Below are 72,089 nucleotides of genomic sequence, written 5' to 3' on the forward strand. Positions count from 1 at the left end.
GGTGTGGGAGGTAAGTTGTTAGAAGTAGTGAAAAGTTTTTGTCCAGGATGTAAGGCATGTGTACGTGTAGGAAGAGAGGAAAGTGATTTGTTCTCAGTGAACGTTGGTTTGCGGCAGAGGTGCGTGATGTCTCCATGGTTGTTTAATTTGTTTATGGATGGGGTTATTAGGGAGGTGAATGCAAGAGTTTTGGAAAGAGGGGCAAGTATTCAGGCTGTTGTGGATGAGAGAGGTTGGGAAGTGAGTCAGTTGTTGTTCGCTGATGATACAACGCTGGTGGCTGATTCGGGTGAGAAACTGCAAAAGTTGGTGACTGAGTTTGGTAAAGTGAGGGAAAGAAGACAGCTGAGAGTAAATGTGAATAAGAGCAAGGTTATTAGGTACAGTAGGGTTGAGGGATAAGTCAATTGGGAGGTAAGTTTGAATGGAGAAAAACTGGAAGAAGTGAAGTGTTTTAGATATCTTGGAGTGGATTTGGCAGCGGATGGAACCTTGGAAGCGGAAGTGAATCACAGGGTGGGGGAGGGGGCGAAAGTTCTGGGAGCGTTGAAAAATGTGTGGAAGTCGAGAACGTTATCTTGGAAAGCAAAAATGGGTATGTTTGAAGGAATAGTGGTTCCAACAATGTTATATGGTTGCGGAGCGTGGACTATAGATAGGGTTGTGCGGAGGAGGGTGGATGTGCTGGAAATGAGATGCTTGAGGACAATATGTGGTGTGAGGTGGTTAGATCGAGTAAGTAATGAAAGGGTAAGAGAGATGTGTGGTAATAAAAAGAGTGTGGTTGGGAGAGCAGAAGAGGGTGTTTAGAAATTGCTTGGTCACATGGAGAGAATGAGTGAGGAAAGATTGACAAAGAAGATATATGTGTCAGAGGTGGAGGGAAGAAGGAGAAGTGGGAGACCAAATTGGAGGTGGAATGATGGAGTAAAAAAGATTTTGAGTGATCGGGGCCTGAACATGCAGGAGGGTGAAAGGTGTGCAAGGAATAGAGTGAATTGGAACGATGTGGTATACTGGGGTCGACGTGCTGTCAATGGATTGAACCAGGGCATGTAAAGCGTCTGAGGTAAACCATGGAAAGTTTTGTGGGGCCTGGATGTGGAAATGGAGCTGTGGTTTCGTTGCATTACACATGGCACCTGGAGACTGAGTGTGAACGCATGTGGCCTTTGTTGTCTCTTCCTAGCGCTACTTCGCGCACATGCGGGGGGAGGGGGTTGTCATTTCATGTGTGGCGGGGTGGCGACGAGAATGAATAAGGGCAGACAGTATGAATTATGGACATGTGTATATATGTATATGTCTGTGTGTGTGTGTATATATATGTATACGTTGAGATGTATAGGTATGTATCTGTGCGTGTGTGGACGTGTATGTATATACATGTGTATGTGGGTGGGTTGGGCCATTCTTCCGTCTGTTTCCTTGCGCTACCTCGCTAACGCGGGAGACAGCGACAAAGTATAATAATAATAATGATAATAATATATATATATATATATATATATATATATATATATATATATATATATATATATATATATATATATATATATATATATAATCATAATGTAAGCCCCTACAGCTTCCGGAATAAGTTTCAAGATGGAGCAAAGTAAGATGGTGGTCTCCTTTGGGACTGACGATGATATGGTCTTGCCAAAGCCAACCTCTTAGCCGCAGTGTTACCCCTTATGAATGGAGTCCCTTAAAACACACACACACACACACATACACACACACACACACACACACACACAACTGAAGAATCTTGAGCCATGTAAATGTCAGACTGAAAGTGATCTGTACAAATACATATGGATTGATAATAAGCGTTAGAGAACTGAAGAATCGCACGAGGGAAAATGCACTTTATGTTCCGTCGAGAAGGGTTTGTGGCAGCATGGAAGTAAAGAGAAGAGAAAGGAGGACTTTCCCGCTTGATAACAGACAAAGGTTAATTCAGTAAATACTGGTAGATGATCCGTTCAGACAGTACATAATGGGGAAGATAAGGGGAGGAAAGCAGTGCATAATGGGGTTGAAATACGGTATAATCCTTCAAAGAATTTTAGCCACAAATAATATACATAATAACGGAGGAACGATAAGGATAGTACGTGAAACAAGCTCTGCCCCGAGATGGGAAAACCCAATTGAAGTAGGATTTCAGTGATAAAGGAACTGACTGTGGGCGATTTTGGATTAACGCGGAGGAAGGAGTCATGTTGATAAAACTACTTGCAGTGTGTACTGTAAATTTCTCCATACCTGCATGTTACTGAGCACACTAAGATCAGAGGGACTGATGCACCATCACAAGATCACATCTTCTCAAAAAGCAGCATGGAAGTTGAGGATATCAAAAACAATGCACCAAATCGAAAAAAAAATCTGAACACTTGGGAAAAGAAGATGTAGAAAGAGAAGAGACCAGACTAGACTCAACGAAAAGATACAGTCGTGGGAACTTATAGCAAGCGACACTAAAAACAAACGAATTTAGAAAAAAAAAAAGAATAAATATCAACTAAAGTTCTATGACATGTTATTATGCCGGCAACCATGCGATGAATATCGAGCGGCCAACTGGTCGGATAAGTGCACATGGGAGCTGAAAGAAGCAAAGCTGCCCCCCTCCCCCCCCCGACTATCTTAGCGAAACAGCCTGTTGCATCTAAATGCTGGTATCTGGCACAACAGGCCACCACGGACGTTTTCCCGCCGCCAGCATTCATATGCAACACGCTATTAAGCCAGGCGATTGGTAGCGGCCAGCAAATTTCTATATAAGGTTGTTTCGCTGCTACATAATTGAACGCAGAGGCCATACTACCATAACGTAAGCTAACCTAACCTAACAGATATATCAAGTCTCCTCAAAATCGTAACTTGATGCCTGTTGTCTGTTAACACCCAGGACACGTCCCAGTGCTTGTTAGCTGATCTAGGGAACCTGAGAGCACAAGGTCAGTGGTGTTCTGGTGCTGGATTTAGGAGGAATCGGTGGAACTGTTCATTACGACACAACAAAGAGGTTCTCTTGGTCAACGGAAGACTCATAGATACCGATATAATTGTCATTATCAGCCTACTGTTGATGATGATATATATATATATATATATATATATATATATATATATATATATATATATATATATATATATATATATATATATATATATATAGATATATATTTGTAAATATACATATATATATATATATATATATATATATATATATATATATATATATATATATATATATATATATATATATATATATATAGGTGAGGATATTCCAAAAAAGGCCCAGTCCTCAGTTCCTAACGCTACCTCGCTAACGCGGGAAATGGTGAATAGTTTAAAAGAAGAAAAGAAAAAAAAAAAAAAAAAAATATATATATATATATATATATATATATATATATATATATATATATATATATAAATATATATATAAATATACATATATGGCAATGGGTAACCTTCTTTCACCTGTACTAAGTAATCTTTATATGAAATTTTTTGAAACAAAGTTACTAAAGGATATTTTACCTTATAATGCAATTTGATTGAGATATGTAGATGATGTTCTTTTTGTTTGGCCAACAAATGAAAATTTACAAATATTTCTCCCCTTACTTAACAATTTAATACCTTCCATCAAATTTACTGTAGAAAATGAAAATAATGGTATGTTACCATTTTTAGATTGCAAGACCCATAGGCAAAGAAACAAGCTTAAGTTTAGCATATACAGAAAACCTACCAATGTATGCTCATATATCCATTATTACTCATCTCAACATTTATCATCATTTCAATCTATGTTCCTTAGGGCATTACGTATTTGCAGTCCAGAGTATATTGATGATGAGTTTGAGAAGATATATTCTATTGGATCTAAGTTAAAGTACCCTAGATCTGTCATTGATAAATCCCTAAAGTTAGCAAAGAAATCATTTTATAGGGTTGAGCCCAAACCTCCCATTGAAACCAAAGAATCTTTTAAGTTCTCCCTTTTGATAATAATTTTACTTCACTTCCCATGTTGCTTAAATCCTTTAATGTAAATGTTGCTTTCAGCAACAATAATACTATGAAGAATATCTTAATCAGGAATTCACCAGAAAATTCTCCTGGGTGCATCTATAAAGTGCCACGTAGAAATTGTGATAGGTTTTTTGTTGGTCAGACTGGTAAGGATCTTTCTGTTAGACTTAAGCAACATAACTATAGTATAAGAACGGGACACGAATAAAATGCCTTGTTTAATCGCGTCAGAAACAATGATCATTGTATTGACTGGAGTAATGCCATCTCAGTTATTAACTCTAACTCTATTACCACGAGAAGTATCATTGAATCTTCTATCATTAAATACACAAAGAATTATAATCTTATTATTAGTGATGGTCTATACAAATTAGATAACTTTATTGTTGATAAAATTTGTAAAATGATAAGTTTATGAACGCTCGTTGTCTGTCTTGGACACTCGCATGTTTACCAAATGGCGTCCTAGCTTCGTCTCTTCGTTGTATATCAACTGACTGTTATATTTCTCTCTCATGTGTGTGTGTGTGTGTGTGTGTGTGTGTGTGTGTGTGTGTGTGTGTGTGTGTGTGTGTGTGTGTCAAATATTTAACATCTTGCATGAAGAAACCGAGTACCTTTTCAAACAGGTTCCACATTATTACAGATACAGCTGAGAAAAGCATTTGATAACGCATCTGATCTTGCAACTGAAAAATACTGCTCTTATATTTACGGTTGCAGAGCAGAACGCGTCTTACGAGCAGACGACGAGAGAGAGAGAGAGAGAGAGAGAGAGAGAGAGAGAGAGAGAGAGAGAGAGAGAGAGAGAGAGAGAGAGAGAGAGAGAGAGAGAGAGAGAGGGGGGGGGGGGGGGGAAGAGAAATGCTTTAAAGTTCTTCCTTTGATGAAATTCTCAAAACAGATTTTTTTTACTTCCCGTTTTCTTTAGAATCACGCCTTATGTATTTCTGTATATCGTAGATATTATGAATATTTTTTTTTTCTTTTGCAACGTCCTGTAACACTGAAGTTATTAATAAGTACGCATCTTTGTATCAAATAACACTAACGTCCTCTCTCTCTCTCTACAGTTGATGTCCCACACGATTATTCAAGAAATGAATACCTGTGCAACATAAACAATTACAGGTTCAGTAATTTGCACGTCAGAACCACCGGTATTTATAGAATAGATTTGAGAACATGCTATATGGCTTAGTTATAGACAGCGACAGTTAGTGCCGTAATCTCGAAGGCTAGACTGATTGTCATACGCCTTAAGGATTAAACAAAATTCTTCAAACATCAGACGGACGCAACACCAACTGGGCGCCTCACCAAACTGCGTAGAACTTCGTCAGGCAGGTTTAAGTCGATTAGCCTATGATGGAGTTAGCCTGTGATATGCCGGGTTGGACTCTCAGGATTTTGTGGTAGGGAGCTGGACGCCTCCTCCCTTACCCCTGCACTTGATCTTTGACCTGTCTCTGCCCTCCTCCTCCTCCTACCACTATCTCACAGGCACGCGACCCTAGGTTAGGTAAGGCCCATCACGTTCACCCTACCTCGGAGATTCATCATACCCATTCTCCGCACCAGATACTTACTCTTATTTTGATACGTAATTTCGCAATTTCGTCCCTCACAAGCCGCCAAAATTCGCACAAGGCTTATAAATGCAGAAACTCTATGCAGTGATACAAATAAAAGTGCATTCGTATATGCGTAAGTCAATCAAAAGTGCAGAGTTATGCAATATTTGAATTATTGGTTCGACCGTAACAAGAGATGATCAAAACACATTCCCATGTTGTCAGTCACACGTGACACCTGACGAATGTCATTTACCTGATACACTTGACACCCGAGACTCCTGTGACAACAGGAGATACAACCGACGCAGTGCATTGTGACAACAGGAGATACAACCGACGCAGTGCACTGTGACAACAGGAGATACAACCAACGCAGTGCACTGTCACAACAGGAGATACAACCGACGCAGTGCATTGTGACAACAGGAGATACAACCGACGCAGTGCACTATGACAACAAGAGATACAACCGACGCAGTGCACTGTGACAACAGGAGATACAACCGACGCAGTGCACTGTGACAACAAGAGATACAACCGACGCAGTGCATTGTGACAACAAGAGATACAACCGACGCAGTGCACTGTGACAACAAGAGATACAACCGACGCAGTGCATTGTGACAACAAGAGATACAACCGACGCAGTGCACTGTGACAACAAGAGATACAACCGACGCAGTGCATTGTGACAACAAGAGATACAACCGACGCAGTGCACTATGACAACAAGAGATACAACCGACGCAGTGCACTGTGACAACAGGAGATACAACCGACGCAGTGCACTATGACAACAAGAGATACAACCGACGCAGTGCACTATGACAAAACACGGTACAACGAGGCGCGTGGCCAGTACAACGTAGAAGTTTTAAAACTGAGCAAGAAACGTGTGGGACTTGATGTCGGATCTCTGTAGCGGTGGGATGAAGTGATGCTTATGAAGACGTGTTGAGTCGGAGACGCTTCATAAGGTTCCCAGACGCCTATCAGTAAGAGAATATCTTACAACCTTCACTCACCTGACTCCGAATACATATGACGAACCTTAAACCAAAAATAGCATGTCAACCCTTGGGTGTGTGTGTGTGTGTGTGTGTGTGTGTGTGTGTTTATCTAACCAAGAGATCTCTGAAATATATATCATCGAATATAACTACTAATTCAGCATTTATCAGTTTCTTTCTGATGTTCTCAACATTTTCAACAATTCTATTATACTGTATGGGTTGACTATAACCAATAAGTTGGCCAAAGTTCATAACAGGGGTATAACCAACTTAAGCAGGAACCAGTGGAAATTAAGAAAGATAACTGACCAATGAGAGATGAACTGTGGCTACTCCCTTGTTTGACCTATGAAAGGTCAGGCAAGGGAGTAGCCGCCTGCGGCATTCATCTTTCATTGGTCAATAATGTTTCCTTTTCATCCTTAACTTTTGTTCATAAACGTGGGGATGTGACATGAGCTACGAAACGTTGTATGACTTTGTACCTCAGAAGAATTACACTGCTGGTTTATGCTTTCGTTTGGTTCTACGATGAGGGTAACAAGAAAATATTTCCCTCTGCTTTGTATCGGCAGAACCAATGGCGTAACGTGACAAACTATCTACCATACACATATAACGCAGGCGCTACACTTTGTGAGCATTGCACACGTGATATGACATATGCGATTCGTAACCCAAGTGACACAGAAAGATTCTACACTCAGTTGGTCACCTGATATTTGTGACCATCTGGTCATCAAAGCATATGTGACAAATCTGATAGATTCGTAACTCATCAGATGTAACACGTGTGATATCTAGCACGTAACATATCTAACTTGAGTGACACATGTGACATAACTCTTGTAATACTACCTTTGTGGGCTAGTTTACGTGTGACACACATGGAATGTCATAAATCAAGCATATTCTAATTGTCTTATGACCCACCTGTCATATACATAGTGATTTACGTAACTCATGCACCCCACAACTCCACCACATATAAAACACCTGAACCATGAAAGACACGGGACTTTTCAACATCACCCAATGCATATAGCACATAACACTCCTAACAATGTAAATAGATCACACATATGGCATGTAACACCTGACATGGACCATCACTAGCCAGTACCTTATACCTAACAGGTATGAACCAACACAGACATCTAACACACCTGACATTGAAGAAACACTGTGCATGACGCAAATGAAGCATACATGTGACACTATACACCTTGCACAATCGCATGTTTACCAAATGGCGTCCTAGCTTCGTCTCTTCGATGTATATCAACTGACTTATATTTCTCTCTTGTGTCTCCCATAATGATGTGATTATTACACGAAAGTGCACTTGGGAACTTATGGTGTTTCATTTTCCCCGTGGAGTCATAGGAATATATATATATATATATATATATATATATATATATATATATATATATATATATATATATATATATATATATATATATATATATATTTTTTTTTTTTTTTTATACTTTGTCGCTGTCTCCCGCGTTTGCGAGGTAGCGCAAGGAAACAGACGAAAGAAATGGCCCAACCCCCCCCCCATACACATGTACATACACACGTCCACACACGGAAATATACATACCTACACAGCTTTCCATGGTTTACCCCGGACGCTTCACATGCCTTGATTCAATCCACTGACAGCACGTCAACCCCTGTATACCACATCGCTCCAATTCACTCTATTCCTTGCCCTCCTTTCACCCTCCTGCATGTTCAGGCCCCGATCACACAAAATCCTTTTCACTCCATCTTTCCACCTCCAATTTGGTCTCCCTCTTCTCCTCGTTCCCTCCACCTCCGACACATATATCCTCTTGGTCAATCTTTCCTCACTCATTCTCTCCATGTGCCCAAACCATTTCAAAACACCCTCTTCTGCTCTCTCAACCACGCTCTTTTTATTTCCACACATCTCTCTTACCCTTACGTTACTTACTCGATCAAACCACCTCACACCACACATTGTCCTCAAACATCTCATTTCCAGCACATCCATCCTCCTGCGCACAACTCTATCCATAGCCCACGCCTCGCAACCATACAACATTGTTGGAACTACTATTCCTTCAAACATACCCATTTTTGCTTTCCGGGATAATGTTCTCGACTTCCACACATTTTTCAAGGCTCCCAAAATTTTTGCCCCCTCCCCCACCCTATGATCCACTTCCGCTTCCATGGTTCCATCCGCTGACAGATCCACTCCCAGATATCTAAAACACTTCACTTCCTCCAGTTTTTCACCATTCAAACTCACCACCCAATTGACTTGACCCTCAACCCTACTGTACCTAATAACTTTGCTCTTATTCACATTTACTCTTAACTTTCTTCTTCCACACACTTTACCAAACTCCGTCACCAGCTTCTGCAGTTTCTCACATGAATCCGCCACCAGCGCTGTATCATCAGCGAACAACAACTGACTCACTTCCCAAGCTCTCTCATCCCCAACAGACTTCATACTTGCCCCTCTTTCCAAGACTCTTGCATTTACCTCCCTAACAACCCCATCCATAAACAAATTAAACAACCATGGAGACATCACACACCCCTGCCGCAAACCTACATTCACTGAGAACCAATCACTTTCCTCTCTTCCTACACGTACACATGCCTTACATCCTCGATAAAAACTTTTCACTGCTTCTAACAACTTGCCTCCCACACCATATATTCTTAACACCTTCCACAGAGCATCTCTATCAACTCTATCATATGCCTTCTCCAGATCCATAAATGCTACATACAAATCCATTTGCTTTTCTAAGTATTTCTCACATACATTCTTCAAAGCAAACACCTGATCCACACATCCTCTACCACTTCTGAAACCACACTGCTCTTCCCCAATCTGATGCTCTGTACATGCCTTCACCCTCTCAATCAATACCCTCCCATATAATTTACCAGGAATACTCAACAAACTTATACCTCTGTAATTTGAGCACTCACTCTTTTCCCCTTTGCCTTTGTACAATGGCACTATGCACGCATTCCGCCAATCCTCAGGCACCTCACCATGAGTCATACATATATGTATGACTATATATACATATATATACATATATATATATATATATATATATATATATATATATATATATATATATATATATATATATATAAATAAATATTCTTTTTTTTCTTTTTCTTTCTCTCTTTTTTCCATGCTATTCGCTATTTTCCGCGTTAGCGAGGTAGCGTTAAGAACAGAGGACTGAGCCTTTGAGGGAATATCCTTATTTGGACCCATTCTCTGTTCCTTCTTTTGGAAAATTAAAAACGAGAGGGGAGGATTTCCAGCCCCCGCTCCCTTACCTTTTAGTCGCCTTCTACGACACGCAGGGAGTACGTGGGAAGTATTCTTTCTCCCTATATATATATATATATATATATATATATATATATATATATATATATATATATATATATATATCCCGCACTACAAAGACAAAAACCATTCGACATTTTTGCCTCATTAGAGGTACATTACTAGCGCAGTACACCTGTCATAATGCATACTTTTGAAAGTTTTAGGAGAAATATGAAAATTGTGATAATGATATCAAATATATCAGAGAGAGAGAGAGAGAGAGAGAGAGAGAGAGAGAGAGAGAGAGAGAGAGAGAGAGAGAGAGAGAGAGCAAAAAGAAAGGTCATTAACTTATTCTAATGATTTATTTGTTCGTGTTTCAAGTATGCTGTTTCAATTACGAAAATTCAGAGCCTGGCCCTCCACAAGCAATACTGAGGACCCTGTTGCCTCTCCAAAACAAAAACAAAGAAAAAAAATCTCGGCTGTAGGATAGGACGACGAAATCAAAGACTCGTGAATATCTGACACAGGCAAGAGACCATCGAGTCAATCCATTTTGCATAGATAGTGTTGAATTGTAGATAAACCCGCGCCCGTATTGCGTTCTCTATATTTGATTGACTCAATAGGGAGAGAGTCTCTCTCTCTCTTGCTCTCTCTCTCTCTCTCTCTCTCTCTCTCTCTCTCTCTCTCTCTCTCTCTCTCTCTCTCTCTCTCTCTCTCTCTCTCAACTTCTCCACCCACCCGGGAGCTGGCCTTGGAACATGATACACTCAGGAACATCAGTCTCTCAGGAGGGCATAAGTTTTTGATGAACCATGTACTGAAAAAATGTGAGCTGGTTGAGTTCTAGCAAGAACACCTGCTACAGGTGAACACAAACACACACACACACACACACACACACACACACACACACACACACACACACACACACACACACACACACCTGTGGTTAACTGTGCGTGTGTAGGCAGCTTCATATAAAATTGTACACATATGCTTTTCATTGTGTGTGCTTGTGTGTGTGTGTGTGTGTGTGTGTGTGTGTGTGTGTGTGTGTGTGTGTGTGTGTGTGTGTGCGTTTGTGTGCGTGTGTGATTATGATTTGTGTGTTAGGGAGAGACTTTTACAATTGTGTTGTACCGTCTTTTAACGATATATATATGTCCCATATTACTCCAATATATGTAAGCACGCACACATACACACATACACACATACACACACACACACACACACAGACTAGCTTATGCCAGGTACCCATTTCATCGACTAACCCTTAAGGAAGAATGAACAGCTGAGTGGACTGTGGACCAGCTGTCGCCACCAGGATTCGAATCTGTGCGGGTTTAATACCAGGCGGTGTCCGTGCATACGTGATGGTCAGTAACGCTAACCGCAACACCACTGCGGTCAGCATGTCTGTGTTTGTGTGTTCTTATGTATGTGAGCATTTGTACCTGTATGAGAGAGAGAGAGAGAGAGAGAGAGAGAGAGAGAGAGAGAGAGAGAGAGAGAGAGAGAGAGAGAGAGAGAGAGAGAGAGAGAGAGAGAGAGAGAGAGAGAGGATCTTGCGCCACCATCGATCCTCGGCTCTCCTCTCCTCCACCACACCGGGATCTTCGTATCTAAAATTAAATGATTTTTAAAATTCATGACTTCATTTCCTGCTGGTGTTGGCTTTAGCACATGGTGCGTTTGTCTCAAGGTGTTACCTCGACGTTCCCTGGACCGTGGATGGACATATTTGTTTCTCTCGTCAACGGGTGAGTGAGCTAGAGGGTCGGTAGGTAGAAGTATGGCGACATGCATCATGTGAGGGAACAGGAATGAATGAAACACAAGATGAAACGAGCTAAAGACCTGAGGGAAATAAATTGAGGAAGAAGAGAGTTGAAAACGAAGAAGAAGAAGAAGAAGAAGAAAAAGAAGAAGAAGAAAAGGAGGAGAAGAGCAAGAAGAAGAGGAAGAAGAAGAAGAAGAAGAAGAAGAAGAAGAAGAAGAAGAAGAAGAAGAAGAAGAAGAGAAGAAGAGAAGAAGAAGAAGAAGAAGAAGAAGAGAAGGAGAAGAAGAGAAGGAGAAGGGCAGGGAGAAGATGATGAAGAAGAAGAAGAAGAAGAAGAAGAAGAAGAACAAAAAGAAGAAGAGAAGGAGGAGAAGAGCAGGGAGAAGAAGAAGAAGAAAAGGAGGAGAAGAGCAGGGAGAAGAAGAAGAAGAAGAAGAAGAAGAAGAAGAAGAAGAAGAAAGAGGATTACTGAGATAATATGAGAAAATTTCGTGAGTGGAGGGGATGAAGTGGAACTATAATATCTTGGATGGATGTTGTTGTTTGACGAACACAGGGGAGGAATGACTCCCGGTTGACAGCAAGGTGATTTGTGCATCTAGAGAGATGGCGGCTAAAGTCAGCGATGGAAGCAAAGAGACGGGAGTTAAGTCTCCTCAAAGTCGCTCTCACTCCCAAGGAATCCATCATTTTCCTGCAACTGGAGGCAGCGCAGTCTTACAACTGTAAGAGCTCCTGAAAAGAGCTCCGGGGATAATTGTAGATAAAGAGATAAACAAATTTCATGTATGGCGGGGTGGCGACGAGATTGGATGAAGGCAGCAAGCATGAATATATACATGTGCATCTGTACATATGTATATGTCTATGCATGTATATGTATATATACGGTGAAATGTATAGGTATGTATATGCACTTGTTTGGGCGTTTATGTATATACGTGTGAATGTGGTTAGGTTGGGCCATTTTTTCGTCTGTTTCCTTGCGCTACCTCGCTAACGCGGGGAACAGCGACTAGGTATAATAAATATGAGTAATTATATATATATATATATATATATATATATATATATATATATATATATATATATATATATATATATATATATATATATATATATATATATATATATATATATATATGCTTGTGTGAGGAAGTACCAGGAGAGACTGAGTACAGAATGGAAAAAGGTGAGAACAAAGGAGGTAAGGGGAGTGGGGGAGGAATGGGATGTATTTAGGGAAGCAGTGATGGCTTGCGCAAAAGATGCTTGTGGCATGAGAAGCGTGGGAGGTGGGTTGATTAGAAAGGGTAGTGAGTGGTGGGATGAAGAAGTAAGATTATTAGTAAAACAGAAGAGAGAGGCATTTGGACGATTTTTGCAGGGAAAAAATGCAAATAAGTGGGAGATGTATAAAAGAAAGAGGTAGGAGGTCAAGAGAAAGGTGCAAGAGGTGAAAAAAAGGGCAAATGAGAGTTGGGGTGAGAGAGTATCATTAAATTTTAGGGAGAATAAAAAAATGTTCTGGAAGGAGGTAAATAAAGTGCGTAAGACAAGGGAGCAAATGAGAACTTCAGTGAAGGGGGCTAATGGGAGGTGATAACAAGTAGTGGTGATGTGAGAAGGAGATAGAGTGAGTATCTTGAGGGTTTGTTGAATGTGTTTGATGATAGAGTGGCAGATATAGGGTGTTTTGGTCGAGGTGGTGTGCAAAGTGAGAGGGTTAGGGAAAATGATTTGGTAAACAGAGAAGAGGTAGTAAGAGCTTTGCAGAAGATGAAAGCTGGCAAGGCAGCAGGTTTGGATGGTATTGCAGTGGAATTTATTAAAAAAGGGGGTGACTGTATTGTTGACTGGTTGGTAAGGTTATTTAATGTGTGTATGATTCATGGTGAGGTGCCTGAGGATTGGCGGAATGCGTGCATAGTGCCATTGTATAAAGGCAAAGGGGATAAGAGTGAGTGCTCAATTTACAGAGGTATAAGTTTGTTGAGTATTCCTGGTAAATTATATGGGAGGGTATTGATTGAGAGGTTGAAGGCATGTACAGAGCATCAGATTGGGGAAGAGCAGTGTGGTTTCAGAAGTGGTAGAGGATGTGTGGATCAGGTGTTCGCTTTGAAGAATGTATGTGAGAAATACTTAGAAAAGCAAATGGATTTATATGTAGCATTTAAGGATCTAGAAAAGGCATATGACAGAGTTGATAGAGATGCTCGGTGGAAGGTACTAAGAATATATGGTGTGGGAGGCAAGTTGTTAGAAGCAGTGAAAAGTTTTTATCGAGGATGTAAGGCATGTGTACGTGTAGGAAGAGAAGAAAGTGATTGATTCTCAGTGAATGTATTTTTGCGGCAGGGGTGTGTGATGTCTCCATGGCTGTTTAATTTGTTTATGGATGGGGTTGTTAGGGAGGTAATTGCAAGAGTTTTGGAAAGAGGGGCAAGTATGCAGTCTGTTGTGGATGAGAGAGCTTGGGAAGTGAATCAGTTGTTGTTCGCTGATGATACAGCGCTGGGGGCTGATTCTTGTGAAAAACTGCAGAAGCTGGTGATTGAGTTTGGTAAAGTGAGTGAAAGAAGAAAGTTAAGAGTAAATGTGAATAAGAGCAAGGTTATCAGGTACAGTAGGGTTGAGAGTCAAGTCAATTGGGAGGTAAGTTTGAATGGAGAAAAACTGGAGGAAGTAAAGTTTTTAGATACCTGGGAGTGGATCTGGCGGCGGATGGAACCATGGAAGCGGAAGTGAATGATAGGGTGGGGGTGGGGGCGAAAATTGTGGGAGCCTTGAAGAATGTTTGGAAGTCGAGAACATTATCTCGGAAAGCAAAAATGGGTATGTTTGAAGGAATAGTGGTTCCAACAATGTTGTATGGTTGCGAGGCGTGGGCTATGGATAGAGTTGTGCGCAGGAGGGTGGATGTGCTGGAAATGAAATGTTTGAGGACAATATGTGGTGTGAGGTGGTTTGATCGAGTGAGTAATGTAAGGGTAAGAGAGATGTGTGGAAATAAAAAGAGTGTGGTTGAGAGAGCAGGAGAGGGTGTTTTGAAATGGTTTGGTCACATGGAGAGAATGAGTGAGGAAAGATTGACCAAGAGGATATATGTGTCAGAGGTGGAGGGAACGAGGAGGAGTGCGAGACCAAATTGGAGGTGGAAAGATGGAGTGAAAAAGTTTTTGAGTGATCGGGGCCTGAACATGCAGGAGGGTGAAAGGCGTGCAAGGATTAGAGTGAATTGGAGCAATGTGGTATACCGGGGTCGACGTACTGTCAATGGATTTAACCAGGATTTAACGCCCCCAGAACCTTAGCCCCCTCCCCCACCCTGTGACTCACTTCCGCTTCCTCAAAGCAAACACCTGATCCACACATCCTCTACCACTTCTGAAACCGCACTGCTCTTCCCCAACCTGATGCTCTGTACATGCCTTTACCCTCTCAATCAATACCCTCCCAAATGATTTCCCAGGGATACTCAACAAACTTATACCTCTGTAATTTGAAGTCAACGTTATCCCCTTCGCCTTTGTAAAATGGCACTATGCTTGCATTCCGCCAATCTTAAGGCACTTCCCCATAAGCCATACATACATTGAAAATCCCTACCAACCAGTCAACAACAGTCACCACCCTTTTTTTTTAATGAATTCAACTGCAATACCATCCAAACCCACCACCTTGCCGGCTTTCATTTTCCGCAAAGCTTTCACCACCTTCACTACCTTCGTCGCTAGTAAGGACAAGATCGAGGAGATTTTGGCCTATTGTCGGTCTGCTTATAAAGTGGTCAAGAAGATTGTCTTCACTCAAGTTGATTTGTCTTTCTCGTGAACTCCTGGTAACGTATTCCAGCTAATCCTTGTATTGCTAAAGTCACTCACTACCCTGCTCCTGCTCGGAGTGCAGCCTCGGAGCTTCAGGAGCCCTTTAAAGACAGTTCTGGGCCTGTATGATTAAAGACATGTCATCACCAATCTCGAGGCATGTTTCTTGATTTATACAATACAAAAGATTTCAAAGAGGAACAGATCATTGGATACTTTCGAGGCTTCAATATTTCTTTTTAGAAATGAAGTATTGCCAATAACTTCGTAGGTCAAACACACGCGGGTCGTTTGATTTAGACTCAAGCAGCATTTTTCATTATAGATAATTTTACCAGAGTAATATTTATCTACGCTAACTAACCTTCACCTTCGATCATGGGATTAATGTTCTGACAACTACCATTAAAACGGTAATATCTTCTCTTTCGCAGTAATTTCTTTTCATTGGTTGCCCCAGTATGACTCCCAAGGCAGGGATGGTAAAGGTGATTTTTTTGCATATGAACCGCGAAGAGAGCGAGAGATCTAGAGGTTGCATCTTACCATAATAGTCTGTATCTCTCTCTCTCTGTATGATGTGCTCACCTGCCACGGAACACCTGTTATGAACGTAGGTCAAGGCGATGCAGGTCGGGCTTCTGACGTCAAACAGTAAGCCACTGACAAACTCAACATCAGAAGAGGAGATAAGACGACTGTTGTTTGATACCCCACATCATAGCATCACATGAATCATGCAGCTAAGGTCCCAGCATCTCCCTTCCTACCAACCGCATGTGCGAATGTTTTCTTTAGTTTATCCTGTGATAAAGTACCATCCACACCTAACACGCACACACGCACAAACACACACACACACACACACACACACACACACACACACACGAACCCAGTCTTCACTCACCATCAAGCATTATCCATTCTCTTTAGAGTAGATGAAAGCAGTACATTTTGTACGTTTAAGCATAGACTTGTTTAGCATTTCGTTTCAAATCTAGGACTAGCATAACTTGCACCTCCTTACCTATACGATAAGCTCCCAGGTCATCCTCTTTGAAAAATGTGCATTGCTTTATACTCTTACTCCCATTAACCTATGTGTGTCTGTTCTTTCCCATCACAAAAAAACTCGTCAGGACCCAGTGTTCTCTGGCTCATTAAATTCATTTGCATTGTCCCGCTACCCACACTAACATACTCGTAATACCATTCTCGCATTAAATGTACTTTGTGTACCCCCGTCCATTTCTATCCTTTGGCTCTACACGCCTCACCACCAATCCATTACGCAACCGTCACACACCTACACACACGTCTTTACCAAGCGTAAACCATGAAGTACTTGCGAGAGCACATAAGCACTTACATAAAGTAAACACTTTCCCTTTCTGTTGTTGTTTCCTCTGCCGAAAGCGCCGTGAGGATTGGACCACTGTGAGTGAGAGAGCAGACAACAGCATGTATTATTACAGGGATTCGAGGCGTCACAGAGAGAACAAAAGGAAAGTCACCGAGGCACATATTTCTCCCCCTCTTTTATCTTTTTTTCTTTTACTAAATCCATCCCGATATTAAAGCGTCAAGTGATATACTACTTTCCGCGGAGTTTGTGGGTATGCGTGCATGCACGCGTGCGTATATAAGACCTGGAGTGCCTGGAGTTGGGTAACACTCTACGAGATTGCTTTAGTAAAGTTCCGTAATAATATTGATGTATCTTTACCGTTGTCTCAAAGTTTTCTTAAATTTCACTTGACGGGAAATCCCGGGAGTAATCTTTGATGTGGTTCTCTATGACGTTTGGCAGGTTTTATGAGAAGGGTAATAACCCCAGACGTATGCAGATAGTGCGTCAAGCAAAGGATCAATATCTAATAACAGTTTATCACAAGAATCACTGCATCCTAATCTTAATCATCCTATCCTTTATCCAAAATGTGTTTCTGGCTTCAGAGTAATACTATGAGATGATTACTTGGATTTCGTGAGGATAATAGACCCCGCAGAACAGAATTTTCTCCATGAATTATTCCCTAAGTGCAAAAAAAGTGTGTAAAAGATGAATATTTCTGTGAACACCTTACCATTCAGAAGTAATTGATGCAACACAGAGAGTATCATCCGACTCTAATCTCCCACTGACCAGTTACCAGGAGAAACTAAACTAACATCCAGTAACTCATTAACTCTATCGTGAACTTTCTCCATGTTAGTAACGAATGAAGTGAAACAAAAAGAATAAGAAGAATACGTTCACGGACATTCAAAGGCATAACATAAACTCATGAAGTCATCAATTCACGAGTTCATCAAATACCTTGCAACGTATAAGATTAGCTCATGAGTTCACAGATTCGTGAGTTCATCAAATACCTTACAATCAGTAGACTAAACTGTGGCCACTATGATTCTCCTCATTTCCTCCCTGGAATGATAACGAAGTAAATCGCAAATTTATGGCATTCGGTAGAAAAAAGCAATCCCTCTTCATGCAACACGTGTAATGATGTGTGAAAGTGAGGAATTACTAGGAGTCATCCCCTGTAATGCTGTTTGGTATGATGAGTACAAAGGAGCAGCGGTAGCTGGATTAGTGACATGAGTTGTGAGGTAGGTTATTAGCACGCAAATCCAGTGCATTTTCATCGTGGAGTAAAGGAGGATCATAAGACAAAGCTACTGGCTACTACACTTGTCGGGACATTACACGTTCTTGAAATCAAGGAGGTCAATGCCAAAGGCCAGAAACGGCTTCAGGCTTAGTAAAGCTGACCCAAGAGGCGACTAGCGTTGGATGCGTGGCAACCGTTCACATACACAGTCTCTTGAACCTTAGACGCCAACCACGTCGATAATCCAATTCAAGGATGAAGTTACAAGTATTAGACAACGACATCCAATTCTCACAGAAGATGAAAAAGCGCTTCCTCGAAGGTTATGGGTTTCAACTGGGTAAATCGAGAGTGACAGAACTTTCATACCTTTTCGTTAGTGATCCCCATAATGCAGTCTCCTGGACTGCTCACCGGGTGGAGGGGAAAAGAAAGGGACAGGGAACCATCTCATATAAAGCATCTCGTGGTAATGAAATCACATATAACCTTTGGGCACAGGAGAAGAGGGCGGACAGAGATTTTTTCATTTTCACATTTCTAAATCTCCCAATTTATTTTCATATCACTCTCATGTCCTTTATGAATTGTGAGTAGATGATATATCATTATCAAAGCTAAAGGGACGAAAGATGAGTAAACACTTGTTCGAAAGGTTCAACGAAATTCATTGATACGAGTTTTGAGAATGCAAAAAAGTAGCTCAGCTCTTTGTCACTGTGATATGAAATTTTCTTCCAACATGAGACATCCTTTGATATCAACGTTTCTGAGAAGAAGTGCAGTAAACACTTCTTCTCGAGTCCTACTGTAGAAGTGGAGATGAAAGAGTTTTCCACCTCGTTCTCAGACCGCTACGTCCCTTCAACGCATGTACTGACAACATAACCTACTCTTGCGGAGCCGTACCTCCCAGAGTTCGATTCAAATACCAAACGCCGGCACCGTGGCAGTGCTGGTCGTAAATGCCACAATGGTAATGTTGGGTGTCGGGATGGTTGAAACATTAATGCATTGGCATTCTCTTTCTGTCACCTGTGTATATATTTTTCCCTTTTTTCTGGGGAATATATATATATATATATATATATATATATATATATATATATATATATATATATATATATATGTATATATATATATATATATATATATATATATATATATATATATATATATATATACATATATATATACATATATACATATATATATATATATATATATATATATATATATATATATATATATATATATATATATATATATATATATATATTAACTTTCTGAAAAGGGGAAACAGAAGGAATCACGCGGGGAATGCTCATCCACCTCGAAGGCTCAGATAAGGGTGTCTAGATGTGTGTGGATGTAACCAAGATGAGAAAAAAGGAGAGACAGGTAGTATGTTTGAGGAAAGGAACCTGGATGCTTTGGCTCTGAGTGAAACGAAGCTCAAGGGTAAAGGGGAAGAGTGGTTTGGGAATGTCTTGGGAGTAAAGTCAGGGGATAGTGACGACAAGAGCAAGGGAAGGAGTAGCACTACTCCTGAAACAGCAGTGGTGGTAGAATGTGAAAGAGTGTAAGAGAGTAAACCCTAGATTGATATGGGCAAAACTGAAAGTTGATGGAGAGAGATGGGTGATTATTGGTGCATATGCACCTGGGCATGAGAAGAAAGATCATGAGAGGCAAGTGTTTTGGGAGCAGCTGAATGAGTGTGTTAGTAGTTCTGATGCTCGAGACCGGGTTATAGTGAAGGGTTATTTGAATGTAAAGGTGAGCAATGTGGCAGTTGAGGGAATAATTGGTGTACATGGGGAGTTCAGTGTTGTAAATGAAAATGGTGAAGAGCTTGTAGATTTATGTGCTGAAAAAGGAGTGGTGATGGGGAATACCTGGTTTAAAAAGAGAGATATACATAAGTATACGTATGTAAGTAGGAGAGATGGCCAGAGAGCGTTATTGGATTACGTGTCAATTGATAGGTGCGCGAAAGAGAGACTTTTGGATGTTAATGTGCTGAGAGGTGCAACTGGAGGGATTTCTGATCATTATCTTGTGGATGCGAAGGTGAAGATTTGTAGAAGTTTTCAGAAAAGAAGAGAGAATGTTGGGGTGAAGAGAGTGGTGAGAGTAAGTGAGCTTGGGACGGAGACTTGTGTGAGGAAGTACCAGGAGACACTGAGTACAGACTGGAAAAAGGTGAGAACAAAGGACTTAAGGGGAGTGGGGGAGGAATGGGATGTATTTAGGGAAGCAGTGATGGGTTGTGCAAAAGATGCTTGTGGGATGAGAAGCGTGGGAGGTGGGCAGATCAGAAAGGGTAGTGAGTGGTGGGATGAAGAAGTAATATTATTGGTGAAAGAGAAGAAAAGGCATTTAGACGATTTTTTGAAGTGAAATAATGCAAATAACTGGGAGATGCATAAAAGAAAGAGGCAGGAGATCAAGAGAAAGGTGCAAGAGGTGAAAAAGAGGGCAAATGAGAATTGGGGTGAGAGAGTATCATTAAATTTTAGGGAGACTAAAAAGATGTTTTGGAAGGAGGTAAATAAAGTGCGTAAGAGAGGGGAATCAATGGGAACTTCAGTTAAGGGCGCTAATGGAGAGGTGATAACAAGTAGGGGTGATGTGAGAAGGAAATGGAGTGAGTATTTTGAAGGTTTGTTGAATGTGTTTGATGATAGAGTGGCAGATATAGGGTGTTTTGGTCGAGGTGGTGTGCAAAGTGAGAGGGTTAGGGAGAATGATTTGGTAAACAGAGAAGAGGTAGTAAAAGCTTTACGGAAGATGAAAGACGGCAAGGCAGCAGGTTTGGATGGTATTGCAGTGGCATTTATTATAAAAGGGGGTGACTGTATTGTTGACTGGTTGATAAGATTATCTGATGAATGCATGACTCATGGTGAGGTGCCTGAGGATTGGCGGAATGCGTGCATAGTGCCATTGTACAAAGGCAAAGGGGATAAAAGTGAGTGGTCAAATTACAGAGGTACAATTCTGCTGAGAATTCCTGGGAAATTATATGGGTGGGTATTGATTGAGAGGGTGAAGGCATGTACAGAGAATCAGATTGGGGAAGAGCAGTGTGGTTTCAGAAGTGGTAGAGGATGTGTGGATCAGGTGTTTGCTTTGAAGAATGTATGTAAGAAATACTTAGAAAAGCAAATGGATTTATATGTAGGATTTATGGATCTAGAGAAGGCATATGATAGAGTTGATAGAGATGCTCTGTGGAAGGTATTAAGAATATATGGTGTGGGAGGCAAGTTGCTAGAAACAGTGAAAAGTTTTTATCGAGGATGTAAGGCATGTGTACGTGCAGGAAGAGAGGAAAGTGATTGGTTCCCAGGGAATGTTGGTTTGCGGCAGGGGTGCATGATGTCTCCATGGTTGTCTAATTTGTTTATGGATGGGGTTGTTAGGGAGGTGAGTGTAAGAGTTGTGGAAAGAGGGGCAAGTATACAGTCTGTTGTGGATGAGAGAGCTTTTTAAGTGAGTCAGTTGTTGTTCGCTGGTGATACAGCGCTGGTGGCTGATTCGGGTGAGAAACTGCAGAAGCTTGTGTGTGAAAGAAGAGAGCTGAGAGTAAATGTCAATAAAAGCAAGGTTATTAGGTACAATAGGGTTGAGGGACAAGTTAACTGGGAGGTAAGTTTGAATGGAGAAAAACTGGAGGAAGTGAAGTGTTTTAGATATTTTTGAGTGGATTTGGCAGTGGATGGAACCATGGAAGCGGAAGTGAATCATGGGGTGGGGGAGGGGGCAAAAGTTCTGGGAGCGTTGAAGAATGTGTGGAAGTCGAGAACGTTATCTTGGAAAGCAAAAATGGGCATGTTTGAAGGAATAGTGGTTCCAATAATGATATATAGTTGCGAGGCGTAGACTACAGATAGAGTTGTGCGGAGGAGTTTGGTTGTGCTGGAAATGAGATGTTTGAGGACAATATGTAGTGTGAGGTGGTTTGATCGAATGAGTGATGAAAGGGTAAGAGAGATGTGTGGTGGTAAAAAGAGTGTGGTTGAGAGAGCAGAAGAGGGTGTTTTGAAATGGTTTGGTCACATGGAGAGAATGAGTGAGGAAAGATTGACCAAGAGGATATATGTGTCAGAGGTGGAGGGAACGAGAAGTGGGAGACCAAATTGGAGGTGGAAAGATGGGGTGAAAAAGACTCTGAGTGATCGGGATCTGACCATGCAGGAGGGTGAAAGGCGTACAAGGAATAGAGTGAATTGGAACGATGTGGTATAACGGGGTTGACGTGCTGTCAATGGATTGGACCAGGGCATACGAAGCGTCTGGCGTAAACTATGGAAAATTCTGTGGGGCCTGGATGTGGAAAGGGAGCTGTGGTTTCGGTACATTGTACATGACAGCTAGAGACTGAGAGTGTACGAATGTGGCCTTTGTTGTCTTTTCCTAGCGCTACCTCGCACACATGCGGGGGGAGGGGGTTGGTATTTCATGTGTGGCGGGGTGGCGATGGGAATGAATAAAGGGAGACAGTATGAATTATGTACATGTGTGTATATGTCTGTGTCTGTGTATATATACTTCTTCACACAAGTCTCATTCCCAAGCTCACTTATTTTCACCACACTTTTCACTCCAACATTTTCTCTTCTTTTCTGAAAACCTGTCTCTCTCTCTCTCTCTCTCTCTCTCTCTCTCTCTCTCTCTCTCTCTCTCTCTCTCTCTCTCTCTCTCTCTCTCTCTCTCTCTTTATATATATATATATATATATATATATATATATATATATATATATATATATATATATATATATATACATATATATATATGTATATATATATATATATATATATATATATATATATATATATATATATATATATATATACATATATATATGTATATATATATAAATATATATATATATATATATATATATATATATATATATATATATATATATATATATATATATATATATATATATATATATATATATATATATGAAATGGTTTGGTCACATGGAGAGAATGAGTGAGGAAAGATTGACCAAGAGGATATATGTGTCGGAGGTGGAGGGAACGAGGAGAAGAGGGAGACCAAATTGGAGGTGGAAAGATGGAGTGAAAAAGATTTTGTGTGATCGGGGCCTGAACATGCAGGAGGGTGAAAGGAGGGCAAGGAATAGAGTGAATTGGAGCGATGTGGTATACCGGGGTTGACGTGCTGTCAGTGGATTGAATCAAGGCATGTGAAGCGTCTGGGGTAAACCATGGAAAGCTGTGTAGGTACGTATATTTGCGTGTGTGGACGTATGTATATACATGTGTATGGGGGTGGGTTGGGCCATTTCTTTCGTCTGTTTCCTTGCGCTACCTCGCAAACGCGGGAGACAGCGACAAAGAAAAAAAAAAAATATATATATATGTATATTTTGAAATGTTTAGGTATGTATAAGTGCGTGTGTGGATATTTATGTATATACATGTGTATGTGGATGGGTTTGGCCTTTCTTCATCTGTTTCCTTGTGCTACCTCGCTAATGCGGGAGACAGCGACAAAGTATGATATATATATATATATATATATATATATATATATATATATATATATATATATATATATATATATATATATATATATATCCCTGGGGATAGGGGAGAAAGAATACTTCCCACGTATTCCCTGCGTGTCGTAGAAGGCGACTAAAAGGGGAGGGAGCGGGTGGCTGGAAATCCTCCCCTCTCGTTTTTTTTTTGATTTTCCAAAAGAAGGAACAGAGAAGGGGGCCAGGTGAGGATTTTCCCTCTAAGGCCCAGTCCTCTGTTCTTAACGCTACCTCGCAAACGCGGGAAATGGCGAATAGTATGAAAAAAAAAAAGAAAATATATATATATATATATATATATATATATATATATATATATATATATAAACGCCCATAAAAGCACGTATACATTTCAACGTATCCATACATATATATACACATAGACATATATGTATACATATGAACATATTCATACTTGCTTCCTTCATCCATTTTCGTCGACAGCCCGCCACATATGAATATTCACACCCCCTTCCCCCCTACCCTATCCGCACCCCCCCCCCCAACCACCCCACCCCACCCCACTCCTCCAGCGAGATAGCGGCAGGAAAAGACAAAAAAAAAAAGCCACATTCGTTCACACTCAGTCTCTAGCTGGCATGTATAATGCACCGAAACCACAGCTCTCTTTCCACATCCAGGCCCCATAGCCATGGTGTACCCAGACGCTTCACATGCCCTGGTTCAATCCATTGACAACACGTCGACCCCGGTATACCACATCGTTCCAATTCATTCTATTCCTTGCGCGCCTTTCACCTTCCTGTATGTTCAGGCCCCGATCGCTCAAAATCTTATTCACTCCATCTTTCCACCTCCAATATGCTCTCCCGCTTCTCCTTCTTCCCTCCTCCTCTGACACATATATCATCTTTGTCAATTTTCCCTCACTCATTCTCTCCATGTGACCAAGCCAATTCAACACACCCTCTTCTGCTGTCTCAACCACACTATTATTACCGCACATCTCTCTTAGTGTGTGTGTATATATATATATATATATATATATATATATATATATATATATATATATATATATATATATATATATATTTTTTTTTTTTTTTTTTTTATACTTTGTCGCTGTCTCCCGCGTTTGCGAGGTAGCGCAAGGAAACAGACGAAAGAAATGGCCCAAACCCCCCCCCCCCCCCCCATACACATGTACATACACACGTCCACACACGCAAATATACATACCTACACAGCTTTCCATGGTTTACCCCAGACGCTTCACATGCCTTGATTCACTCCACTGACAGCACGTCAACCCCTGTATACCACATCGCTCCAATTCACTCTATTCCTTGCCCTCCTTACACCCTCCTGCATGTTCAGGCCCCGATCACACAAAATCTTTTTCACTCCATCTTTCCACCTCCAATTTGGTCTCCCTCTTCTCCTCGTTCCCTCCACCTCCGACACATATATCCTCTTGGTCAATCTTTCCTCACTCATTCTCTCCATGTGCCCAAACCATTTCAAAACACCCTCTTCTGCTCTCTCAACCACGCTCTTTTTATTTCCACACATCTCTCTTACCCTTACGTTACTTACTCGATCAAACCACCTCACACCACACATTGTCCTCAAACATCTCATTTCCAGCACATCCATCCTCCTGCGCACAACTCTATCCATAGCCCACGCCTCGCAACCATACAACATTGTTGGAACCACTATTCCTTCAAACATACCCATTTTTGCTTTCCGAGATAATGTTCTCGACTTCCACACATTTTTCAAGGCTCCCAAAATTTTCGCCCCCTCCCCCACCCTATGATCCACTTCCGCTTCCATGGTTCCATCCGCTGACAGATCCACTCCCAGATATCTAAAACACTTCACTTCCTCCAGTTTTTCTCCATTCAAACTCACCTCCCAATTGACTTGACCCTCAACCCTACTGTACCTAATAACCTTGCTCTTATTCACATTTACTCTTAACTTTCTTCTTCCACACACTTTACCAAACTCAGTCACCATATACATATTATGAACATGCACTGTTTTTTTACATTATAAGATTATTGAAAATGATTTTTTACAGCACTAACCATAATAAGAAAATGACAAATCGATTATAGCGGCATCAATTTCTGTTAGTTATTACGTTGTTTGCTTCAAGGGAATGATTTCTCTTGGTTTTGTAACTTTGGAATACTTAGTCTGGTCAAAAAAAATCCCATATGGACGGAAAAGTAGATACATGATTATTGTTATCATATGTAACTATCGTTTTATCACTGGCAACAAAGGTATGCGAAACACAGGTTATATGATGAAATATTGTATTTATGAGAAACCACAATATATTTGCTGTTTCCATGACGTGTTTACTTTCAAAACATTTCTCCATCATTTCTTGAACATTGCTGCAGCACATGAGCGACAATGTTCCAGAAGTCCTCTTGTCAATCCCTAATCAAACCCCCAGCATCTCAGTGCATCTGGAGCACGTCTGCTGCAGTCCTTCAATACGCCTCGAATAAAAGATCACGAGGTCATTTGGTCACTAAGATAGGACAAAACTACTGGTTGCGTTCATGTTTATTCGCAGCATTACGCTAAACGCTACTCCAGCTGTTTACAATACACCTCACCATGATCATGTCCTACAGCAGTGCAGCCTGATTTTGACGAAGGTATTACTCTCTACCCACACAAAACGTGTAATGTGCTGTTTTACTTTGAAAAATTGTCGCTCATCACACAATGGTACGCTCGTGTACTTCCGCTGTGCTTCAGCGGGAGAAAATCGTAAAAATGATGCATCACAGTTGTACCTTATGGATGTTGCACTGCGGCAATAAGGTAAGGTGAAGTGTCAGCAAATATCTGAAGAGCTGTTATCCACAGAGATGAAGCTCCCCTGACGCCGTGAGCGGGTCTGTGGGTGATGTCTGGACGGCGTGCGTGGGAGTGGGAGTGGGAGTGTGAGGCTGTTCTCGTGTGTGTGTGTGTGTGTGTGTGTGTGTGTGTGTGTGTGTGTGTGTGTGTGTGTGTGTGTGCGCGCGCGCGCGTTTGATGGCCGTAATTGTGCTCTATTTACCATAGCATTCAATAATGTTAATATTCTCTCTCTCTCTCTCTCTCTCTCTCTCTCTCTCTCTCTCTCTATATATATATATATATATATATATATATATATATATATATATATATATATATATATATATATATATATATATATATATACCACACCGTTCTGCTTCAGAAGTCCTTTATACGAGTCAAGTAAATATAGACTACCGTAATTTGTACCTCCCACAAGTATGATATTCTACCACTCTCCTCCAGCGCTGCATCTATTATACTCCTCATAGTAAATGCTTTTTCCCACACTCTTTTTGGATAGAATAATCCACCACTTTCCCTCGAACAGATAATCTACCAAAATATACCTAGCATATTTTTTACCGATGGCTGAGATGGTTAATCACGAAGTCGGTCCATTCAGCACCATTCATCCTGCCGCAGTCATCTCCCACTTGGCGATTCCCCTTTATTAGACACCACCTGTGAGGCTCCCCAGGCGCGGAGCCTCCGTAATTACTGCGTCCTTTAGCTGAAAATAGACGGATGGCTGAGGGGAACCGGCCGGCTGGATAAGATGAATGACGCATGACTAGGTGGGGAGGGAGGCAAAGGAGGAGGAGGAGGAGACTGGCTGCTTTTCATGGGATAAAAAATGGAGAGACGGGGACGCCTCACCGGAGACAAAAGAAAGGACGAGGGGCGCTCGCTTTCTCCTGACACATGGGGAGGAGGCGGGATGGCGCATCTCATGAGACATTGGAAGGGAGACAGCGGTGCTTTTCCTGAGATAGGAAAAGACATGGAGAGAGAGAGAGAGAGAGAGAGAGAGAGAGAGAGAGAGAGAGAGAGAGAGAGAGAGAGAGAGAGAGAGAGAGAGAGAGAGAGAGAGAGACGGGAGGAGATAGGAGGCGTCTCGTGTCCCCTGAGGCATATTAAGATTGTTGTTTGTTTTCCAAAGACAGCAAAAGACAGTGTGGTTGCTCTCCGTAACACAGAAAGAACGGAAGATGGTTCTCATGAGACCGGTTGTGGGAATAGGGGATGAGGGATGGGGGTGGCTGAGCATGAGATATATATAAAGAGGCCGGAGTCTTATCATCCAGAGATATAGACAAGAGTGGGATCTTTTCCTAAGAAGCACTGGAGGACTGTACGTAACAAAGGTGGAGGGGACAAGTTGAGGGGGAAGACCAAATTGGAGATGGAAGGATAGAGTGAAAAACATTTTGAATGAGCGGGGCCTGAACATGCAAGAGGGTGCACGGCATGCATGGGATAGAGTGAATTGGAAGAATGTGGTAAACACGGGGGGCGACGCGCTGTCCAGTGAATTGAACAAGAGCACATAAGCAGTAGGGAACCATAGAAAGGTCTGTTGGGCCTGGATGTGAACCGGGAGCTGTATTTCCGGTGCATTACACATGACAGCTAGTGACTGGATGTGAGCGGATAAGGCCTTCGCCTATTCCTGGCGCTATCTTGCCAACGCGGGAAACGGCTAAGTATGATATATGTATAATTATATATGATTAGTGCATACGAACGTGTAATTTTCATAAAACATATAATGCCCGCCAACAGCAACGATTCGATCCTGGGACCTTTGGGTAGTAGTTGGGAACGCTAACCGCGATCATAGCCGAGAGATAGCGTCCCCAACTACCACACCACGCAAAGGTCCCGGGTTAAAATCCTTGCTGTTGGGGAGCATTGTGCCATATATATATATATATATATATATATATATATATATATATATATATATATATATATACGAATAAAGTGCATATGAACGCGCACCTTCATAGAACATACAAACCTCCAACAGCTAAGATCGAACCCGGGACCTCTGTGCAAGAGGCTGGCATGCTAACCGCTAGGCTATGGGCCTGGCTAATAGGAAACAACTATTCGAATACTAAGTATTCGAATACCCTTCGTCTCACAATGGTGAGCAACGGGGTCTATACCGGTTATTTCCCAACAGGCGCACATAGCCAGCTGATAGCGTTTTACCGAACCTAACTGTACAACGCGGAGGTATATGAATACGAATAAAGTGCATATGAACGCGCACCTTCATAGAACATACAAACCTCCAACATCCATGATCGAGCCCGGGACCCCTGTGCAAGAGGCAGGCATGCTAACCGCTAGGCTATGGGCCTGGCTAATAGGAAACAACTATTCGAATACTAAGTACTCGAATACCCTTCGTCTCACAATGGTGAGCAACGGGGTCTATACTGGTTATTTCCCAACAGGCGCGCGTTCATATGCACTTTATTCGTATTCATATACCTCCGCGTTGTACAGTTAGGTTCGGTAAAACGCTATCAGCTACTTCTGTACGATATCAAATCTCAAACTAAAATCTCTACTTTCATTTCCGCACCGCAGGCGATTTTTTGTGCTTCTGAAAGCACTATTGATCGCCTCATGGATCTAGAGCCTCCTGACTAATAAGACCATCTGGCTCAAAATCTTTCTTTTTGACTTTGTTTTACCGTTACATATATTTCCCGTTATTCCTCCAGTACAACTCTTCAAACATTTGAATTCCTGCCACGATGATGCATCGCTCTCTACACATCCGTATGATGAAATCCTTTATGCCAGGGATTTCGATGTACACTCGAAGGATTTGTTAGGCTCTATCCAGGATGATCCCGTTGGAGTCGAGGCCTTTCCTTTTTCTGTCCCAAACGAAATGAAACAAACAACTGAATATCCAACGCGGTTCACGACCGTCAAAACTCCTCTTTCAGCGCACTCGCCCGCTTCTTTATCTCCAAACCCTCCCACTTTACATACTCCATTTCTGCCCCTATAGGGTCCTCCCACCACAATCTTATCTGCATCACCTCCGATTGTGTAGGTCAACCCTTTATCTCCCCTCGAAACGCCAACCCTGGTCCTCTCAGAGAGCTCAGCGCAACTTCTTTACTAACTTTCTCTGGGCATTGTACTTCTGTGCTATCGTTGTGCCTCCCGTTGTGCTCTGTGTATAGCGTAGGTCACTTTTGACTGGAATAGAGTCCTACATCCTGTCTCCCAGATTTACTCCCCAATTCATGGCTTGGTCGCTTCTCTTCTGAATATGAAAGTCTTCGCTTTTTCTTTATCCCCCTTCGTTTTCATTTCTGTTCGGAATCACTGCAAACATGTTGTTCATCAAAAGAAAGTGAGCTGGTCTGACTTCTTTTCATACCAGCAAACGATTCTGTTGTTCAAACGAAAGCACATCCAGTAACTTCTGTAATTCACCTTCTCCTTCTCTCTTCTATCACACTTAAGCTATTGTTAACTCTCCAGCCGATAAAGCCGCTCTTTTCGGTTCCTAAGTCTCCTCTAACTCTACTTTGGAAGACTCTGCATCCAGTTCTCCTCCCACATCTTCCAGAAGGCTTATGTCCTCTCCAATACTTTCCTCGTGTAGGGTCTTGTGAGTACTTTCCCACCTTCACGTGGGCAAAGCATATTGGCGAGTCGGTATACCTTGTCGAGTCACAACGGACTGAAAATCTGAGCTCTTTTAGGTCTTTGTTTGCCTATCTTACCTTTATTCAAGGAACAATAACATTTCCTTGTTCTTGGAAGTATATCTTGTTAAAGGACATCTCTAAGAAATATGACTGCCACCTAACACCCCATTTCTCTCAGTTCTATTATCTCCAAAGGCTTTCAAACTCTCCTGAATTTTCACTTCCTCGAACTCTTTGAATTCCACTCCCTTCTTTCTGATGACCAATGGGACTTTTGCGGTGCACGGTCGGTCGATGATCTCTCCTATGTGACTCACCTCTGGTCCTCCTCTCTCGGGGAATTTGGTCAAACCTGATATTTCCAAAGCGTCTGACAAGGTGTGGCAAAAGTCTTTGCTTTCTAAACTTTCCTGCTTCTCCTTGCTCATTATCCACAGTTTCCACTCTACCTATACCGGCGGTCGTTGATGGAGTGACTAATCCCTTTAATCGTACTAACAGTGGTGCCCCTTAGGGTCTTGCCCTATCTTCCCTCCATAGATCATCTCTCAGCTTCTTACTTTATTTACTCTGATGATGATGATGTCACTTCACACATTTCAACTTTTTTACCTCAACCTCCTAACTCTCGAACTTGTTCTCTTTCTCGCACTGGATATATCTCTTCTTTTAATTTGGACATTCGCAAGATCTCAGATTGGGGAAGCAGTGACCTCTTTCATTCCAATGTTACTTAAACGCAATTTCCTCTTATATCACTTTTTAAGTGTCCCTTATAATAACATTTAAAGAAATGGACATAACTATATCCTTCACTCTATTATGAATTACACTCAATATGTCAATTTCCCAAAAGGTAGGAATGATGCATGTGTGCGTTAATCATTCCTCATGTGAGCAGCTATTTCATATGTAAAGGACTTACATAAATGGAATACCGCTCATATACCAAGAGCGGTATTCGCTACATCGTGTGTGTTAGCCACAGTGGAATCTCATGGATTTCCCAGATATCGCATCTTTTTAACTACCCCTTTCTGTGTGCAGCGATGGTGCTCTATACTGGCCACCGCTCTCGTGAGCTATATGCAAGTGTCCCAGCCACCAAGGATTAGACCTATGACACGGCTCTGACTGCTGCTTCCCTATAGTTTCTGTTTAGAAAGTGGACACATGAGGATTACATGTTATGATACCTTCTTTCTTCGAACAGCCTAGGATGTAAATTCTCTTCCTTCCTTAATCTTCCCTTCTTCCCGATTCTTTTTCTTATGTTAACACTGAGATCTGCAAACAACCTGAGGGATTCTTTAATATTCTACTTTCTTTTCTTCTAATACGGCCAGAATTTGCCCCAGATATGTCAATTCTATCTATATATCTATCTATCTATCTATCTATCTATCTATCTATCTATCTATATATATATATATATATATATATATATATATATATATACATATATATATATATATATATAATGTAAGTTTGCGGCAGGGGTGCGTGATGTCTCCATGGGTGTTTAATTTGTTTATTGATGGGGTAGTTAGGGAGGTGAATGCAAGAGTTTTGGAAAGAGGGGCAAATATAAAATCTGTTGTGGATGAGAGAACTTGGGAAGTGAGTTAGTTGTTGTTCGCTGATGATACAGCGCTGGTGGCTGATTCGGGTGAGAAACTGCAGAAGCTGGTGACTGAGTTTGGTAAAGTGTGTGAAAGAAGAAAGCTTAGAGTAAATGTGAACAACAGCAAGGTTATTAGGTAAAGTAGGGTTGAGGGACATGTCAACTGAGATGTATGTTTGAATGGAGAAAAACTGGAGGAAGTGAAGTGTTTGATATCTGGGAGTGGATTTGGCAGCGGATGAAACCATGGAAGGGGAAGTGAATCATTGGGTGGGGGAGGGGGCGAAAGTTCTGGGAGCGTTGAAAATGTGTGAAAGTTGAGAACATTATCTTGGAAGCAAAAATGGGTATGTTTGAAGGAATAGCGGTTCCACCAATGTTATATGGTTGCGAGGCGTCGGCTATAGATAGAGTTGTGTGAAGGAAGGTGGATGTGCTGGAAATGAGATGTCTGAGGACAGTATGTGGTGTGAGGTGGTTTGATCGAGTGAGTAATGAAAGGGTGAGAGAGATGTGTGGTAATAAGAAGAGTGTGATTAAGAGAGCAGAAGAGGTTGATTTGAAATGGTTTGGTCACATGGAGAGAAAGAGTGAGGAAAGATTGACAAAGAGGACATAAGTGTCAGAGGTGGAGGCAACGAGGAGAAGTGGGAGACCAAACTGGAGGTGGAAAGATGGAGTGATAAAGACTCTGAGTGATCGGGGCCTGAACATGCAGGAGGGTGAAAGGCTTTCAAGGCATAGAGTGAACTGGAACGATGTGGTATACCGGGGTCGACGTGCTGTGAATGGATTGAACCAGGGCATGTGAAGCGTTTGGGGTAAACCATGGAAAATTTTGTGGGGCATGGATGTGGAAAGGGAGCTGTGGTTTCGGTGCATGATACATGACAGCTAGAGACTGAGTCTGAACGAATGTGGCCTTTGTTGTCTTTTCCTAGTGCTACTTCGCGCACATGCGGGGGAGGGGGTTGTCATTTCATGTGTGGCGGGGTGGCGACGGGAGTGAATAAGTGCAGACAGTATGAATTATGTACATGTGTATATATGTATATGTCTGTGTGTGCATATATATATATATATATATATATATATATATATATATATATATATATATATATATATATATATATATATATATATATATATATATATATGTATCCCTGGGGATAGGGGAGAAAGAATACTTCCCACGTATTCCCTGCGTGTCGTAGAAGGCGACTAAAAGGGAAGGGAGCGGGGGGCTGGAAATCCTCCCCTCTCATTTTTTTTAATTTTCCAAAAGAAGGAACAGTGAAGGGGGCCAGGTGAGGATATTTCCTTAAAGGCCCAGTCCTCTGTTCTTAATGTTACCTCGCTAATGCGGGAAATGGCGAATAGTATGAAACAAAAACAAACAAAATATATATATATATATATATATATATATATATATATATATATATGTATACGTTGAGATGTATAGGTATGTCTATGTGCGTGTATGGATGTGTATGGATATACATGTGTACGTGGGTGGGTTGGGCCGGCCATTCTTTCGTTTGTTTCCTTGCGCTACCTCGCTAACGCGGGAGACAGCGACAAAGTATGAAAATAATAATAATAATAATAATAATAATAATAATATATATATATATATATATATGTATATATATATATATATATATATATATATATATATATATATATATATATATATATATATATATATATATATATATTTTATTTTTTTATTTTTTGTGGTTTTTATTTTTTTTTTCAAGGGAAGGAACAGAGAGTGGGGCCGGGTGTGGATGTTCCCTCAAAGGTCCAGTCCTCTGTTCTTAACGCTACCTCGCTAACGCGGGAAATGGCGATTAGTATGAAATATATATATATATATATATATATATATATATATATATATATATATATATATATATATATATATATATATATATATATATATCTGTAATTTGAGCACTCACTCTTATCCCCGTTGCCTTTGTACAATGGCACTATGCACGCATTCCGCCAATCCTCAGGCACCTCACCATGAGTCATACATACATTAAATAACCTTACCAACCAGTCAACAATACAGTCACCCCCTTTCTTAATAAATTCCACTGCAATACCATCCAAACCTGCTGCCTTGCCGGCTTTCATCTTCCGCAAAGCTTTCACTATCTCTTCTCTGTTTACCAAATCATTTTCCCTAACCCTCTCAAATTACAGAGGTATAAGTTTGTTGAGTATTCCTGGTAAATTATATGGGAGGGTATTGATTGAGAGGGTGAAGGCATGTACAGAGCATCAGATTGGGGAAGAGCAGTGTGGTTTCAGAAGTGGTAGAGGATGTGTGGATCAGGTGTTTGCTTTGAAGAATGTATGTGAGAAATACTTAGAAAAGCAAATGGATTTGTATGTAGCATTTATGGATCTGGAGAAGGCATATGATAGAGTTGATAGAGATGCTCTGTGGAAGGTATTAAGAATATATGGTGTGGGAGGAAAGTTGTTAGAAGCAGTGAAAAGTTTTTATCGAGGATGTAAGGCATGTGTACGTGTAGGAAGAGAGGAAAGTGATTGGTTCTCAGTGAATGTAGGTTTGCGGCAGGGGGGTGTGATGTCTCCATGGTTCTTTAATTTGTTTATGGATGGGGTTGTTAGGGAGGTAAATGCAAGAGTTTTGGAAAGAGGGGCAAGTATGAAGTCTGTTGGGGATGAGAGAGCTTGGGAAGTGAGTCAGTTGTTGTTCGCTGATGATACAGCGCTGGTGACTGATTCATGTGAGAAACTGCAGAAGCTGGTGACTGAGTTTGGTAAAGTGTGCGGAAGAAGAAAGTTAAGAGTAAATGTGAATAAGAGCAAGGTTATTAGGTACAGTAGGGTTGAGGGTCAAGTCAATTGGGAGGTGAGTTTGAATGGAGAAAAACTGGAGGAAGTGAAGTGTTTTAGATATCTGGGAGTGGATCTGGCAGCGGATGGAACCATGGAAGCGGAAGTGGATCATAGGGTGGGGGAGGGGGCGAAAATTCTGGGGGCCTTGAAGAATGTGTGGAAGTCGAGAACATTATCTCGGAAAGCAAAAATGGGTATGTTTGAAGGAATAGTGGTTCCAACAATGTTGTATGGTTGCGAGGCGTGGGCTATGGATAGAGTTGTGCGCAGGAGGATGGATGTGCTGGAAATGAGATGTTTGAGGACAATGTGTGGTGTGAGGTGGTTTGATCGAGTGAGTAACGTAAGGGTAAGAGAGATGTATGGAAATAAAAAGAGCGTGGTTGAGAGAGCAGAAGAGGGTGTTTTGAAGTGGTTTGGGCACATGGAGAGAATGAGTGAGGAAAGATTGACCAAGAGGATATATGTGTCGGAGGTGGAGGGAACGAGGAGAGAAGGGAGACCAAATTGGAGGTGGAAAGATGGAGTGAAAAAGATTTTGTGTGATCGGGGCCTGAACATGCAGGAGGGTGAAAGGAGGGCAAGGAATAGAGTGAATTGGAGCGATGTGGTATACCGGGGTTGACGTGCTGTCAGTGGATTGAATCAAGGCATGTGAAGCGTCTGGGGTAAACCATGGAAAGCTGTGTAGGTATGTATATTTGCGTGTGTGGACGTATGTATATACATGTGTATGGGGGGGGGGGGGGGGCCATTTCTATCGTCTGTTTCCTTGCGCTACCTCGCAAACGCGGGAGACAGCGACAAAGTATAAAAAAAAAATATATATATATATATTATATATTATACTTTGTCGCTGTCTCCCGCGTTTGCGAGGTAGCGCAAGGAAACAGACGAAAGAAATGGCCCAACCCCCCCCCCCCATACACATGTATATACATACCTCCACACACGCAAATATACATACCTACACAGCTTTCCATGGTTTACCCCAGACGCTTCACATGCCCTGCTTCAATCCACTGACAGCACGTCAACCCCGGTATAACACATCGCTCCAATTCACTCTATTCCTTGCCCTCCTTTCACCCTCCTGCATGTTCAGGCCCCGATCACACAAAATCTTTTTCACTCCATCTTTCCACCTCCAATTTGGTCTCCCACTTCTCCTTGTTCCCTCCACCTCCGACACATATATCCTCTTGGTCAATCTTTCCTCACTCATCCTCTCCATGTGCCCAAACCACTTCAAAACACCCTCTTCTGCTCTCTCAACCACGCTCTTTTTATTTCCACACATCTCTCTTACCCTTACGTTACTCACTCGATCAAACCACCTCACACCACACATTGTCCTCAAACATCTCATTTCCAGCACATCTATCCTCCTGCGCACAACTCTATCAATAGCCCACGCCTCGCAACCATACAACATTGTTGGAACCACTATTCCTTCAAACATACCCATTTTTGCTTTCCGAGATAATGTTCTCGACTTCCACACATTCTTCAAGGCCCCCAGGATTTTCGCCCCCTCCCCCACCCTATGATCCACTTCCGCTTCCATGGTTCCATCCGCTGCCAGATCCACTCCCAGATATCTAAAACACTTCACTTCCTCCAGTTTTTCTCCATTCAAACTCACCTCCCAATTGACTTGACCCTCAACCCTACTGTACCTAATAACCTTGCTCTTATTCACATTTACTCTTAACTTTCTTCTTCCACACACTTTACCAAACTCAGTCACCAGCTTCTGCAGTTTCTCACATGAATCAGCCACCAGCGCTGTATCATCAGCGAACAACAACTGACTCACTTCCCAAGCTCTCTCATCCCCAACAGACTTCATACTTGCCCCTCTTTCCAAAACCCTTGCATTTACCTCCCTAACAACCCCATCCATAAACAAATTAAACAACCATGGAGACATCACACACCCCTGCCGCAAACCTACATTCACTGAGAAGCAATCACTTTCCTCTCTTCCTACACGTACACATACCTTACATCCTCGATAAAAACTTTTCACTGCTTCTAACAACTTTCCTCCCACACCATATATATATATATATATATATATATATATATATATATATATATATATATATATATATATATATATATATATATATATATAATTCTTTTCATAATCCTTTACATCTACTACAAGTAAAAGTGACAAAAATTAACCACTTCTGTATACGAGATCATTTTTTCACACAGACATCGCATCTGCTCATATTCCATTAACATGTGGAGTCAAGCTCACCAAAATGACTGCCTCACAGCAGCAGCGATGCCATCGTAGAAAAATAAAATCCTGGACGTAATCTTAAAATCTAGGCACGTATTCGTTACTGGAGAACTCTTATAGCACATATTTGTTTTCCCTAACGTAAATTTATGTATAAAACATTTCCTGATTCAAGGATTATACTTCGTTATAACTGCTATACGCACGTTCTAAGCTAAAAGATGTCAGCCTAAATTTCAACTATTTTGCTGTGATAGATAAACACACACACACACACACACACACACACACACACACACACACACACACACACAGACACGCACTATATATATATATATATATATATATATATATATATATATATATATATATATATATATATATATATATATATATTTATCTATATTTATTTTACTTTGTCGCTGTCTCCCGCGTTTGCGAGGCAGCGCAAGGAAACAGACGAAAGAAATGGCCCAACCCACCCCCATACACATGTATATACATACACGTCCACACACGCAAATATACATACCTATACATCTCAATGTACACATATATATACACACACAGACACATACATATATACCCATGCACACAATTCACACTGTCTGCCTTTATTCATTCCCATCGCCACCCCGCCACACATGGAATACCATCCCCCTCCCCCCTCATGTGTGCGAGGTATATATATATATATATATATATATATATATATATATATATATATATATATATATATATATATATTATCCCTGGGGATAGGGGAGAAAGAATACTTCCCACGTATTCCCTGCGTGTCGTAGAAGGCGACTAAAAGGGAAGGGAGCGGGGGGCTGGAAATCCTCCCCTCTCGTTTTTTTTAATTTTCCAAAAGAAGGAACAGAGAAGGGGGCCAGGTGAGGATATTCCCTCAAAGGCCCAGTCCTCTGTTCTTAACGCTACCTCGCTATCGCGGGAAATGGCGAATAGTATGAAAAAAAAAAAAAAAAAAAAATATATATATATATATATATATATATATATATATATATATATATATATATATAGTGTATACGTGTGTGTGTGTGTGTGTGTGTGTGTGTGTGTGTGTGTGTGTGTGTGTGTGTGTGCATAATGTTTTTGGAGTCTACCTGGATGCAGTTACACGAGAAAAAAGTTATCCTCAGCGAGGGTGTATCATGTCAAGGGTCGAAAAGAAGTACAATTTCTTCAAGGAACTTTTCGCTAGAAAGGGGTATATCAGTTTCTGTTCCTGAGCCCTATAAAAGTGATCTTGGGTAAAAAGAATAAGATCATATATATGCAATATATATATAAGGGTATATAAGGGTAAGAGAGATGTGTGGAAATAAAAAGAGCGTGGTTGAGAGAGCAGAAGAGGGTGTTTTGAAATGGTTTGGGCACATGGAGAGAATGAGTGAGGAAAGATTGACCAAGAGGATATATGTGTCGGAGGTGGAGGGAACGAGGAGAAGAGGGAGACCAAATTGGAGGTGGAAAGATGGAGTGAAAAAGATTTTGTGTGATCGGGCCTGAACACGCAGGAGAGTGAAAGGAGGGCAAGGAATAGAGTGAATTGGATCGATGTGGTATACCGGGGTTGACGTGCTGTCAGTGGATTGAATCAAGGCATGTGAAGCGTCTCGGGTAAACCATGGAAAGCTGTGTAGGTATGTATATTTGCGTGTGTGGACGTATGTATATACATGTGTATGGGGGTGGGTTGGGCCATTTCTTTCGTCTGTTTCCTTGCGCTACCTCACAAACGCGGGAGACAGCGACAAAGCAAAAAAAAAAAAAAAAAAAAAATGTGAGTGTGTGTGTGTGTGTGTGTGTGTTACCGGATTCGGTCTATTGGTCGATACATCGCGAATAAAACGTCGCCTTTAGAAAGGCTCTGCCGTTGGGACTGCAGTCTCGTCAAAGAATTCTCACTCCAAAAGAGTCTACATTACCCTGATACTGAAAGTAGTGCAGCTTTGGGCAGCAGGAGCCTTTAGAAAGGTCTTGAGCAACACTAGGACTCTTTAAAGGAAATTTGTTAGCTGTTTTCCACGTTAGCCAGGTAACTCAAGAAACAGACGAAAAATAGACTTTATTAGTTCACTTCCATTATACCAACCCCTTATCCACAACCAACCCGAACAGACCTCTCCATTGTTTCCCTCTGCTGCTTCATACGCCCTAGTTCAGTCCACTGACAGCGTGGCGACCCCTATATACCAAGTCGCTTCAATTCATTCAATACCGTGCACCCTTAACCCCCTACCCCCCCCACCCCCATGCATGATCAGGCCTTCCATCCACAATTTGGTCTCCCCCTTCACATATATATCCTCTCCGTCTACCATTCCTCATTCATTCTATCCATAAATTCAAACCATTTCAGTACAACTTTTTCAGCTCTCTCTCAACTACACTCTTATTATTACAACTCTCTCTTACCCTATATTACTTGACATATATATATATATATATATATATATATATATATATATATATATATATATATATATATATATATATATATATATATATATACATATATATATATATATATATATATATATATATATATATATATATATATATATATATATATATATATATATATATATATATATATATATATATATATATATATTATCCCTGGGGAGAGGGGATTAAGAGTACTTCCCACGTATTCCCTGCGTGTCGTAGAGGGCGACTAAAAGGGGAGGGAGCGGGGGGCTGGAAATCCTCCCCTCTCGTTTTTTTTTTTTTTTTTTTTTCCAAAAGAAGGAACAGAGAATTGGGCCAGGTGAGGGTATTCCCTCAAAGGCCCAGTCCTCTGTTCTTAACGCTACCTCGCTAATGCGGGAAATGGCGAATAGTTTGAAAGAAAAAGAAAAGATATATATATATATATATATATATATATATATATATATATATATATATATATATATATATATATATATATATATATATATATATAGTACTGTGAGTAATGTGGCAGTTGAGGGAATAATTGGTATACATGGGGTGTTCAGTGTTGTAAATGGAAATGGTGAAGAGCTTGTAGATTTATGTGCTGAAAAAGGACTGGTGATTGGGAATACCTGGTTTAAAAAGCGAGATATACATAAGTATACGTATGTAAGTAGGAGAGATGGCCAGAGAGCGTTATTGGATTACGTGTTAATTGACAGGCGCGCGACAGAGAGACTTTTGGATGTTAATGTGCTGAGAGGTGCAACTGGAGGGATGTCTGATCATTATCTTGTGGAGGCTAAGGTGAAGATTTGTATGGGTTTTCAGAAAAGAAGAGAGAATGTTGGGGTGAAGAGGGTGGTGAGAGTAAGTGAGCTTGAGAAGGAGACCTGTGTGAGGAAGTACCAGGAGAGACTGAGTACAGAATGGAAAAAGGTGAGAACAATGGAAGTAAGGGGAGTGGGGGAGGAATGGGATGTATTTAGGGAATCACTGATGGATTGCGCAAAAGATGCTTGTGGCATGAGAAGAGTGGGAGGTGGGTTGATTAGAAAGGGTAGTGAATGGTGGGATGAAGAAGTAAGATTATTAGTGAAAGAGAAGAGAGAGGCATTTGGACGATTTTTGTAGGGAAAAAATGCAATTGAGTGGGAGATGTATAAAAGAAAGAGACAGGAGGTCAAGAGAAAGGTGCAAGAGGTGAAAAAGAGGGCAAATGAGAGTTGGGGTGAGAGAGTATCATTAAATTTTAGGGAGAATAAAAAGATGTTCTGGAAGGAGGTAAATAAAGTGCGTAAGACGAGGGAGCAAATGGGAACTTCAGTGAAAAGTGCAAATGGGGAGGTGATAACAAGTAGTGGTGATGTGAGAAGGAGATGGAGTGAGTATTTTGAAGGTTTGTTGAATGTGTTTGAGGATAGAGTGGCAGATATAGGGTGTTTTGGTCGAGGTGGTGTGTAAAGTGAGAGGGTTAGGGAAAATGATTTGGTAAACAGAGAAGAGGTAGTAAAAGCTTTGCGGAAGATGAAAGCCGGCAAGGCAGCAGGTTTGGATGGTATTGCAGTGGAATTTATTAAAAAAGGGGGTGACTGTATTATTCACTGGTTGGTAAGGTTATTTAATGTATGTATGACTCATGGTGAGGTGCCTGAGGATTGGCGGAATGCGTGCATAGTACCATTGTACAAAGGCAAAGGGGATAAGAGTGAGTGCTCAAATTACAGAGGTATAAGTTTGTTGAGTATTCCTGGTAAATTATAAGGAAGGGCATTGATTGAGAGGGTGAAGGCATGTACAGAGCATCAGATTGGGGAAGAGCAGTGCGGTTTCAGAAGTGGTAGAGGATGTGTGGATCACGTGTTTGCTTTGAAGAATGTATGTGAGAAATACTTAGAAAAGTAAATGGATTTGTATGAAGCATTTATGGACCTGGAGAAGGTATATGATAAAGTTGATAGAGATGCTCTGTGGAAGGTATTAAGAATATATGGTGTGGGAGGCAAGTTGTTAGAAGCAGTGAAAAGTTTTTATCGAGGATGTAAGGCATGTGTACGTGTAGGAAGAGAGGAAAGTGATTGGTTCTCAGTGAATGTAGGTTTGCGGCAGGGGTGTGTGATGTCTCCATGGTTGTTTAATTTGTTTATGGATGGGGTTGTTAGGGAGGTAAATGCAAGAGTTTTGGAAAGAGGGGTAAGTATGAAGTCTGTTGGGGATGAGAGAGCTTGGGAAGTGAGTCAGTTGTTGTTCGCTGATGATACAGCGCTGGTGGCTGATTCATGTGAGAAACTGCAGAAGCTGGTGACTGAGTTTGGTAAAGTGTGTGAAAGAAGAAAGTTAAGAGTAAATGTGAATAAGAGCAAGGTTATTAGGTACAGTAGGGTTGAGTTTCAAGTCAATTGGGAGGTAAGTTAGAATGGAGCAAAACTGGAGGAAGTAAAGTGTTTTAGATATCTGGGAGTGGATCTGGCAGCGGAAGGAACCATGGAAGCGGAAGTGGATCATAGGGTGGGGGAGGGGGCGAAAATCCTGGGAGCCTTGAAGAATGTGTGGAAGTCGAGAACATTATCTCGGAAAGCAAAAATGGGTATGTTTGAAGGAATAGTGGTTCCAACAATGTTGTATGGTTGCGAGGCGTGGGCTATGGATAGAGTTGTGCGCAGGAGGATGGATGTGCTGGAAATGAGATGTTTGAGGACAATGTGTGGTGTGAGGTGGTTTGATCGAGTAAGTAACGTAAGGGTAAGAGAGTTGTGTGGAAATAAAAAGAGCGTGGTTGAGAGAGCAGAAGAGGGTGTTTTGAAATGGTTTGGGCACATGGAGAGAATGAGTGAGGAAAGATTGACCAAGAGGATATATGTGTCGGAGGTGGAGGGAACGAGGAGAAGTGGGAGACCAAATTGGAGGTGGAAAGATGGAGTGAAAAAGATTTTGTGTGATCGGGGCCTGAACATGCAGGAGAGCGAAAGGAGGGCAAGGAATAGAGTGAATTGGATTGATGTGGTATATCGGGGTTGACGTGCTGTCAGTGGATTGAATCAGGGCATGTGAAGCGTCTGGGGTAAACCATGGAAAGCTGTGTAGGTATGTATATTTGCGTGTGTGGACGTATGTATATACATGTGTATGGGGGTGGGTTGGGCCATTTCTTTCGTCTGTTTCCTTGCGCTACCTCGCAAACGCGGGAGACAGCGACAAAGCAAAAAAAGAAAAAAAAATATATATATATATTCCTGCCGTGAAACACCAGTCTTTATAGACCAAGCCCTGGTGTATAAAGACGTGTTAGCCGGCTGGAAGCTAGTGTGATGTTGGGATTTAAATAACTTTGTTAAGTAGTGGCACCTAATAATGTGGATTGCATACACAAAACATGTTGTGCCACATGTTTAGTAAAATTACATGTTTAATAAAAGTGTGTGCACTCCTGCTGTAGTGCGATTACATCACTTTCTATACACAGGACAGAAGGAGGTACAGGAGGATATGTTCTCAAAGGCTCAGTCCGTGGTGTCTGAATGTGCGTGGATATAACCACAATGAAAAGATGGCGGAGATGGCCACTAGGTCTGATGAGAGAAATCCGGATATTCTTGAAGGAGAAGGGGTTAGAATGGGCCAAGAATTTTCAGAAGGCAGAGAGATCTGTGTTACCGAAACGATAAGATCGAAAAAAAAAAAAATTGGTGGCATTCCTGATGGGGAAGCTGGTGTGGGACTTTGTTAAAGATTGTGACGAAGCGAACTCAAGACTGATGTGGGTGTGAATCGACTTAACGAATGGGAGGTGATTGTTCGGGCTTAAGCGCCTGGCACTGCGGGGAGTGAGGAAGAAAGGAGTAATTCTTGGAAAGGATCCGTGTTAGTGCCTTGGCATTTCTGAAGCAATGGATCGAATCGTGGTGCTAGGGAATCTGAATGCAGGAATTGTTCATGTGGCAAACTGTGGGTATACTGGGAGACGTAGTGGTAAAAGAAGGTGCACACATAAGTACGCTTCGGTGAGAGAGGTTGGTGGTTTAACAGGCCCTAACGACGTTGTTGGAAGTGAACGTTTTGAGTGAACAGCAGATGGAATGTCCGATCACACTTTGGTTGAGGCCAGTGTGAAAGTTTATGCTGGGTTCAGGGAAAGAAGTGATGACTGTGAGCAATGTTGGAAAGGTGGCTTGTGTGCAGAGATATCAAGAAAGCTTAAATGAGGATTGGCATGCGGTAAAAATATATGAAGTCATGATAGAAAAGAAATGGAAGCAGTGCTTGAATATGTATGTGAAGCGTGTGGCACTATGTTGGGCCTACTATACTTTCATATATATATATATATATATATATATATATATATATATATATATATATATATATATATATATATCTTTTTCTATTTTCATACTATTCGCCATTTCCCGCGTTAGCGAGGTAGCGCTAAGAACAGAGGACTGGGCCTTTGAGGGAATATCCTCACCTGGCTCCTTTCTCTGTTCCTTCTTCTGGAAAATTAAAAAATGAAAAAAAACGAGAGGGAAGGATTTCCAGCCACCCGCTCCCTCCCCTTTTAGTTTCTTTCTACGACCGCAGGGAATAAATGGGAAGTATTCTTTTTCCCATATCCCCATGGATAATGACAGCGACAAACTAAAATAAAAAAAAAAAAAAATATATATATATATATATATATATATATATATATATATATATATATATATATATATATATATATATATATGGAGGGTGGAGATGTTGGTAATGAAATGTTTGAGGACAACTTGTGGAGTCAGGTGGTTTGATCGAGTAAGGGTAAAAGATATGTATGGTAATAAAAAGAGTGTGGCTGAGAGAGCAGAAGAGGGTGTATTGAAATGGTTTGGTCACATGGAGAGAATGAGTGAGGAAAGATTGACAAAGAGGATATATGTGTCAGAGGTGGAGGGAAAGAGGAGAAGTGGGAGACCACATTGGAGGTGGAGGGATAGAGCGAAAAAGATTTTGAGCGATCGAGGGTGAAAGGCGTGCAAGGAATAGAGTGAACTGGAGCGATGTGGTATACCGGGGTCGATGTGTTGCATATGGATTGAACCAGGGCATGTGAGGCGTCTGGGGATAAACCATGGAAAGTTTTGTGGGGCCTGGATGTGGAAAGGGAGATGTGGTTGAGTGCATTACACATGACAGCTAGAGACTGAGTGTGAACGAATGTGTCCTTTGTTGTCTTTTCCTAGCGCTACCTCGCGCGCGTGGGGTGGGGTGCTGTTTTTCATGTGTGGAGGGGTGGCGACGAGAATGGATGAAAGCATAAAGTATGAATATGTACATGTGTATATATGTATATGTCTGTGTATGTATATGTATGTATACGTTGAAATGTATAGATATATATATGTGCGTGTGAGGGCGTTTATGTATATACATGTGTATTTGGGTGGGTTAGGCCATTGTTTCGTCTGTTTCCCTGCGCTACCTCGCTAACGCGGGAGACAGCGACTAAGTATAATAAAATGAATATATTCAAACTATTATCATTTATTCATAATGAAATAGATAATATACATATATATATATATATATATATATATATATATATATATATATATATATATATATATATATATATATATAGATATAGATATATATTCCTATGAGCCCACGGGGAAAATGAAACACGAAAAGTTCCCAAGTGCACTTTCGTGTAATAATCACATCATCAGGGGAGACACAAGAGAGAAATATAACAGTCAGTTGATATACATCGAAGAGACGAAGTTAGGACGCCATTTGGTAAACATGTGATATATATATATATATATATATATATATATATATATATATATATATATATATATATATATATATATATATATATATATATATATATGTATATATATGTATATATATATATATATATATATATATATATATATATATATATATATATATATATATAATTTGCGAATATGGTTAGATTAGCGCTACTGAAATTATGGTTCTATTAAACAACAAAGTGCTGGGACTGACATCAAAATTATTTCATGTAGTGTTTTTTATACCAACAACAGAGAGAAATCAAGACGATACAGTTCCATACTAAATAATGATATGATAACTAATGCTGAACAAAGCATAGTCTTTGCGACGAAACTTTAACTTTAACTATTAGAAAAAGAGTTTAATGATATTGTTAAAATCAGTAAAATCCTTTAAAAACACTCCAAGTGTGAATACGTAAACATATCTGAACACCCACCCTAAGCATGTACTAAGCACTGAACACTCAGAATCGAAAAGCAACACGAATGTGATAACCATATGAATAGTTTTTGAGCATTTGTCAAATATAAGAATGACAAAAATACACGACTTTGTTTTTTGATAAAGTGTCTGATGTTACGTGAAAACTAACTCGTCACATTATTTGATACTTGAAGGCTAGGAAGTGTGTGACTTAAGAATTTACTGATTAAGGAGCAACGCTTTTCTTTGCTATAGTAAGAACACATATAGAGTCTGGCTTCCTGATGCTTTCTTTTCTGACCTTAACTTCAGATTCATAACATAAACACAAGTCATCTATACATAATCTTTTTTTAAACTAAGATAGCCATTAATCGATGGTCATTTGTACCATATCTAGTAATATAAAATGGAGGTAGCTTAAGCGACAACCAATGCTGCACTTAAGATGGTAGGTGGTTCGCCTTTCCGCGCCAGAATCTTGCTCGGGCTTTTCATCGTCCAGTTTAGCAGACGACTTTTGCCCATACCTGGCATCACTGCGTTCGTGTCACACCTCCGTCACCAGTCACCTGACGCAGATGCTATCAAGTGTGATACGTGACTCGAGATACTACAACTTTTCATGGTTATTCTGTCATAAGATCCTTTTACTCATTCTCTTCAAGGACAGATGTTGATGACGGAACATCATCATTCCTAGCAGTATGTGGGTCCCTCGCCAGCAAGCTCCTGCGGCTGAAGTGCAATACTTTCTCCTGGAGGAGACTTTGTGCTGAGTTAGCTTCTGCTGACGACGGACATCAATCGCGGTCAAAAAGTTGTCTTTGGTCCGCAAAGACTTGGTTCGGAAGAAGTTTAGCACGAGCTGATAACTATGGCTCGGCTAGAGACCTCCCTCACTGCGGCGCCTCTCCATCTCAGGTAATCCATGTTTAACATATATAATCACTTGTTTTCTTATCAAATTCTTTTGTTCACAAGAAAGTTGCCGAAATTTACTTCGGGGCAATATATTCTCCCCTTCACATTCCATGCTTTACTTTGGGTAAAATTCTGGGTCCGACAAAATGGCAATAAATTTCGTACCGATAAAGCATCGCTCCGTTCCGTAAGTTCCTTAATATGTTATCGAACACCACGCCGTAAACAGGGTAAGGTGTCGAGTGTTCCCTATCTCCTCTTCTTTTGATGTCGTGTATAAACTTGACGTCATCTATTCCCCTCGTCTGATAAGCTCCAAGGACGTGAATTGGGGTGGGACGATGGAACACGGGGAAAACAAACACTAGGATGGTGAGTGGTGCTGGTGAACTGGCAAGAGACATGCCAGAATGGTGAGTGGTGTTGGTGAAGGGGTAAGAGACAGGTTAGGATAGTGAGTGTTGTTGGTGAAGGGGCAAGAGACAGGTCAGGATGGAGGGCAGAGCTAGTGAAAGGGCAAGAGACGGCAGAATAGTGAGAAGTGTTGGTGAAGGGGCAAGAGACAGGTCAGGATGGAGGGCAGAGATGGTGAAAGGGCAAGAGACAGGGCAGGATAGTGAGAAGTGTTGGTGAAGGGGCAAAAGACAGGTATCATTAACGTTCATGACCTTCATACAAGGAAGTATGAAGGACATTCGCCCATACATCATTGTGTGTCTATATATAGCAAAAAAATATCCCTGGGTGACGTAACTCACGCTATCTGGCTGCAAGGTGACTAATATCACAGAGGAATAAAAGTATTTCATATCTAGTTCATGAAAAATAGATATCAAACACAAAACTAGATATACGCGCAAATACTTTATTTATTCATAATTACCCCAGGACCAATTTCTATGAAAGAGTCCTGGTGTGCATATATAAATCAAAAGACAAATATGGGACATATATATATATATATATATATATATATATATATATATATATATATATATATATATATATATATATATATATATATAATCATAGGAATGTATATAAGGATTCAAGTGATTTTGGTGAGGGGATGGTTGCGCCTACACTTTCCATTTCTCACAGAGCACGTCTACCGCGACTATATATAGTAAAATAAATGTCCTTGTATAACCAGCTCGCTATACATAATAAATGTCCTTGTATTACCAGCTCGCACAAAGGTGTTTATAACCTCTTAGGATGAGATTAATCAGTCGCTATTGTACCCCTGCAGCGATGGAGGCGGCAGCCGTGTTGGCTGGTGGCCCAGGGGCCGGGAGCAGGGTAGAGGAGGAGGAGGTAGATTGGTAAGCAACAATGTCGAGGCGCCTTCATTGGTCTCCATACAGCAGATGAGGAGAGAGAAAATAAAGCAGATTTGATGCAATTTTTTTGGTCTTCTATCCTTCCTTTCCCAGGGGTCATATCAAATTTCGGGACAATAATACCGTAGTACTATTTTATCCACACCAACGAATATGCAGCAGCATTCGTGCTCCTTTACCCACACTAACAAATAAGCTGTAGCACTCATTCGTACTCGCATACTGACACCTATAGTGAGGCATGCCGATGCATAATTCCCAGGGAGAAAAATATACATGTGAATAATCACTGGATAATACAGGAGAATACAAGCATTATAATGAATGAATTTCTCGCCTTCAGATTTTCGAAGCTAAAAGATTAGTTTCTCCCACAGAAATCGAATGTCCTTCTGTGCAGTTCATCTTAGAGAACATATTCTTCGTCATATCTGTGGTCTTCTGATTATAAGTTTCGTATGTTTTAGAAATTAAATTCTGATGCAAAGATATTCTCTTTTACAACTTATTTCTAATCGTTTTGAACAGATGGATGAAAAAATCTTATCAAAGCAAAATACGTGGAAAAACAACTGTAAGTGGAGACAAAGCTAATCTCAGAAAGGTTCTCCAACCGATGGCTGTAAAATCATTCTCACTTGAGATATTATGGAACGAATCCTATAAATTTAGAGGAAAGTCTTACGCTCGTGTGACTATATAACTATTATGTTTTTCAATGCAATGTATCTTAAGGGCAAGATATTCTTTATGAATATTGCATGGGTCTTCTCTTGGGTGTAATGCCGTCTGGTATAAAATTGGTAGTACCATTATCCCTGGTGATTCATGTGTCCCGCTTTCATCTTGGCCAACCCCACACCACCCGGGCCCCACACAAGCCACACACTGCCCTACTCAGCCTAGCAATAGAGCTAAAAACAGTGCACGTGTTATAGAGGATGATGGAGGCAGGAGAGCCATTACCTGTGGGCGTCTGAGGTGATCCAAAGTACCCCACTGGGAGTCATTTTCTCCCTAATGTCCTACTTCATTCTTGGCCACAGTCTCTGTGGCCCCCCAGGTACTTATGGCCATCACCTGTTGTATGGTCACCATTTCTGTTGCTTGGCCATTATAAATGCGGCCAACACCTGTTTTCTAGTCACAGTTAGTGTGAATATTTGTTGTTGCCTGGCCACTAGTACTGTGGACATCTGTTGCCTGGCCATTGTCACTGTGGACACCACCTTCAGCCTGCTTTGCTTTACCTATGACCCTTAACTGTTATTTGGTCACCGTGTTGTACTGTCATTAACGTATACCGGCCATTACACCCGTGGTCATCATCATCATCTGCCTAGACGATATATTCTCTGGATATGTCCTACTTATTGACCATCAGTACTGAAGTCACCAACATTACATACGTCTGCTATGTGATACCTGATCATTATTATCTATGGTTACCAAGTGTTGCCTGCCAACTACTTTACTGGTCATTACATGTTGCATGGACACCAGTACCGTGGCCAACACCACTTGGTTTAGTACCATGTGCTGTCATCAGCACCACGTTGCCTCATCAATAACACTATAACAATCCTTGGCTGTTTAGGTGGCTTAATGTGCAGCGTGCATTATGTGCCTCACTACTACACCTGTGGTCAGTATCTGCTTCTTGGATACCACTATCTGTGGTCAGTACCAACAGCTTGGAACCTGTTGTTTATAGCCACTACATGGGAACTTTACACTGTGCCCAGTACCTGTTTCTTGGGTATCATTATCTGTGACCGTTCCCCGTTTCTTGGGTGCCTCTACCTATGGTCAGTACGTAGAGCTTGAATACCATTATCTGTTGTCAATACGTAGAGCTTGGATACCATTAACTGTGGTCAGTACTTTCAGTTTGGATATAATAATCCTTGCCAGTGCCTGCAGCTTGAATACCAGTTCTTTGTCTCTAGGAACCTCGTGTCATACTTCACGTCGACCGTCATGTATGACCAGCTCCTAGCGTCAGACCACCGCCCACCTGCGCCTAACACGTACTGCGTGGACACACGTTTCATGAGGCCTTCACATATTTCGTGGCTGCCGTTACAGGTAAAACGGGACATGTTGTAGCGTCTCATTCCTAGAATAACAGTACACTGGGAACTGCGGACTGTGCGGCCAACGCCCCCTGAGATTCCAATGCTAACTCTACCCTGGAACCTTTGAGCTGGCAACATCTGTTGACAACATCCAGATAGGAAACCGACCAACGCATTCCAGTATTGTAGGTGAGACCTCACGTCTACCTGACCACCTGAAGCCCGGTTATCTTAAAGTGGCCCTCTCTCTAGATAGCAAACGACCACACTGTCTGATAAGGTATGGAGATACCATATGTGTCAATATTTCATCGCTATCTGAAGAGATCTGACATTTCCCTGTCTAGTTATACTCTGACAAACACCTGGATATCTTGTTGCAGCCAGATCACGCCACACCATTCCTACACAACAACAATATCGACACGAAAACTAATGCATCATCAGTTCTTTACCTCCACCCTTGTCATCCTTCCTTGACTATCATCTCTGCATCGCTATCCTTGTACTAACACACTTGCCGCACCACATGTGCAGCAATAGGCCATCAAGATCAGGTGGCGATCTCACATCACGCCTATTTGTTTTGCAACGCTGGGAGCACGTCAGTCGTGATATGGTAATGATACATCACTGACCTAAGGGTGATGAGGAGCCTGAACTGCAGCCACTGCAGGAGATGCCAACCTCGTGGAAGAGCACAATGTCTGCTTCTCTGCAATCTGTGGGCTGATGGATATCCATTAGAGCTGGATGGTAACCGAGGCATAAATTGTTCTGATACAGTTGTTTGGTTCTATCATCTGGGGACAGCGGGCTGTTGTCGGCTTGCATTTATATGACTACATAACAGTTTGGGTCACTTCCATTTGTTACTACGTGAGTAATGGAAGTGTTCTTTTCCTTGGTGCCTGACGGCGTGTGCGTGATACTGACGCTGTGCTAGGCGAGAGCCCTCAGGAGAGGGAAGTTGAACATACGTTTTCATGAAAGCTCCATTTAATAAGATATATCATTACTATCTATTGATGAAGGCAATGGCGGGTAAAGTGTGAAACGTTGATCATGCTTACTAACATCTACTAACCTCTTCAACCACTACGAGCTCTACAGAAACTACCTTGAACCACCTCTCTTTAAACCTTAAGCTACCACTCCTGCACTACCACCTCTCAACTACCGCCTGCAACCACCCCTGCAACACTATTCTTATATCACCACCATTGCACCACTACGATCACACCACCACTCCAACATACCATCCCTGCAGAACCACCCTTCTGTCATCACCCTTCCACAACAATCTTTACAGCATCACCCCTGTATCATTACCCCTCCGTCATTACTACGATCTCAAAGGAGCAACTCAACCACCATTGCAACACTGTAAACCAAATTACCTTTCATTCTAGGTTCTTAAGGAACATTTCATTTGCAAGATAATATTACATTCAATTTCACATTGAATTCCTTTTTTTAATATATTCATAGTTGCATTAGTAATCTTACAAAGGGAAACAACTAAGATCGCTTTACTGTCTCATATTACTTGTATATGTAAAGCAAATCACTTCATTAGTAATTTGCAGAAGGCTATATCTTTCCCGTTTCTTGAATAACATTACTTTTTGTAAACTGTGACTAATTTTGCTTTTGTATCCAGGCTTTAGCTCCAGCATTTGATATATTTATTTTTTTTTTTTTTTTTTTTTTTGCTTTGTCGCTGTCTCCCGCGTTTGCGAGGTAGCACAAGGAAACAGACGAAAGAAATGGCTCAATCCACCCCCATACACATGTATATACATACACGTCCACACACGCAAATATACATACCTACACAGCTTTCCATGGTTTACCCCAGACGCTTCACATGCCCTGATTCAATCCACTGACAGCACGTCAACCCCGATATACCACATCGATCCAATTCACTCGATTCCTTGCCCTCCTTTCACCCTCCTGCATGTTCAGGCCCCGATCACACAAAAAAAAATCTTTTTCAATCCATCTTTCCACCTCCAATTTGGTCTCCCACTTCTCCTCGTTCCCTCCACCTCCGACACATATATCCTCTTGGTCAATCTTTCCTCACTCATTCTCTCCATGTGCCCAAACCATCTTAAAACACCCTCTTCTGCTCTCTCAACCACGCTCTTTTTATTTCCACACATCTCTCTTACCCTTACGTTACTTACTCGATCAAACCACCTCACACAACACATTGTCCTCAAACATCTCATTTCCAGCACATCCACCCTCCTGCGGACAACTCTATCCATAGCCCACGCCTCGCAACCATACAATATTGTTGGAACCACTATTCCTTCAAACATACCTATTTTTGCTTTCCGAGATAATGTTCTCGACTTCCACACATTCTTCAAGGCTCCCAGGATATATATATATATATATATATATATATATATATATATATATATATATATATATATATATATATATAACCTCACCCTCATCTGTGTCCCATCCACCTTTATCTTCTCCAGCCTGACACGCCTCCTATCTGTCCCCTTATCATGCTGTGCCACTCCCCTTTACGTCTCACGTGTCTCGACTGTACCATTTCTCGCTCCTTATCCCTCGTACATTCTTTTCAGCTTTCCCATTTTTTAATTAGCTTCATCTGGCTGAAGTTACGGGTGGGCACTCAGCTCACCAGTCGACAAGATTTACCGCTATTTCAAAGGTCCTCATTACCTACAGTTAATTTCCTTTATCACAGGTACTCTCGCCGCTAACCACTTAAGAGTTACATGTACGGGCGTTTCTTGTTCCCACTTCGTAATGATTACCAGGGTACGGCTTTACTCCAAACGCCAGCTTCACTTGCCTTCTTACATCAACTGCAGTGTGTGGGTTCGTTATGTCATGAGCGATTACTTTACTCAGAAATATCAGTCTTCGTTAATAATATAAAAGGATGCTTCACAGCAAATACCAGAGGAATGTAAACAAATCATCCGTAACGAAGAGGCACACACCTGCTCTGTGTCCCAGCAGCCACCATGACACATACATACCACAGCTTCGGGCATTAATTACAAGTCTTGATGTGTGAGCGCAGAGCATTATCGCATCTATTACGTATGGCAATGAACTGGATGAGCGATATGGTGTAATAAGATTGATATTCCCATAATGCAACGTCGGATGGAGGTGTGTACGATCCTCGTGACAACAGGTTTGAAGAAACGTCGGCGTCTCGACCCACTGCTCAGTTAACAAAAGTTGAGAAAACAAAAACATTGGCGTAAAGTCCGGTAGGTTGTGTTCGTCCTTGGATGCATTACGTACACTTGGATTTGACTTAGACCACAACAGTTATCCCTTCCTATCCGACAGGTATGGTGGTGCGAGATACCAAACCTCATCAATACACAACACTGCGATGTATATATATATAAATAAAACAAAAGGAGAACAAGTCGGTTGTTTTGCAGTGTGTGGAGAGAGTCGCACCGACTGCCAAGAAGTTTTAAGTGCACCCGACTCTACTTACTGCAAAGTTTTGATGGGTTTTCCCCCAAGGATCTTCTGTTCTATAGATGTGGCATCTGTCGACTGGCTGGGGTTAGGTACAAGCAATTCCATTATCACACTCATAAAGTTTACTGATACATAAGCTTTCAGGACATGCGTATACAGGTACATCCTTAGACTAAATTTCGTGTATATTACTTTTATGCAATACTTCCCTGAAGATTCTCAGTAAGTGAGGCGCCGCGAACATTTCGAAACATCAATAAAGGTGTAAGGAAAGGAGTTTATTACGTGAAATTGAGGCACAGTTCAAGACTCAAAGGATATCCAAAGGTCACAAGGATGAGATTCGTATGCAGTATATCACGTAGGTTTGTAATATCACAGACCATGCCGAAAGCTTTCCTTTATAGCACGAAGTCGTGCACGCTTTATTGCGTTAGGAAAGTGAATCTATAAAGAAAATATATTACGTACTAGTTTTCTGTTGTCGTCGGCATAGTGTTCCTGAAGCAGCATTTCACTAAGGTTACCCTGACTACTTTTGTCACTTTGCTGCGGGAGAAGGACCTACCGGGTCAGCAGGTATGGTACAGTACCAGTGTGGGTACGTCACATGAACCATCAGCGGGTATGGTACAGTACCAGTGTGGGTACGTCACATGAACCATCAGCAGGTATGGTACAGTACCAGTGTGGGTACGTCACATGAACCATCAGCAGGTATGGTACAGTACCAGTGTGGGTACGTCACATGAACCATCAGCAGGAATGGTACAGTACCAGTGTGGGTACGTCACATGAACCACCAGTAGGGAGGGAGGCCAGTCATTCACTCCCTGTTAACTGAAAACTAGAATGTATAGTTTACGTTCTTTTCGGCATCCTTATCCTTCTTACATAACATTATCCAAATAATTTTTCTAAAGCGTGATTATATTATTTCACAGTAGTGACCAATGCTAGATATCATCAGGGAATTGGGCATAGATTGCTCCCTCGGTGAATGCTGCTGTGTCAAAACAAAGTTGAATTAGAGAAATAAAAAGGTTGTCTCTTTACTCATCTCATACAATTGTTTTTCATGATTACATCAAACTAAGTTGTAAGCTTCGAAACAACAAAGATATTGAACATATTTTGTTTCATGTGACTCGCACCAGCATTACGACGTTCTTGGAAGAGTGTCACATTCTGTGGCTGGTTACTCCACTCCCTGTTCAAGCAGCGGAAACTCCAAGATCGATGGTAGCACCAGGTTGCAATCCTACGGGAATTTTAGAACTAATCCAGGGACGCCCTTCATCCAGCTGGTATTAATTCTAAATTATTTTCTGAGAAGATAATCGGCCACTCTCTTACTGCCAGGGCTTAAGATGACGACTGTGGTGGTAATAGTGGTGTTGGTGGTGGTAGTGCTGATGGTGGAGAAACTGATGGTTGTAGTGCTGGTGTTGGAGGTACTAGGCTGTCGTTGGTGATGGCGGTTATGATGCTGAGGCGGCTTCTCCTCAGTGTGGTGACGCTAAATGATGCTAACTTATGGTGAAGATGTTCGAGGCGACTGGTGGTGGGAGGAAAGTGTTGATGGTGGTGACTTAAAGAGCGACTGGCTAGCGATGAATTGTGTAGATGGTAGATAGGGATGTAGACGTTAGATGGTAGTGAACTGTTAATACTGGTGGTAACAGTAGCTGTCCCGACTAAGAAGTACCTGTAGGGGTTCTAATATGAATGCGGCCGTGATGGTGTCAACTGGGCGAACGATGATGGTTGATTGTGTTGCAATAATGGGGACTGAAAGTCGAAATAAGGTAAAGATTATTTGAAACAAAGAGAGACTAATCATTATATGTATCACATATTCATATATATTAAAAACCTAACTATCTGATATGGTATTTCACTAACGACCCCAGACATGACTAATATACTAACCATCATGTCGTAATGATATCACATAAGACTTGCCAAACATTTATTGTGTTTGCGATCGCGCCTGACAGAAAAACTGAAGCAAAACGTAAGACTCTTTTACATCATCTCAAGAACCCTATATACAGGGCTCATGCAGCTCCTGGACTGCGCTACAATCAGAGGCTTGATGAATTCCTCTGACGCGTGATATCCCTTCCCTCAACACAAGCGTACTCATTTTCCTTCCACTGATAGTGATGCAGCCACTTTGAAGGTGACGTTTCACTCGCTGTTTAACTACAGGCAGGCGGGTCCAAATAACACCTGGCCTATGGATCAACATGCAAGACAACTCTTTTATCATAATTTCCTCACTATTCGAACTGGTAAATCCTGATTGTCGTCATACGTCATTCAGACGCGGAGCTGCTTCGCGAAAAACAAAAGAAAGTCCTGAATTACATATATATCACGAGGAATAGGAAAAGTGCGTGAATAATTCTCAAATAATGGAGGAACGCTGTATACACGAAAGGTTATTGTGTAAGAAACGCATATTTTTCCCGCTAATAAGAACCGTGCATGTAATCCTCAATGTCATTTTCTTTCTGTGAAAAATGACGGAGGTGGCCGTAATCCTTCTCCAAACTTCTTGTCTCAGAGGCTATTTTCTCTCCCTCGCCCTTGTCATTTCGTCGATAAATATATCAAGTATGAAGGCACTCATGCCTTGCCTCCTCCTTCCTCCTCCTGACAACAATATTTTATTACAGTATAAATTTTCCTTCCACAATCACCTCTTTTGTAAGCACCATGACACGTTGAACTTTTGGACCGCTCCAGCGCACCATTATTCTTGCGTTGTTATTGACTGCCAGTAAAAAACATCCCTAATCCTGGTCCCTGCGTGTGCCACGCGCCCCACCCTCCCCTCCTCATAGCACCGTGCTGGCTGGGGTGGTCGCCGCTACACCTGGGGTGTACAGTGTGACGACTGTGACAGGTAGGCTTGTGCCTCCTGTGCCGGCAACAGCGGCACATAACACGCCCACTTGTCTGGCCCCGTCCGTCCCTCCACTTAAGGGGGAACTACAGTTCAAGTTACGGATTTGGTTCGCAGGTCGCCGCCTCTCAGTCTGATTTTTTTTATTTCATTTTCTGTTGGATCTCCCTGTCTAATATCATTTCTATGTTCGTTTTCAGATATTTTTTTAACAATACTATTCCCTGTCACATTCACAAAACTTTTTCAACTTTCCTATACACATCTATGTATCAATATCATATCACATCTCAGCATCGCTTTACGGTGTGGAACTCCGAATTCTTCTGATTAATACCGTACCCTGTATTAACTCCTTCAACGACAATGGTTATCCTTAAAACGTATTTCCAATCATGAGTGTGTGTACAGCTTCGTGGACAACGTCCCGCCCACATCACACACACTGACCGCGAATCAGAAATAGACGCCAAGAATAACTTCTTTCATTTCATGGAACGAGAAGGTGGAATCGCTGCGCCGGTTTTACCAGGACGTTTCACCTTTAGCGGTTCTGAAAGGATTTTTGCAGATCACCAGGAGCCAGACGACCAAACTAGGTGTATCTATTGCAGAACATCTCATCTTAAGCGTAGAGACCCACCATTCATGTTCGACTGTTTCTTTGATCGGTGCCTTAATGACAGCTGACTGTTCTCAGAGAGTAGAACCAATATCAAGGTGTTATTAAACATCCCACAAAACCATCCTGATAAAAGTGTTAGCTGAAAATGAAGGGGAATTCAGTGATTTCTTAGTATTATTGTCTAAGATGGTCAGATGATAACAGTCAACGACAATTATCAGAATATGATAATGCTTGACCTGATTAAGGATATCTATGTAAATCAGACAGTCGGAGAACTCATCCACCGTAGCGTCACATTCGAACAACATCCCGGGGCTGCTAAACTTGTTTTTGATGGTTCATCTGCTGAGGTGTAGTGCGAGCATGTCGTGAGGTAGGGTTGTGTTAGCTCGGCTGAAGTGCTAAATAGCTTCTCCCTCTCTCCTCTTACCTCTTCCTCTCGTGCTCTTTCTTCATAGGCTTATTCTTTTATTACTGATGAAGCGTTTACACAGTACAGAAATCGCAACGTATGCATATCATTTTCACTGAGGATTATTCCTTCCTATTTTGGTTCGGACCAAAACATATATAGGAAAAGTACTCTAACAATCAGCTCTTTAGCTACGCGAGTAGTGCGACGATGCCACACAAGCAAGTGTGGCATGATCTGGAATAGCAACACACCTGGAGCCAACTGTGCAATTACCTTGGCCTACGGCGCATTACCTAACCAGTGACTTGTACTTACTAGACAATGATGAGTGCCAACAGGGGGAAAAATCGTTGTTACTTTGTAAGTGGCATTAGTCCTCCACAAATTACGGTCTCTTCTTAACAAAGGAGTAGTTTTCTCCAACCTAAATGAGCAGACCATTATGGCAAGGGGATCCAGTGGCTAGTTGACTTGTGAGGCGCTGGAAATTAGAGAAACTCTCTGATACTAGCGTGCACATATTGGCCTGTAGGATGATTAAGTTCCCTAATCCCGTTCTGAAAGTTGTTTCCATTCGCAGATCTTTCGGTCATTCAGTAATTCGTTCCTTGGAACAATGAAACAAAAGAAGTAATAACAAACAACCGGCAATAAAAGAAGGTACACGGCTGAAAGGTGATGCCTTCTGGATGAACACATTACTTTAGAAGTTATACGAAATTTCCTCACAATAGCGTCTCTCATACAGCTGCGTCTTCCTAACTGCAGCTACACGTATAAGTTACGCTCCACATCATAATTGCACAAGTGACAAATGACCCAAGAGTTTACCACAATGCATATTTCTCTCAAGACCTCTAAGCAACAATGGCAGCAAAACAATAATGGTAGAGTGAGAAGGCTTAAAAGGAACATATATATATACACTCAAATTAAGGTCTCAGTCATAGAGGCGATTCCGTCAGTATTCGCTGCGTAACATTTTAGAAACTTTCAGACAAGTTTAGTAAGGAAGTGAGTCATGTACACATGTTAGTCTGCCCGGATCTCCACGACTAATGATACGAGACGAATTATTTCTGTCCGTATAGAAGAACATCGGCCGTGCATAACGATAAAGTTTTATTTTCATATTCTTACATATTTTTCATGGTCATACTGAAAGACAGTAGGAGTAAATTCATATATGCTACTAACCTTACATCAGTCAGTCACAAGAGAATATATTCAAATGAGGAAATCCAAGGCTAATTAGCAACCGTTACTTGAAAACTCAAAATTGATAGACTAGTCTGAATTGGTTTCCTGTCACTAAGCATCACATGGCCAATCTGTAGAAGGAAATGTGTTCAGCTCGTACTCCTTCGTAAAATATATAATTTCCTTTAACTGGGATTCTCGTGTATAAACAGTGCTGTGGAAATTCCTTAAATATGGCAATGGAGATCGGCCACCTTATCGAAATCTCAATTCTTTTTTGCGCATGACATTCACTGGACCACCTAATAAAAGAAAGAGCATTTTTTAAGACGCTAAATAAGTTGCTACATCGGAAGATAGTATCCTTGAGCGGAGTTCTAAACGTGCATCTTATAAGAAGAGCCAGAGGCACTGCTACATAAGTTTACTGACGTCCATAACTGTGATACAGTACAGTATTCAGTCACACACGACGTTCTATTACCATATATATTAACGTCTCAGACCTCCTGACTCCACTTAGTTACTGGACGTGCGATAGTTTTCCCCAAGCCATAATAAAACGGGAGCCTCAGTGTCGTACAACAGTGGCTGATCTTTTCTCTAAATTCTAAATCTTCCTCTTTCATTTGTTTCTCTAAATTTGTCAGCCACGCTCCTCCACTCTTCGTCGCGTGCTCCTTCATCATATATATATTTATATATATATATATATATATATATATATATATATATATATATATATATATATATATATATATATATATATATATATATGTATATATATTTCTTTTTTTTCATACTATTTGCGTTAAGAACAGAGCACTGAGCCTTTGAGGGAATATCCTCACCTGGCCAACTTCTCTGTTCCTTCTTTTGGAAAATTAAAAAAACGAGAGGGGAGGATTTCCAGCCCCCTGCTCCCTCCCCTTTTAGTCGCCTTCTACGACACGCAGGGAATACGTGGGAAGTATTCTTTCTCCCAATCCCCAGGGATGATATATATATATATATATATATATATATATATATATGTAGGTTTGCGGCAGGGGTGTGTGATGTCTCCATGGTTGTTTAATTTGTTTAAGGATGGGGTTGTTAGGGAGGTAAATGCAAGAGTCCTGGAAAGAGGGGCAAGTATGAAGTCTGTTGGGGATGAGAGAGCTTGGGAAGTGAGTCAGTTGTTGTTCGCTGATGATACAGCGCTGGTGGCTGATTCATGTGAGAAACTGCAGAAGCTGGTGACTGAGTTTGGGAAAGTGTGTGGAAGAAGAAAGTTAAGAGTAAATGTGAATAAGAGCAAGGTTATTAGGTACAGTAGGGTTGAGGGTCAAGTCAATTGGGAGGTGAGTTTGAATGGAGAAAAACTGGAGGAAGTGAAGTGTTTTAGATATCTGGGAGTGGATCTGTCAGCGGATGGAACCATGGAAACGGAAGTGGATCATAGGGTGGGGGAGGGGGCGAAAATCTTGGGAGCCTTGAAGAATGTGTGGAAGTCGAGAACATTATCTCGGAAAGCAAAAATGGGTATGTTTGAAGGAATAGTGGTTCCAACAATGTTGTATGGTTGCGAGGCGTGGGCTATGGATAGAGTTGTGCGCAGGAGGATGGATGTGCTGGAAATGAGATGTTTGAGGACAATGTGTGGTGTGAGGTGGTTTGATCGAGTGAGTAACGTAAGGGTAAGAGAGATGTGTGGAAATAAAAAGAGCGTGGTTGAGAGAGCAGAAGAGGGTGTTTTGAAATGGTTTGGGCACATGGAGAGAATGAGTGAGGAAAGATTGACCAAGAGGATATATGTGTCGGAGGTGGAGGGAACGAGGAGAAGAGGGAGACCAAATTGGAGGTGGAAAGATGGAGTGAAAAAGATTTTGTGTGATCGGGGCCTGAACATGCAGGAGGGTGAAAGGAGGGCAAGGAATAGAGTGAATTGGAGCGATGTGGTATACAGGGGTTGACGTGCTGTCAGTGGAGTGAATCAAGGCATGTGAAGCGTCTGGGGTAAACCATGGAAAGCTGTGTAGGTATGTATATTTGCGTGTGTGGACGTGTGTATGTACATGTGTATGGGGGGGGGTTGGGCCATTTCTTTCGTCTGTTTCCTTGCGCTACCTCGCAAACGCGGGAGACAGCGGCAAAGTATAAAAAAAAAAAAAAATATATATATATATATATATATATATATATATATATATATATATATATATATATATATATATATATATAAATATATATATATATATATATATATATATATATATATATATATATATATATATATATATATATATATATATATATATATATATATAGGGAGGTGAATGCAAGAGTTTTGGAAAGAGGGGCAAGTATGAAGTCTGTTGGGGATGAGAGAGCTTGGGAAGTGAGTCAGTTGTTGTTCGCTGATGATACAGCGCTGATGGCTGATTCATGTGAGAAACTGCAGAAGCTGGTGACTGAGTTTGGTAAAGTGTGTGAAAGAAGAAAGTTAAGAGTAAATGTGAATAAGGGCAAGGTTATTTGGTACAGTAGGGTTGAGGGTCAAGTCAATTGGGAGGCAAGTTTGAATGGAGAAAAACTGGAGGAAGTAAAGTGTTTTAGATATCCGGGAGTGGATCTGGCAGCGGATGGAACCATGGAAGCGGAAGTGAATCATAGGGTGGGAGAGGGGGCGAAAATCCTGGGAGCCTTGAAGAATGTGTGGAAGTCGAGAACATTATCTCGGAAAGCAAAAATGGCTGTTTGAAGGAATAGTGGTTCCAACAATGTTGTATGGTTGCGAGGCGTGGGCTATGGATAGAGTTGTGCGCAGGAGGGTGGATGTGCTGGAAATGAGATGTTTGAGGACAATATGTGGTATGAGGTGGTTTGATCGCGTAAGTAATGTAAGGGTAAGAGAGATGTGTGGAAATTAAAAGAGCGTGGTTGAGAGAGCAGAAGAGGGTGTCTTGAAATGGTTTGGGCACATGGAGAGAATGAGTGAGGAAAGATTGACCAAGAGGATATATGTGTCGGAGGTGGAGGGAACGAGGAGAAGTGGGAGACCAAATTGGAGGTGGAGAGATGGAGTGAAAAAGATTTTGAGTGATCGGGACCTGAACATGCAGGAGGGTGAAAGGCGGGCAAGGAACAGAGTGAATTGGATCGATGTGGTATACCAGGGTCGACGTGCTGTCAATGGATTGAATCAGGGCATGTGAAGCGTCTGGGGTAAACCATGGAAAATTCTGTGGGGCCTGGATGTGGAAAGGGAGCTGTGGTCTCGGGCATTATTGCATGACAGCTAGAGACTGAGTGTGAACGAATGGGGCCTTTGTTGTCTTTTCCTAGCGATACCTCGCACACATGAGGGGGGAGTGGGATGTTATTCCATGTGTGGCGAGGTGGCGATGGGAATGAATAAAGGCAGACAGTGTGAATTGTGTGCATGTGTATATATGTATGTGTCTGTGTGTGTATATATATGTGTACATTGAGATGTATGGGAAAGTATATTTGCGTGTGTGGACGTGTATGTATATACATGTGTATGGGGGTGAGTTGGTTGTCATTTCCTTCGTTTGTCTCCTTGCACTACCTCGCAAACGCGGGAGACAGCGACAAAGGAAAATAATAATAATGAATATATATATATATATATATATATATATATATATATATATATATATATATATATATATATATATATATATATATTACTTGGCGATAATTGCCGTAATTCAGGAAGGAATTCGTTGTGAGTCATGAGGATCAATTCACAACTGAGAAGGGAAGACAGAACCCAGCCAATAAGAGAACACCTTCCTGTTCAATACATCACTGAATTCATTCCTGGGATAACAAGGATGGCCTCAATGGATGACGTGCAGGACTCTTTATGAAGAAAAAGATAACCCTATATGATGAAAAGGTTGCCCTCATTTGATGGCAAAAATGGTCTCATCTAATAACAAGGATGACTTCATGATGTGACCCTGACGACATCATGTGATTACAGGGATGACCTCATGTGATGAAAATGATGGAATCAAATGATGGGAAAGATGACCCCATGTAATGACAAGTATGGCGTCATGTGATGACAGAGATGACTTCATGTGATGACAAGGAGGGTCTCATGCAATAATAAGTATGGCCTTAAAGGTTGATAATGATCGTCTCACGATGGCAAAGATGGTCTTATGTCAAGGCAAAGATGGTGTCATGTCATGACAGAAATGGCCCTATAGGATGACATGGGATCACTCTAAAAAATCTTTCCTTCATTAAAAACTGGCAATGAAAACTGCTAACATAGATTCTCGATACAGCCAAAGGTAACCAATATTCTTCTGAATCTATACACTAGAAGGACGTTCTTGCCCGTCAGCCAGTCCTCTACAGACGCCGTGTGGAAGTTGCTAGACGCACGATAACTAACCCCCATACACGGTTGTCAATAATTTGCCCATCTGCTAGGCAGGATAGAAACTGTTAGCTTCTGGTATGAGATGATTTCGGGAATATATTTCATTAATGAACGGGAGGTATGTATAGAGAAAATGGCGCGTCGAGTGCTTATTAACACTGAACAATGTCATCAACAATTCAGAATGTAGTGGCCTCGGTGGAAGGGCGTGGTGGTGGTTAGGGACAGTGTCGTCACCAGGGAGAGGGGGCGTGTTGGCAGTGAAGGAGCGTGTGGTGGCCACGGTGGAATGACATGGTGAAGTTTAGGGAGGGTGTGGTGGCCAGGGAGGGAGAGAATAGTGGTAATGGGTGAAGGTGAGCAGCAAGGGAAGAAGAGAGGATGTGTTCGTCAGAAAGAGAAGTGATGGGTGCGGTGAGGGAGGCTGGGTAGCCAAGCAGGAAGGAAGTGCTAGTGGTAAGGGTAGGTGTGGTAACTCCGCAGGGGGCGAGAAGACGAGGGTTCGCTGGGCCCAGATCTGCTACTACCAGTAAATTGTGTAGAAAATGGTACGTAAACACACGATCTTGGTTAAACTCTCACTTCCATTTGGGTTTCCAGGGCTGCAAAACTACCGACAGCTGAGCCTTTCTTTCATAATCTGTACTCAGTCGATTAGACTGCTTTTAAGACACTAAACTACAATTCCTTACTGTGCTTTCCACTTACTTGCGGGTACGTTTCTGCTTAAATCACACACACACACACACACGCACACACACACACACACACACACACACACACACACACACACACACACACACACATATATATATATATATATATATATATATATATATATATATATATATATATATATATATATATATATATATAAGGTAAGGTTATTTAATGTATGTATGATTCATGGTGAGGTGCCTGAGGATTGGCGGAATGCTTGCATAGTGCCATTGTACAAAGGCAAAGGGGATAAGAGTGAGTGCTCAAATTACAGAGGTATAAGTTTGTTGAGTATTCCTGGTAAACCATATGGGAGGTATTGACTGAGAGGGTGAAGGCATGTACAAAGCATCAGATTGGGGAAGAGCAGTGTAGTTTCAGAAGTGGTAGAGGATGTGTGGATCAGGTGTTTGCTTTGAGGAATGTATGTGAGAAATACTTAGAAAAGCAAATGGATTTGTATGTAGCATTTATGGATCTGGAGAAGGCATATGATAGAGTTGATAGAGATGCTCTGTGGAAGGTACTAAGAATATATGGTGTGGGAGGCAAGTTGTTAGAAGCAGTGAAAAGTTTTTATCGAGGATGTAAGGCATGTGTAGGTGTAGGAAGAGAGGAAAGTGATTGGTTCTCAGTGAATGTATGTTTGCGGCAGAGGTGTGTGATGTTTCCATGGTTGTTTAATTTCTTTATGGATGGGGTTGTTAGGGAGGTGAATGCAAGAGTTTTGGAAAGAGGGGCAAGTATGAAGTCTGTTGAGGATGAGAGAGCTTGGGAAATGAGTCAGTTGTTGTTCGCTGATGATACAACACTGGTGGCTGATTCATGTGAGAAACTGCAGAAGCTGGTGACTGAGTTTGGTAAAGTGTGTGAAAGACGAAAGTTAAGAGTAAATGTGAATAAGAGCAAGGCTATTAGGTACAGTGAGGTTGAGGGTCAAGTCAATTGGGAGGTAAGTTTGAATGGAGAAAAACTGGAGGAAGTGAAGTGTTTTAGATATCTGGGAGTGGATCTGGCAGCGGATGGAACCATAGAAGCGGAAATGAATCATAGGGTGGGAGAGGGGGCGAAAATCCTGGAAGCCTTGAAGAAGGTGTGGAAGTCGAGAACATTATCTCGGAAAGCAAAAATGGGTATGTTTGAAGGAATAGTGGTTCCAACAATGTTGTATGGTTGCGAGGCGTGGGCTATGGATAGAGTTGTGCGCAGGAGGATGGATGTGCTGGAAATGAGATGTTTGAGGACAATGTGTGGTGTGAGGTGGTTTGATCGAGTAAGCAACGTAAGGGTAAGAGAGATGTGTGGAAATAAAAAGAGCGTGGTTGAGAGAGCAGAAGAGGGGGTTTTGAATGGTTTGGGCACATGGAGAGAATGAGTGAGGAAAGATTGACCAAGAGGATATATGTGTCGGAGGTGGAGGGAACAAGGAGAAGAGGGAGACCAAACTGGAGGTGGAAAGATGGAGTGAAAAAGATTTTGTGTGATCGGGGCCTGAACATGCAGGAGGGTGAAAGGAGGGCAAGGAATAGAGTGAATTGGAGCGATGTGGTATACCGGGGTTGACGTGCTGTCAGTGGATTGAAGCAAGGCATGTGAAGCGTCTGGGGTAAACCATGGAAAGCTGTGTAGGTATGTATATTTGCGTGTGTGAACGTATGTATATACATGTGTATTGGGGGGGGGGGCCATTTCTTTCCGTCTGTTTCCTTGCGCTAACCTCGCAAACGCGGGAGACAGCGACAAAGTATAATAAAAAAAAAAAATATATATATATATATATATATATTATATATATAATATATATATATATATATATAATATATATATATAAGGGAGGTGAATGCAAGAGTTTTGGAAAGAGGGGCAAGTATGAAGTCTGTTGGGGATGAGAGAGCTTGGGAAGTGAGTCAGTTGTTGTTCGCTGATGATACAGCGCTGATGGCTGATTCATGTGAGAAACTGCAGAAGCTGGTGACTGAGTTTGGTAAAGTGTGTGAAAGAAGAAAGTTAAGAGTAAATGTGAATAAGGGCAAGGTTATTTGGTACAGTAGGGTTGAGGGTCAAGTCAATTGGGAGGCAAGTTTGAATGCAGAAAAACTGGAGGAAGTGAAGTGTTTTAGATATCCGGGAGTGGATCTGGCAGCGGATGGAACCATGGAAGCGGAAGTGAATCATAGGGTGGGAGAGGGGGCGAAAATCCTGGAGCCTTGAAGAATGTGTGGAAGTCGAAACATTATCTCGGAAAGCAAAAATGGCTGTTTGAAGGAATAGTGGTTCCAACAATGTTGTATGGTTGCGAGGCGTGGGCTATGGATAGAGTTGTGCGCAGGAGGGTGGATGTGCTGGAAATGAGATGTTTGAGGACAATATGTGGTGTGAGGTGGTTTGATCGCGTAAGTAATGTAAGGGTAAGAGAGATGTGTGGAAATTAAAAGAGCGTGGTTGAGAAGCAGAAGAGGTGTCTTGAAATGGTTTGGGCACATGGAGAGAATGAGTGAGGAAAGATTGACCAAGAGGATATATGTGTCGGAGGTGGAGGGAACGAGGAGAAGTGGGAGACCAAATTGGAGGTGGAGAGATGGAGTGAAAAAGATTTTGAGTGATCGGGACCAGAACATGCAGGAGGGTGAAAGGTGGGCAAGGAACAGAGTGAATTGGATCGATGTGGTATACCAGGGTCGACGTGCTGTCAATGGATTGAATCAGGCATGTGAAGCGTCTGGGTAAACCATGGAAAATTCTGTGGGGCCTGGATGTGGAAAGGGAGCTGTGGTCTCGGGCATTATTGCATGACAGCTAGAGACTGAGTGTGAACGAATGGGGCCTTTGTTGTCTTTTCCTAGCGATACCTCGCACACATGAGGGGGGAGTGGGATGTTATTCCATGTGTGGCGAGGTGGCGATGGGAATGAATAAAGGCAGACAGTGTGAATTGTGTGCATGTGTATATATGTATGTGTCTGTGTGTGTATATATATGTGTACATTGAGATGTATGGGAAAGTATATTTGCGTGTGTGGACGTGTATGTATATACATGTGTATGGGGGTGGGTTGGGTCATTTCCTTCGTTTGTCTCCTTGCACTACCTCGCAAACGCGGGAGACAGCGACAAAGGAAAATAATAATAATGAATAATAATATATATATATATATAATATATATAAATATAATATATATATATATATATATATATATATTTTTATATATATATTTTTTTTTTTTTTTTTTTTTTTTTTTTTTTATACTATTCGCTATTTCCCGCGATAGCGAGGTACGTTAAGAACAGAGGACTGGGCCTTTGAGGGAATATCCTCACCTGGACCTCTTCTCTGTTCCTTCTTTTGGAAAAAAAAAAACAAAAAACAAAAAAAGAGAGGGGAGGATTTCCAGCCCCCCGCTCCCTTCCCTTTAGTCGCCTTCTACGACACGCAGGGAATACGTGGAAGTATTCTTTCTCCCCTATCCCCAGGGAAAATATATATATATAATATATAATAATAATATATATATATATATATAATATATATATATATATATATATATATATATATATATATATAATATATATATTTATATAATATTTATCCCTGGGATAGGGGAAAGAAATACTTCCACGTATTCCCTGCGTGTCGTAGAAGGCGACTAAAAGGGGAGGGAGCGGGTGGCTGGAAATCCTCCCCTTTCTTGTTTTTTTTTTTTTAATTTTCCAAAAGAAGGAACAGAGAAGGGGTCAGGTCCCACTAAGGCCCAGGGGTTCTCTGTTCTTAACGCTACCTCGCTAACGCGGAAATGGCAAATAGTATGAAAAAAAAAAAAAAAATATATATATATATATATATATAAAATATATATAATATATATATATATATATATATATATATATATATATTACTTGGCGATAATTGCCGTAATTCAGGAAGGAATTCGTTGTGAGTCATGAGGATCAATTCACAACTGAGAAGGGAAGACAGAACCCAGCCAATAAGAGAACACCTTCCTGTTCAATACATCACTGAATTCATTCCTGGGATAACAAGATGGCCTCAATGGATGACGTGCAGGACTCTTTATGAAGAAAAAGATAACCCTATATGATGAAAAGGTTGCCCTCATTTGATGGCAAAAATGGTCTCATCTAATAACAAGGATGACTTCATGATGTGACCCTGACGACATCATGTGATTACAGGATGACCTCATGTGATGAAAATGATGGAATCAAATGATGGGAAAGATGACCCCATGTAATGACAAGTATGGCGTCATGTGATGATAGAGAACTTCATGTGATGACAAGGAGGGTCTCATGCAATAATAAGTATGGCCTTAAAGGTTGATAATGATCGTCTCACGATGGCAAAGATGGTCTTATGTCAAGGCAAAGATGGTGTCATGTCATGACAGAAATGGCCCTATAGGATGACATGGGATCACTCTAAAAAATCTTTCCTTCATTAAAAACTGGCAATGAAAACTGCTAACATAGATTCTCGATACAGCCAAAGGTAACCAATATTCTTCTGAATCTATACACTAGAAGGACGTTCTTGCCCGTCAGCCAGTCCTCTACAGACGCCGTGTGGAAGTTGCTAGACGCACGATAACTAACCCCCATACACGGTTGTCAATAATTTGCCCATCTGCTAGGCAGGATAGAAACTGTTAGCTTCTGGTATGAGATGATTTCGGGAATATATTTCATTAATGAACGGGAGGTATGTATAGAGAAAATGGCGCGTCGAGTGCTTATTAACACTGAACAATGTCATCAACAATTCAGAATGTAGTGGCCTCGGTGGAAGGGCGTGGTGGTGGTTAGGGACAGTGTCGTCACCAGGGAGAGGGGGCGTGTTGGCAGTGAAGGAGCGTGTGGTGGCCACGGTGGAATGACATGGTGAAGTTTAGGGAGGGTGTGGTGGCCAGGGAGGGAGAGAATAGTGGTAATGGGTGAAGGTGAGCAGCAAGGGAAGAAGAGAGGATGTGTTCGTCAGAAAGAGAAGTGATGGGTGCGGTGAGGGAGGCTGGGTAGCCAAGCAGGAAGGAAGTGCTAGTGGTAAGGGTAGGTGTGGTAACTCCGCAGGGGGCGAGAAGACGAGGGTTCGCTGGGCCCAGATCTGCTACTACCAGTAAATTGTGTAGAAAATGGTACGTAAACACACGATCTTGGTTAAACTCTCACTTCCATTTGGGTTTCCAGGGCTGCAAAACTACCGACAGCTGAGCCTTTCTTTCATAATCTGTACTCAGTCGATTAGACTGCTTTTAAGACACTAAACTACAATTCCTTACTGTGCTTTCCACTTACTTGCGGGTACGTTTCTGCTTAAATCACACACACACACACACACACGCACACACACACACACACACACATATATATATATATATATATATATATATATATATATATATATATATATATATATATATATATAAGGTAAGGTTATTTAATGTATGTATGATTCATGGTGAGGTGCCTGAGGATTGGCGGAATGCTTGCATAGTGCCATTGTACAAAGGCAAAGGGGATAAGAGTGAGTGCTCAAATTACAGAGGTATAAGTTTGTTGAGTATTCCTGGTAAACCATATGGGAAGGTATTGACTGAGAGGGTGAAGGCATGTACAAAGCATCAGATTGGGGAAGAGCAGTGTAGTTTCAGAAGTGGTAGAGGATGTGTGGATCAGGTGTTTGCTTTGAGGAATGTATGTGAGAAATACTTAGAAAAGCAAATGGATTTGTATGTAGCATTTATGGATCTGGAGAAGGCATATGATAGAGTTGATAGAGATGCTCTCTGGAAGGTACTAAGAATATATGGTGTGGGAGGCAAGTTGTTAGAAGCAGTGAAAAGTTTTTATCGAGGATGTAAGGCATGTGTAGGTGTAGGAAGAGAGGAAAGTGATTGGTTCTCAGTGAATGTATGTTTGCGGCAGAGGTGTGTGATGTTTCCATGGTTGTTTAATTTCTTTATGGATGGGGTTGTTAGGGAGGTGAATGCAAGAGTTTTGGAAAGAGGGGCAAGTATGAAGTCTGTTGAGGATGAGAGAGCTTGGGAAATGAGTCAGTTGTTGTTCGCTGATGATACAACACTGGTGGCTGATTCATGTGAGAAACTGCAGAAGCTGGTGACTGAGTTTGGTAAACTGTGTGAAAGACGAAAGTTAAGAGTAAATGTGAATAAGAGCAAGGCTATTAGGTACAGTGAGGTTGAGGGTCAAGTCAATTGGGAGGTAAGTTTGAATGGAGAAAAACTGGAGGAAGTGAAGTGTTTTAGATATCTGGGAGTGGATCTGGCAGCGGATGGAACCATAGAAGCGGAAATGAATCATAGGGTGGGAGAGGGGGCGAAAATCCTGGAAGCCTTGAAGAATGTGTGGAAGTCGAGAACATTATCTCGGAAAGCAAAAATGGGTATGTTTGAAGGAATAGTGGTTCCAACAATGTTGTATGGTTGCGAGGCGTGGGCTATGGATAGAGTTGTGCGCAGGAGGATGGATGTGCTGGAAATGAGATGTTTGAGGACAATGTGTGGTGTGAGGTGGTTTGATCGAGTAAGCAACGTAAGGGTAAGAGAGATGTGTGGAAATAAAAGGAGCGTGGTTGAGAGAGCAGAAGAGGGTGTTTTGAAATGGTTTGGGCACATGGAGAGAATGAGTGAGGAAAGATTGACCAAGAGGATATATGTGTCGGAGGTGGAGGGAACGAGGAAGTGGGAGACCAAATTGGAGGTGGAAAGATGGAGTGAGAAAGATTTTGTGTGATCGAGGCCTGAACATGCATGAGGGTGAAAGGTGGGCATGGAATAGAGTGAATTGGATCGATGTGGTATACCGGGGTTGACGTGACTTTTTTTTTCTTTTTTTTGTCGCTGTCTCCCGCGTTTGCGAGGTAGTGCAAGGAAACAGACGAAAGAAATGGCCCAACCCACTCCCATACACATGTATATACATACACGTCCACACACGCAAATATACATACCTACACAGCTTTCCATGGTTTACCCCAGACGCTTCACATGCCCTGATTCAATCCACTGACAGCACGTCAACCCCGGTATACCACATCGATCCAATTCACTCTATTCCTTGCCCTCCTTTCACCCTCCTGCATGTTCAGGCCCCGATCACACAAAATCTTTTTCACTCCATCTTTCCACCTCCAATTTGGTCTCCCACTTCTCCTCGTTCCCTCCACCTCCGACACATATATCCTCTTGGTCAATCTTTCCTCACTCATTCTCTCCATGTGCCCAAACCATTTCAAAACACCCTCTTCTGCTCTCTCAACCACGCTCTTTTTATTTCCACACATCTCTCTTACCCACCAGTTTTGTATCATCAGCAAACAACAACTGACTCACTTTTCAGGCCTTCTTATCCCGTGCAGACTGGATACCCCTCTCTCCTAGACTCTCGTATCTACCTCACCACCCCATCAATGAACAAATTAGACAGCCATGGTGATATTACACAGCCCTGTCGCAGACCAACCTTCTCTTGCAACCATTCACTCTCCCCTCTTCCTACTCGTATAAATGGCCTACCCTCTTGATGAAAGCTTTTCACTGCTACTAATAGCTATCATCCCAAACCGTATATTCTTAAGAACTTCAAGGCCTTTTTATCAACCCTTTTATATACTTTCTACAGTTCCATAAATGCCACCAACAAATCCATTCGTTTCTCCAAGTATTTCTCACATACATTGTTTAATTTAAAAACCTGTTCCACACATCCTCTACCACTTCTGAAGTCAAATAGTTCCTCCCCAGTCTGATGCCCTTTGCATGTTTTCACGTTCTGTCACAACCCTCCAGTAAAACTCACCATTTACACTATCTAAACATATACTTCTTTAGCGTGAACACTCACTTTAATACCACTGGTCATTATACAGCTGCATTACACTTGCATTCAGTCAATCCTCAGGCACCTCACCATGATCCAGGCCTACAATGAAAATCCTTATTAGCCGATGAACAATATGGTCAACCTGTTTCTAAATTCACTCAAGAGCAATATCATCCACTCTATCTATCTTGCCACATTTCATCTCTTCATCAAACCAGTCTCCAAGCCTCTCTCACTTCAAATACTATCACAAACCAAACATCCTACATCTGCCACACTATCATCAAACACATTCAT

This window comes from Panulirus ornatus, chromosome 15 (genome assembly GCF_036320965.1).
Source record: "Panulirus ornatus isolate Po-2019 chromosome 15, ASM3632096v1, whole genome shotgun sequence".
In the NCBI taxonomy this organism is placed as follows: Eukaryota; Metazoa; Arthropoda; class Malacostraca; order Decapoda; family Palinuridae; genus Panulirus; species Panulirus ornatus.